The sequence below is a fragment of the Medicago truncatula genome, chromosome 4, assembly GCF_003473485.1.
Source record: "Medicago truncatula cultivar Jemalong A17 chromosome 4, MtrunA17r5.0-ANR, whole genome shotgun sequence".
NCBI lineage: Eukaryota > Viridiplantae > Streptophyta > Magnoliopsida > Fabales > Fabaceae > Medicago > Medicago truncatula.
The window spans coordinates 54880774-54942607 of NC_053045.1; the positions used below are offsets into that span (position 1 = coordinate 54880774).

General features: G+C 33.0%; 6 protein-coding genes across 9 annotated transcripts in view; 2 read left to right on the forward strand and 4 right to left on the reverse strand.

The window, feature by feature from the left end:
* The window catches only part of LOC11441618 (uncharacterized), a 5244-nt gene extending 1182 nt beyond the window's left edge, over positions 1 to 4062 (reverse strand). The window contains exons 1-4 of one of the 3 annotated variants that reach the window (XM_039833670.1): positions 3904 to 4062; positions 2695 to 3112; positions 1695 to 2326; positions 1 to 969 (exon numbers count right to left, since the gene is read on the reverse strand). The exon at positions 1 to 969 is cut by the window's left edge and continues 1182 nt beyond it. In XM_039833670.1, coding sequence (XP_039689604.1) covers positions 957 to 969; positions 1695 to 2326; positions 2695 to 3096 — 1047 coding nt within the window. In that variant the 5' untranslated portion in view covers positions 3097 to 3112; positions 3904 to 4062 and the 3' untranslated portion in view covers positions 1 to 956. Of the gene's footprint in view, positions 970 to 1213; positions 2327 to 2694; positions 3113 to 3717; positions 3826 to 3903 lie in introns of those variants that run through there. The other 2 variants (XM_013602627.3, XM_024782729.2) reach the window with 2 other exon arrangements.
* A 15056-nt stretch (positions 4063 to 19118) lies between these two features.
* Positions 19119 to 20819, forward strand: LOC11441183 (probable receptor-like protein kinase At5g20050). The gene has a single exon (XM_003609207.4). It carries the CDS (start codon positions 19327 to 19329, stop codon positions 20662 to 20664), a length of 1338 nt encoding a protein of 445 aa, XP_003609255.1. The 5' UTR covers positions 19119 to 19326; the 3' UTR covers positions 20665 to 20819.
* Positions 20820 to 22762: 1943 nt separating this feature from the next.
* On the reverse strand, positions 22763 to 28109 carry LOC11443239 (deSI-like protein At4g17486). Its single transcript, XM_024783109.2, has 5 exons — positions 27947 to 28109; positions 27603 to 27805; positions 24300 to 24587; positions 23571 to 23651; positions 22763 to 23263 (listed from the first exon to the last, which is right to left on the reverse strand). Exons 2-5 carry the CDS (start codon positions 27775 to 27777, stop codon positions 23124 to 23126), a joined length of 684 nt encoding a protein of 227 aa, XP_024638877.1. The 5' UTR covers positions 27778 to 27805; positions 27947 to 28109; the 3' UTR covers positions 22763 to 23123.
* Positions 28110 to 30741: 2632 nt separating this feature from the next.
* LOC11439384 (uncharacterized) lies at positions 30742 to 33565 on the reverse strand. 2 transcript variants are annotated; one of them, XM_039833259.1, is made up of 3 exons: positions 33341 to 33565; positions 31074 to 32304; positions 30742 to 30980 (listed from the first exon to the last, which is right to left on the reverse strand). In XM_039833259.1, exon 2 carries the CDS (start codon positions 32168 to 32170, stop codon positions 31121 to 31123), a length of 1050 nt encoding a protein of 349 aa, XP_039689193.1. In that variant the 5' UTR covers positions 32171 to 32304; positions 33341 to 33565; the 3' UTR covers positions 30742 to 30980; positions 31074 to 31120. The 2 variants fall into 2 exon arrangements, with proteins under 2 accessions (XP_039689193.1, XP_003609257.1); XM_003609209.4 differs by having other exon boundaries at positions 31074 to 32205; positions 33341 to 33564.
* A 6251-nt stretch (positions 33566 to 39816) lies between these two features.
* On the reverse strand, positions 39817 to 43114 carry LOC11443241 (uncharacterized). The gene is made up of 3 exons (XM_003609210.4): positions 41052 to 43114; positions 40696 to 40786; positions 39817 to 40343 (listed from the first exon to the last, which is right to left on the reverse strand). Exons 1-3 carry the CDS (start codon positions 42972 to 42974, stop codon positions 40153 to 40155), a joined length of 2205 nt encoding a protein of 734 aa, XP_003609258.1. The 5' UTR covers positions 42975 to 43114; the 3' UTR covers positions 39817 to 40152.
* Positions 43115 to 43142: 28 nt separating this feature from the next.
* Positions 43143 to 43963, forward strand: LOC11443242 (protein BUNDLE SHEATH DEFECTIVE 2, chloroplastic). Its single transcript, XM_003609211.4, has 3 exons — positions 43143 to 43406; positions 43500 to 43648; positions 43737 to 43963. The coding sequence occupies exons 1-3, from the start codon at positions 43275 to 43277 to the stop codon at positions 43777 to 43779; spliced, it is 324 nt and encodes a 107-aa protein (XP_003609259.1). The 5' UTR covers positions 43143 to 43274; the 3' UTR covers positions 43780 to 43963.
* The last annotated feature ends 17871 nt before the right edge of the window (positions 43964 to 61834 follow it).

Consider the following 61834-nt stretch of genomic DNA (forward strand, 5'->3'; position numbering starts at 1 on the left):
CATGTTCCTTCTAATCTTACTTAGGATATTCCTACATAACCATACCTTGTGTCATTCTGGCTTTAACGTGGCCGTGTTCTTGCAACAGCCATTTGGACCTTATGCTAATTGATCATTGCTGAGCAGTAGTGCACTAGCAGCAAACCAATGCAAACTTTCACGTGTAAGCTCACAGCCACAAAGAGAAAGAAACATGTTTACATTACTTGTAAAGTAAAAAAGGAACAAAAAAACGGAAATCTGGAACGTGTTTGAAGAAGCATAGCAGAAAGGATAATCCAATTGATCAAACAATTTCACAAATTACAAAAAATAACATGAGTTGCTAATAATTTTAAAGTGGAAATTTTCCATTGGTTGGGTATTCACATCAGAAACTAATTTTCAACCTGTAGTTTCTACTATAGTTGTCACTAATTGATCCTGAGTATGTCTAGTTTATTTTTTAATTGAAATGAGTTGCTTCTTTATGTTACCATTTGTTTGTGTGTTCAGCAATTACATAAAATACCCATTATGATTATGCTGATTGCAATATTCTTCTACAAAGTCACAATAAATTAGGATTCCAAAGTTGTCCATTAATATCATATTAACCATTTACTTGGCTTCTACTTGTAAACATGTGTGAGTGTGTGCATAGGGAATAACAGTGATTATTTTATGAGCAACACATTAATAGTGAGACATGCATCAACAATTGAGCACACAAATATATAATCACATAAAAGGTCACCCCATGGTAGCCACAAGACTTTGAGCATGCATCCTTCCACAAAACAGAAATCTGAGGCTCACAGGAGGCCTGAAATGGAAGAATGCGAGAACTCCACAATCCTATGGAAGTTTTGGCATATCCAGAGCCAAAACATACATGCCATCCCTTGTCTAGATCAAGAGAAAGTTGGCAAGCACCGATATCATATGTAGACATCTTGAAGCAACATCTATGTGCCTCAAACTCTGTCCCTGGAAAATGCAGGAGAAGCATTACTAGTATCTTTAAATGACATTGTTTATACTTTCAAATTATGGAGTAACAGACAAGTATTACACAAGGTAAGTGTCCCATATGGTGTTGCTTGTATGTACACATTTAGAAAGGAAAGAAAAGCTTCTTTCTAACTATAGAGCTCTGAAATGAATGCAAAACATCCTTTACACTCACCTTAGCATGAAATATAAAACTTATACACAAGTCCAATAAAGCATATGAATCATTGAGCCTCAATGATGAATCAACATTTAAATATAGCACTTAATTTCAAATATCAGTAACCATGTCATGTTTCCCACAGGTCTACAAAATTAGGAGGATAAATGAACAAATTAAAAAAAGATCAGAAATGATCATTTATTCATGGAGTTTAGCATCTACATTTTTAAATCATAAAACATAAATGAAGGACAGAAATATTTCGTTTTTCTTCTTACAGTTGAACGAGGCTAGCAAAAATCTAGTATGGAACTCTAACCCTGAGGAAAAGGTATTAAGTTGAAGATAGAAAAACTCCTGTCATCTGAAAGGAATACTATGTTCAGAAGAAATCAAGTTTCTTAGCTCCGTTAAGTGTTCATCGTTTGATATGTTAAGCGAAAGACGGAGGTTTGTCATTAATGCTTCTTGTTCCCAACTTAAAGGTCCTGACGCAAACAATGCCTCAATTGTACAACGATAGGCATGTAACTCTAACCTATGAATTTTCATTGCCAATTCTTTTCGTGTGGGACGGGAACAAGTAGCTTCCATGTATCCCCTCTTGCAGGTAGATTCAGCATCGCTGTATGAACTGTCTACATCTTCAAATGGACCTGCAGATACAGGAAATTGCAATTTATAGGAATTCCCACTGGTGATACTACAGCTACCAACAGAGCATGTAACACTATCGGCAAAGTTTAAATCAAAGTTCTGTCCAAATGAACAACCCACAGCAGCAGTTTGTTTCCTCCTCTCTAAGTCCATATCAACAATCCCAGTCTTCCTATTGTTTACAGAGGCATGTTTATATTCTTCAGCTGGCACATGTCTTGGAAAACTGACATTTTGTACATGTTTTAGTGGTGTGGGTGGGTTTCCAACTCTTGCTTTGTAACATCTTCCATCATCCTCAATTGCCCTTAACTTTGGCAGAGGTTCAGCATATGCCTCAACTTGTGAATGGCGTCCTCGTTTCAATGTTTTAAAAGAAACAGGACAGGACTCCCGATTATTAAGTTCTTCCTTTTCAGGTTGATAGTAAGTCAAAGCTGACCGTTTTGTCTTTGTATCTAGCTTCTGAAGTTGCGTACTAAAACGCTTTCCATTATCATAGCTAGCAGAACCCTGAAGACAGTAGAAGCATAAATGAACATTAATTCATAAAATAGCATAGTATGATCCAGAAACATTTACATAGAAAACTTGAAAGCTCGTAAAACAAAAACAAATATGAACTGAAGAAAATTTGAACGTAATAATCACACAATATTGAAAACATAACATGACCAAACAACCTAAGAAAATTTCCTTTATTAAAATTTCAATTAGCTAGTTTTAGCAAACAGACTACAATTTCTTTTATGATCCAAAAGCATAATAAAAACCAACTCAACATATGATCTGCAACCAAATTTGTACTGGCAAGGACAATTGCGTGTTTGCCACAGAAAATGAAAATAACAAAATGATTCATATGGGGAAAATAAAAGTACCTTTCCAACCACAAACCACTTGTCATCTTGCCACGACTGTCTGACCCGAATATCAAATTTGCTAACTTGAAATTCCACAGAAGATCCAAGTAGCCTGACAGAAATGTACTTTTTCCCCAAAACCTTCAAAACCGTAGCCATCTTCCAAGAGAAATTCTGATACACTTCTACAATATCACCTGGAGTCCAATTCTCCACAAGTTCAAGTGGCGGCGGACACGGCCTTATCGATTTCTTCGATACTAGCTCCACAATTTCCTCATCCATAGCACCTCGAAATCCCTCATACATAACAGTGTAACGGTGGCCCTTACCACCGATGATCTCTGCGCATAGCCAGGAGCCAGAAGGCACCTCAGCTTTGCTTAGCACTTCCACCTTAGTCCCTTTCTTGAAACGCATGATAGCTAATATATTTCTGCAAAATTTCAAAACAAAATCAAAACAAGATATAGAACTAGTTGATTAAAATTTCAACAATAATAGTCACCAACTACTTAGAATTTAGAAATTTAAAAAAGGAAAATGATTAAAATTTAACCTCTAATCACAATCAACATATAGAACTAATTGAATTAACAATCATAGCAATCAATAAATAGAAAAACATCATTCCAAAACTTTTACTTTGAATTGCTTTAGATCTTGACTTGTAAGACCAGAAAAAGAAAGAAAAAAAAAACTTTTTTTTAATACAATAATAAAGTTGAAAATTTTGATTATGCAGAAACAAAAAAATAACAGAAAACCAAACAAAACTTTTGTTCAAAATAAGCGATGAATAAAAAAAACACTAAAATTCAAAATCAAACATAACAAACAAACCAATCAGTGAAATGTGATTAAACAGATTTCATCAAATTTCAATGCAGAATCCGATCCACTTTGCTTTAATTCAGTTATTTTCCAAAGTTTGAAGGTTCATTCTTTTTTTTTTTTTTTTTTCATTGTTTAATAAGGGAAAAAAACCTCATAAATACTAAAATATAATAAATAACAGAACCTGATAATAGAATTATTAACCTGTTTTAACAATTATCATCATCAATGAAACACAGAGCAATGAATTATGATGCTGAAGTTGAAAATAAAAAGCTCATTGATTAATTAAAAAATAATGATTAAAATGATGATGATGATGATGATGATGATAATTGAATAATAATTAAGAGAAAGTGAAAATGAGAAGCATGAAGAAAAATGAGTGACCTTATTCCGATGGAGAAGACGATGTTTTCGTTTTTGTTGATTATTATTTTCACTCTCTTCTTCTTATGCGGTTGTTGCAGAAATTTTTTGTTTTATGTTTTTATATTTTGTTAACAATATAATCTATAATCATGGTTAATGTGTGTGTGTTTGTTATGTTTAAATTTTTAAATTATTAGGTGTTATAAACTTATAATAAGAATTTGATTAATTAATAATTAATATTATTATTAAGGTGAAAGAAAACTTGATTTCCAAGCTGCCAAGTGGGCAAGAATAGCTTGTTAGGGTGGAAATTAACTGTTCCATCTTATAATACAACTTTCCTTGTGTCATCCGTCTCCTTTTCATTTTTCTTTTTCTCTTTTTATAAACTTTCAATTAAACAAGTTTGGATTTGTTCTCTTTAAAAAAAAAGTTTGGATTTGCTCTATTTATCTTCTTTTACATGCTTTCAATTTATAAAAGAGATAAACATATATGATAGATTATTAAGATTTATTTAATTGATGTTGTTAATCTTCCGTTTATGTCCATCTATTTCGATTAGAACTTAAAGTCTATCAATATGCTCAATTTTTTTTCGATACATATGCTCTATCTCTTTGCTAAGATTACACGCCAAAAAAATTGTTGAGATATTTTACGAATTAATTAAAAATTGTGGCATTAAAGTAAGTGGTAAATGATTTAATCCTCTTAAACAAATGGTCACATGTTCGATATTTAATTCTTATGTATGGAAAAAAAAAATAAATCAATGAAGATTAACAAACCTTAAAAAACAGTGAAAATTTTGTATTTATAACAATAACTACAAAAAAAATCTAAAAATGTGGCATTATTATATGATTTCGTGGATATCTCATGTCCCTGAGTATTCCTTAGACAAAACTACAAAAGTAATTTAAAATTTAAATATACATCAAAGTAGTTTTTTTAGAACATCATAGTAGTTAAATATTAGTAGAAAATCATATGACATTAAATCTATATCTATACTAATCAATGGGATACATGATTTTTTAGCCTATTTTTAATTTACATGAACTACCCTCAAATAATTTTAATCATAAATACATGATTTCGTTGTTATAAATATGCATTTGTGTTTCATTCAATTACTTTCTAATACAATTTTAAATCTACGTCATAATTGAAGGAACTATAAACTAACAACAAATCTTAGTCGATTGTGTCGAAAAAAAAAAACTTAGTCGATCTACTTCTAAACCTATTTTCCTTGAGCAATGAAGATATTATAAAATTAAAATAAGACAAAATAAATGAAATTGATATACTACAAATGAAAATTACGGATAGACAGACGCGTAAGTGTCTGTAACAAACAAAATTCTTTAGTAAAAAAACAAACAAAACTCTATTGTACATGTATTCACCTAAATTAAAATTATTTAAATTTATAAATGGAGATTTTTTTTTTTTTTTTTTTGGTCAAGTAGCCTAGTGGCTAGAGCTCACACAATTTAATTGTGGAGAAGTGGAGTGTCCGGGGTTCGAACCCCGGCTCCTGCATATAATATGCAATATCCCTACCAACTGAGCTAAGCTCACGGGGATAAATGGAGATTTTTTAAAACTAGAAAACATGAAGATAAAGTAAATAAAAATTTATATTTGAGCAGTTAGCTTTTGATTGATGGTGTGAGTATAGTTTGACCAAATTCTAAAATATATACTATTTATTCATTTTCTATTTGTTATTTTTTGGTTCATTTAATTCCTATTTATTAAAAGACAATTAAAACTACTAAAAAACCAAAAGATAATTCAAACATTTGTTTTGTATATAAAAAAAGATTGTTCAAAGATTTATTTGAGAGGAAAGTAGTTCATAAATGTTAACTTTTATTTATTATTTTGTAGAAATTTTAGGAAAATGAATAGAAAATTCACATTACATTTTTTTTATCAAGAGATATTTCACATTACTCAAAATCCATACCATCAATACAAATGGTTAATTAACATTTTTTTTAACTAAAAATAAATCATATTCATTCATTCAAATTGATAAGGAATATCGATAAAATGCAAATTCGCTCAAAACAAAAAGGCTGAATATGCAAACAAACTCACAACATCTATGTTAATAGCATAAAACGACAAAGCACAAAAGCCTACACATATGATTATATTCAAGTCTCCGGAATACTATGTATCCGTATCTGCAACGTTGATGACGTCAAATTCATTGATTGGATCTGCACTAGATCGAAGCTGATCTGACAATCTGAATCGAACAAATACATGAACGAAGCAAAAAAGACAAACAACGCCGCACAAAACGACGAATTAAACAACGTCACACTAAGACGACGAAATCACAAAAGAAAAAACAAAATAGAGGTAACAATTACTTATTTCAATTAAAGGGAAAGAGAAAAACGAGATAGAGTGATGATTTTGGGTCAAAAATTGATCATAATCATCCCTCTTTGATGGATGAATGAAGGAGAAGAAATTAGGATTTTGACATAGCTCATAAGAGAGAAAGAAGTATAATTGATATTTTTTGAACAGGGGAATGAATGGTTAATTAACCATTCACGATTTTGCAGAATTATTTATAAACTATTCACGCAATTCTGTAAAATAAATAAATAAATAAATTACCCATAGTTCTATTTATATATGTTTTTTTTTATTTATAAGTGTTTTTTTTTAACAAGTATCCCTGCGTGCAATTACAAAAATTAATTTTATCATCTACGTACAACTGTAAAGATAAATTATTCGAGTCGGATATAACCAAGAATAGTTTTATTATTTTGGTGTTTCAATGTTTCCAAACCACCTAGTTTTCTCTTCAAACCTACGTTTCACCCAATTCTTGATGTTAAGCTAGCTCTACCTTAAGATACCTTACTATCTCATTCAAATTTTTATTTTGAGGCCTTGGTTGCTATTTATTTAGAAGTGCTTGCAAGAGATAACACAAGTCTAAACTCCAAAAGGGTTGATATATCGAACAAAATAGATTATTTTTGATATGTAGGATGTGGTTTGGAATTTTGAATGTCCTTTTAAACTATGATATATATGAGTTTCACTTTAATATCATTGACTTTTGATGTTTTTCTTAACTAAATTCTCTCTGGTTTAAATAATTTGTTTATCATTCTCTCAATTAGAATACACTAAATGTATCCATAACACCAAAAGTCAATGACATTCTAATCAAATTCTAACAAATCTCTTTGTGAAAGTTATGAGGACTAAGGCTTTCATGGGCTAGATACCATTTTTCACCCTAGTTTTTTTCTATATAAAAATAAAATTACAAGTCTCTTTCAAACATGTTTTGTGGCCGAGATAAGAGAGACAATGTAAGATAAATTATCATATTTTGTTTTAGTTTTAATACTGTGTTTTATGAGCTAAAACCTTATCATGGGATCAAGATAGAGTTTACAAATTAGTATATAGAATAATAAAATAGTTTCCTTATATACCCTTATATATATATATATATATATATATATATATTAAATATAGTTGAGTCAATTGCTTATTTATGATATTAGAGGACGTAGCCTCGTGACCGCATCGTGGTAAAATCCTTCAGGATATATAATTTTGTTTTGAAGCCCATCAATGGGATTATTGCTATCGCTTTCCAGATGTTGCAACAAATCTCAATTGCAAACTTCAAATCTAGAGGGATACAAGAACCTTAACCTTAACCTTTGTTCAACACGAAAAGTGAGCTGAAGAGGGATACAAGAACCTTAACCTTTGAACTTGCCAATGATATTTTCATAATTGAAATATTTACTTGAAAGATAACATCATTTCTTGCTTTCAAAATATACCATAAACATATTAAACAAAAGGTACGTGTTAAGAAAAGTGGTCGTAGAATTTAATTTATAAAATGTACGTGTTATAAGAAAATGTTTACGAAAATTCAAAGTACGAAATTATAAGCAGATAGATATATGGATTCTTTTCAATGACATACCCCACTATGATGATGAATTTTGAGGAATTTCTTCTTCAAAATTGAGATACGTCGTTCTTTCTTATTTTGTGTGTGATAACCTTCATAATATTTAGCAATATTCTTTCTATATTTGGATAGCATCAGTGTATCTCTCTCTTGTATTACTGATTGGAAAATGCTTGATTTTCGATAAAAAAATTTCTTCTCAATTCTTACTATAAAGCACTATTGATATAAATTATTTAAAGTCGAAAAAAAATTCAACAACAAAAAATTTACGAGAAATTGTTATTAATTAAAGTAACATCAATCAACATTTTACAATGATCGTTCGAAACTACAATACCAAACTTCTTACTTGACTGAGTAAAAAAATAAGAAATGAAATTCCTCTTTTCTTTTCCCCTCTTGTGTGGTATACGTATTTCAGGGATGAGAGAAAATCCAAAGAACTAAACCACAAAAGATAAGAACAACAGGTATGAGATGAACTGCTTTTTGTCCTATTGATGACTTACCATGAAAAGAGATTTCCTTTTTGGAATTGGAACCATCAGAAATAGAGCGAAGTATTGGCAATATTCCATTAGAAGTTGCCATTTGAAGAGAAGAGGAAGCTGCTAAAAGTGTTGATGAAATGTCAACTGAAAACTCATCAGTTGCTCTTACAATAGTAGATGAATAAGATGAAGATCTATGCATTATTTGTTAGAGGAATGATTTGAGATAGATAACAAAGTATGTAACATGTCTATATATATATAAACTAAAGTGTTTGTTTTAGTTCAAAGGTACCTTTTGAAAGTTTTTTTATCAATTGAGATTTCTCACGGTGAGGGAATCCAACATTTACATAATCGATATATCTGTAGTGGTTCGGTCAAGATCAGACGGTTTAAATAAATACATAATTTAAATTTGTTTAATAATTCAAAATACTAAACTTAAATAGACAAATAAATTTTGATCGAGCACGACGTCTCAACTGCGCAAAATTTCGATCCCATATCTTAGTTGAGTTATTTTAGAGGATGTAGTCTACTTGCTTGCTTAGCTGTGGTTACAATTTGATGAAGTATAAAGTAAAGATAAAATTTAGAAGTCAACATATTAAGTATAGGTCGAAGCTTGGGTTAAAAGCAGCTTGTAGAGTAATTAAAGGCATTGCATGTGCATGCACTTATTGGATGGATCAAAACCCCTTCACAAGTCATAAGAAATATTGTGAAGAGGGCAAGCAATAAAAAAACCATAATATAAGCCGCAAATATAAGAACGATAAGGGGAAATTTGGTATGTGAATTAAATAAATTGATCAAAATGAAATTTGGTATGTGACCACACAACACAAACCTATGGTCCTTGATTAATAAGCCGGAGCCAACTAATTAACTTGGTGAATGACTTGCAATAATCAATTATCCTTTCACTAATTCTGCTGGTTCAATTAAACTTTGTGACATGACAATGGGAAATTTTGCACTAATTAGATATGTTAGGCAATTGAACCAATTTTCTATTTCGAAGTGCAAACTGGAAGATAAATACCTAATCATTCCTGCTAATTTTGTTTTACTTTTGTTTTTATATACTCAACCGAGGATCAGGTGCCGTAGTAGCATAATCAAACAAAGGAAAAATTATCCCGTGAGCTTAACTCAATTGATAGGAATAATGCGTAATATATGTAAGATTTGGGGTTCATACTCCAGACATAAAAAAAAGAGAAAATTAATACATATTTTTGAAAGAAAATATGTATCTATTTATTGTTTTTCCTTTATTTTGGGCACTACGTACTTCCTCCGTATCTAAATATAAACAAATTTTACTTTTTAAGTTCATTCAATTAATGATGATGTATGTGGTTTATATTATGAACCACATACATCATTAATTAAATGAATCTAAAAAATAAAATTTGCTTATATTTAAAAACGGAGGGAGTATCTATTTTCTTTTTTAAAATTTGGGTACGATACATATATCTATTTTTTTCAATGCAGGATACGTATCTAGTCTTTTATCACTTAAATTAAAGATTTAAACTCGATTTTGGATCTCTTTCGTTTAAGCTATATCAAATTTGAGCTCTTTAAACATTAAAATCAGTCAAATCTTGTCTTTTAGATTTAATCAAATAAGTCTTAGAGCTCATTTTTCTTTGAGCCTCTAGGATCTAATTTCTATCTAAAGTATTTGGAATTTATGACATCACAATTTAAATAACTGTCTTAAATTTAATCAAATAAGTCTTGAACTCATTTTTTCTTTGAGCCTCTAAAATCTAATTTCTATCTAGAGTATTTGAGAATTTACGACATCACAATTTAAATAACTGTCTTTTAGGTTTAATCAAACAAGTCTTGAGCTCTTATTTTTTAGCCTCTAGCATTTAATTTCTATCTATAGTATTTGAGAACTTATGATATCACAATTTAAATAACAAGTGAAATTGGTCCTAATGTAAGGTACTCGAGCACCTTATGTGGTCAACAGTTTGATCCATCTTTCTTTGGCTTTTGTTACAGCGCTAGTATATATTTCGAACTATAACACGACTATCATTATAATTTTAAAATGTATTAAAATTACAAAATACATTGTTAAATGTGACATTCCTTAATCAAATCGATCTTCAAATATATTATCCCTTTACAAAATATGTGTAGTTAGGTCCTCAGTTTTGTGTTAAAAATAATTAACAAAATATCATCAGAAATATATTTTTATAATTTCAATACATTAAAAATTATTATGCAGTCATTAGTCAATTTGATTCTCTAATGTGTATAGTTACGGTTAATCAGTTTGGTGTCAGAAATTATTAACAAAGAAACACTCGAACTATTTTTGTGATTTTGAAACATTTAAAATTTTAGCGACAGTTTTTAATGCATTTAAAATTTTACTCACGGAAATTGTATGAAGACCCGATTTTGTATAATTAAAAAAAAAAAAGATATCATGGATAATCAATCATGCATTGTCTACCATCCTCCACATTCATCTCATGATGGAGTCATGGATATTGGACACATACAAAATTTCATTTTCATTTATTTGTAACATTTTATATAATCCCAAATTTACGAGGATTTCAATCACTTTCTGCGTTCTCCACATTCATGCCATAATAACTCACTCATGATGGAGATTGGGTACTACCGTACTAGCACAAGAGATTGAGAGGTGGAAAACTAAATTACTCCCTCCATCGTAAATTATAAGATATTTTAGTATTTCATAAGTATTAAGAAATGTAATTAATTTTATGTTAGAAGAGATATTATGAGTTGTTTGCAAAATTGTCTTTAAAAAATGGTATAAGAAATATATATTAAAGAATTAAAGAATTGAAAGAAGAGTAATAAATAGTTAAGAGTATAATAAAAAAATATTATATTAATGCTTCGTAATAAATAATAAAGCGACTTATAATTTATGACAATTTTTTTCAAAACGACTTATAATTTAAGATAGATGGAGTACCAAAACAAAACAATGAATTTCTTTTAATTCAAAGACTTGTCGTGGTTCCTTTTCATACCAAATTGGGGTCATATGTAATGAATTTCTTCGCAAAATTCATTATGGAGAACCTCCTCAAGTAGCACACAAAATCAAACCTAACTTTCAACAAAAATTATATGATTGAAAATATAACACAATTTTTAATTTTTATCACCATTTCTATAAAATCTCCAATAACAATAAAAATGATAGTAATAACTTATTCATAAAATAAATAAATGGTTAGCAATACCCTAATAAGAGGAGTATTTGTAACACTCTTCAACACACGTTCTTCTATTAGTTAAAAGCAAGTAGATTATGTAGTCATGTGGAGATTTAAACTAAAAAATAAAAAATTGGAGATTTGTGTTCAAATCAAACCAACAAATAAGAAAAACTAATACTAACAACTTACTAAAATCTGTCATTAAAAAATATATCAAATGATTCTACTAAATCATGTAGTATTATGTCTTCACACAAAATTAATGGGATTCATATGAAACACTGTTTTTAATTTACTAAATCATGTAGTATTATGTCTTCACACAAGATTTTTTAGAGGTAATAATCATTTTTATCTCTGAATTTGTAACGAATAATCATAATAGTCTCTCAATATATCGAAATTAAAAAATAGTCTATGATTGTACTTTTGTTAATCAAAATAGTCTTGTACTTCAACGTTAAAATAGTCTCTCAATGACGACATTAACTTTTTTCATATAGAAACTGATACGACAATAAGTACTTATCGAGATCGATATGTATATATTGTAGGAGTAATATGACAATATTAACTAAACATGTTAATATAAGTGATTATCTTGACTAAAGTAATGCAGAGTCAGATATTATTTAAAAAGTTGAATACATTAAAAATTAGATTATTGTGAACATTCATTCATTATACATTGAGAGACAAAATGAGGATTATTATTTTTATAATTTTCTTTGGATGAGTAGCTTTGTCCATGACTATTTATGGATTGCTAGATACGACAAGGTCATGATCTGAAACTCTATTAATTGTGACTTGTTGAAGGTATATGTGAATGACAATGTCAAATCTTTGTCTAGAAGAGTTTGATTTACCCTACTCATATGGGTACTAGTCCTTCTAGTTGCATTTTTTCAACCCTCAATGAATGAGTAGGCTTAAACTGAATGGTTATCGGGGAGTGACATGAATGAAGTGTTAAGGCTGCCTGTGCACTATCCTAATAAAAGGTCTGAAGTTGGCTTTTAATAGGGGATTCAAGATATTGATATTCTTAGTCAGTTGAATTATGTTTTTTTTTTTTTTGGTAACAAAGCTAAAAAGGGAAAAAAACAGAAACAGAAGAAAAGAGGCAAGGAAGAAAGCCTAAGGTCTAGGGAACAAAGTCTCAGTAGCATCATTCCTCAAAGAAGGTCGTAGATCATCAGGAGGAGAGGAGTGAAGTAGTAAGGCCGCGTCTGAACTTGCACCAAGCTTGGCAAAATAATCTGCACAATGATTCCCTTCGCGAAGCGTGTGATGGAGAGAACAATTCAACTGTGACAATTTATCTTTAATATCCTGGATGAGAACAGCATGAACATGAAACTTAGAAGAGTTACCGGTTATGAGGTTGATAGAAAGGAGAGAATCCGAGTAGCAAACCAACTCTTCAATGTCGTTATCCAAAGCTAAAGTAAGACCGTGCAAAATTGCAGACAGTTCCGCTTCTAAAATATCTGCTGATGAAGGAAGGGAACCTGAAAATCCTAGCAGGTAGAAACCTGCGTTGTTGCGAAATAAACCGCCAAAACCTGTCCGAGTTGGAGAACCAATACAACTACCGTCGACGTTGAGAATTGCACAGTCGAAATTGTTGTTATTCCATCTGATGTGTCTGACAGATTCGGTAACTGGGTGCTGCTGATGGAAACAAAGCTTCACGTCATTAACAAAAGTCATGATGTTCCAGGTCAGTCTGTTGAGAGGCATGGCTTCATCGCTCAAACACATTGAGTTGCGGTGTCTCCAAATCCACCATAAACTTGTCGCGAACAAGATAGAATTAGCACCGTTCAACCCATCCTTGATCCAATCTCTGACACATACAGCCGCAAAGAAAGAGTGGTCCGAGAAACCAAGATGTTGCCAAATATCTCTGGAAAATTTACAGTCACGAACGCAGTGAAAGATGGTTTCTTCAAAATCACCACAACGAGTGCAAGTTGCCGAAGGAGCAATATTCCTGTGATGAAGCAATGATAAAGTAGGAATAGAATTTTGACAAGCCAACCAAATGAAGAATTTGCATTTTTCCGAAATTTTGTGCTTCCAAATCCATGACCAAGATTGAGTGACATCGTGAGTACCTTGAAGGGAGAGCAGCCAGTTGTAACCACTTTTAGCTGAATAAATTTCATTTGTGTTGTGATGCCAAATGAAGACGTCTTCAATTGCGGCGTTGAACCTGAAGTTGCTATTATTTATGAACTTGGACACAGCAGGAGGAAGAGGAGTATACAGTGATTGGGTCCTCTGCTCATTAGTTGTTATAACATCTTTGACAGTAAGGTGAAGGTCATGAATGTCAATAACGGGAACAAGAGACCCGAGGGGGCCAAAATTACTCCAAGAGCTAAACCAAAAGGAGGAGGAACCGGATCCCGCTCGCCAGGAGTAACCGCTAAATAGAACATTTTTTGCCCGGATGATGGAAGACCAAGTGGGTGAGCTACTGCTGGTTGTTGAAGCATATAAAAAATTATGGCCAACTGAATATTTATTCGCAAGAATATTGACCCAAAGCTTATTATTTCTTTGAGTTAAATCCCAAACCAACTTCCCTAGAAGACAAGTATTTACCTCCCTGGCTGCTCTTAAACCCAAACCTCCTAGATGCTTATGTTTAGCTATTTTTTTCAACCAACTAGAGGAACCCATTTATTATTGGCACCTTTCCAAATAAAATTACGGGTTGTTTGGTCAATATTATCGCAAATGCTTTACGGAAGCCAGTTAATTTGCATGTAATAGGCTGGTATGGAAGAGAGAACAGAGGAAGCAAGGGCCAATCTGCTAGGCCTATTGAGAAGCTTATATTTCCAAGAAGCAAGTCTCGTTTGCATTTTCTCAATAATAAAATTAAAATCACTTCTCTTTGGACGACCTTTAAGAATCGGAAAACCCAAATATTTATCAAGGGATGGTGTTCTTCTGATACCGGATATGGAAGTAAGATTAGCAATTTTTTGATGAGGAATACCTGAAAAATAGAAAGCTCTAGATTTTGAGAGATTAATCTTGAGACCAGATGTTTGACTAAATCTATCAAAAAGATCCTTGATGAACCTGAATTGAGAGTTTTTTGCTTTGGAGAAAAGGAGGACGTCGTCCGCAAAGAGGAGGTGAGAAAGATGAGGGCCAGTGGTCGATATCCGGATAGGGTCCCAATCCCCTTGAATGACGGCATTATTGATGGCAAGAGAAAGTTTTTTCATGCAAAGGATGAAGAGGTAGGGAGATAGAGGATCACCTTGTCTAAGGCCATGAGTAGGTTTGAAAGGCGGCAATTTATTTCCATTCCAAAGGACGGAGAAAGTTGATGACGTAACACAATGCATGATGAGCTTGATGGTGGCGCTAGGAAACCCAAAATCATGAAGACAAGAATTAAGGAACTCCCAATTTACATTATCGAAAGCTTTTTCAAGGTCAAGTTTGAAAGCGACGAAGCCTTTTTTTTCGCTTGGATCTCCACATGAAGTGAACAATTTCCTGCAAAACAATAGAGTTGTCAGAGGTGCCCTTACCTGGTAGAAAACTACTTTGGTAGGGACCAATAATATTATTGAGAATCGGCTGAGGCGGTTGACAAGGACTTTGGTGATGATTTTGTAGGTTATGTTGCAAAGGCTGATAGGTCTAAAGTCTTTGTAGGTTTTAGGTGGATCAATTTTAGGGATGAGGGCAATGAGAGTGTCGGATATGGTTGTGTCGAAAAAACCAGTTTGAAAGGCTTTGGAAACGAGTTGGAAGATGTCTTCGCCAACAATGTGCCAGTATTGTTTGAAGAAGATGCATTGGAAACCATCCGGACCAGGAGATTTGTAGGGTTTCATGGAGTTGAGGGCTGCTGAAACTTCCTCTTTGGTAATAGGTTTGGTGAGGGAATTTTTTTCGTCATCATCGATGGTGGGGTGAAGGCCAACATGAAAGTGGCGGTTTTGATGATGGACAGTGCTGCAAAATAAATTCTTAAAGTATCTTTGAGCTTCATCTTGGAGGATGGAGGTTTCGGAAGACCATATGCCATTTGAAAGTTGAAGTCTATGGATTCTGTTTCTTTTTCTTCTAATGATGGTTTGAGCATGGAAAAAAGAGTTGTTTTTGTCACCAAATTTAACCCAATTCTCCCTAGATTTTTGATACCATAACATTTCTTCTTGAAAGAGGATATGATGATATTCTTGTTGAAGCTCTTTTTCAAGGAGAGAATGTCTGAGAGAGTCAACTCTTTCAAGATAAATTTGAATGCCTTTGAGACGGTTTTCAATATGTTTCTTTCTCTTGAAAATATTGCCGAAGACATCATGATTGAAAGAGATAGAGTTTTCTCTAACATTATTAAGAGCAACAGTAGTGTTATGGTTAGAAGAAATCCAAGCCCTGCTTACCAAATCTGCATACTCTTTGTGGTCAATCCAAGCTGCTTCAAAGCGGAAAGGTCTAGGGCCCCTTGCAAGAGGAAGACCACCAAAGCGGAGAAGGAGAGGATTATGGTCAGAGTGTGTTCTACAAAGGACTTCCACAAAAGCTTCCGGAAAAAGAAAGCCTCCAATTAATATTGGCAATACCTCTGTCAGGTTTCTTGGAAAGAATTCGAAGACCGTTGTGGTTGCGGTGCCAAGTGAAGCGGCCACCAGTTGTTGTTAGGTCCAGGAGGTTACAATGATTCATAAAATTGGAGAAGAGGGTTGCTCTAGTGTGGTTGAATAATCCCCTTCTTTGTTCACTAGGGAGGATTGTTTCATTGAATCACCAATCAACATCCACGGGCCGGTTATGGTGCGGTTGAGATTAGAGAGATAATTCCAAAAGGTGGTTCTCATAGTAGAGTTGGGGCTAGCATAAATGCATGTGCAAGTGGTTGTTGCGTCTCCAAGACTAATTGTAAAAGTGATGGAGTAGGGATTGGAGTCTGTTATGGTAGAAGTTGTATTATCTGCTGAATGTTTGAGAAGCCAAATACCTCCTGAATGGCCGTTAGCTTCAATGATGTGCTCAGGAGTATAACCATCATTTGTCCAGAAGGAGGAAAGTCTAGTAAAAGGGACATGAGTTTCATAAATTGCAAAGAACGAGGGTCTAAATTTTCGCATCAACTCTTTCAGTTGTCTTTTAGCTTTACTGTTTTGGGCCCCTCTAATGTTCCAAGAGAGGATAGTAGTATCTAGGAGTGCTTCCATTTAAAGGGTGGGCAAACCAAGACGAGAGAGATTGAATAACTAAGTCACCATATCTTCTCCCTTTGAATTAGAATTTTCAAGGGTATCATCACTGTTGGCTAAGCTAACATCAGTGTCATCAAGCATTTCAGAAGGAGAAATAGTATCCATGGCAGTATGATCTTTGATCAGAATGGTTGAAGGGAGGGGTGAAAACGATGTAAGGTCAGTGGTGGGAATGATTTGTGTGTTGGGGGTAATTTTGTCGGGATTTTTTTGTTCAGGTTGGACATTTGATCAGACATTTGAGGTTCAGTTGGAGGGATTTTGGAAACAAACGTGTCCTTAATTTTAAGGGTGGGTCCAGGCTCAGGGACAATAATGGTTTTAAGATTGCTAGGGGATTGGCGCTGGAGAATCTTAGTGATTGGCATATATGGGTCCTCATGTCTGCGCCTTTTGGGCCAAAATTAGTTCTGCCACGTGAGGTCTCATTGGTTTTGGACCATTGGGGAATTTTGTGATTGGTAGGGTCGGTTAAGTTTTGGTTGGTCAGAGAAGACAAAGCATTAAACCTATTGTTTTTTTGAGTAACAGTTTTAGGGGCATTTAATGTGCTGTTATTGTGGAATTTCTTCCTCCTAGAGACAATTAACCAATCACCGTGCAGCAGATGATTTCCCTCGTTACTGATGGTTGATTTTCCTTTTTCAGATGTTGTCTCCATTAATCCAGCATTTAATGTGGTTCTGTTATGGTCAGCAGGTAATGATTGCGTAACAGCAGACAATGATCGCGAATGAATGGCTTGCGGGTCAGTTGGATTCTGATGCGGGTCAGTTTGGGACTGGGTCGGGTTGGTTTTTTGTGTGTGGTGGTCGCCGGTGGTTTTGAGGTGGTTTAGGGTTACCGGTTCAGCAGCAGGTGGTTTCGAACAACAATTTCTCCCTAGATGACCGTAACATCCGCAGTTGGTACAAATTAAGTGTAGCCCTTTGTATTGAACCTTGTACCAATGTCCGTTCACCCATATTTTCCCCACCACCGGAACAGTAAGGTCAATTTCAACGCATACTCTAGCGAATTTTCCTCTTTCAACCTTAAGAGTGTTAGTATCAACCTTTATGGGTTGGCCTAACGTTGTTGCCATGGCAAGCAGGAGGCTCTCATCATAATAAACAAGGTTTAATCCAGGAAAACGTACCCATACCACCGTGCGGTCGACCTTCGCATTCGGTGAGGCAAATTCGGGAGACCAATGAGTGACTGCCAAACAGTGGTCGAAGATTAGCCAAGGCCCTCCAGTGATGACTTTCTCCTTGTCCGCAGCTTGGTCGAATTTCACCATATAGAAGCCATTATCATTGTCCATGATATCGAATCCCCCCTGGAGTTTCCATGTTTTTTGGAGGCGTTCTTTCATGGTGGTGTAACCAAGGCTTTTTCCCAGCAGCTTTACTACCAATGCGTCTTTCCAGGTTGTGCACAGCTCTTGAAAAACTTGTGGTTCAATGTAGATTTTAGGCAAGAGCCGGTTTCCATCTTCTAGTTCTATTCGAACGAGTTTCTTCTCGATCATGTCTTCTTTTTCGCGGATAGGGATTTCTTTGTTAGATTCTAGCAGTTTGTCTCGGAAGGATAGCTTTTGGGTAGAGGGCTTAGAGGGATCGGGTGGCTTTTTGGATTGTTGCATATTGGTTGTATCATGTGCAGAGAACACAAAGTCAGAGTTCATTATATTTACCGTGAAGCTAATTAAACGATTGATTTGTTTGCTAATTAAAAAGGTAATCTTATTTTTATTTTCTTATTTTTCATTTGTATCAGTTGGATCGAACCTTAGTTAGTTCTCCAATGAGTCGAAAGACTAGAATGGTAGAGCTAAGCCTAGTGTTATTTACACATTTACTAATTAATCTGCTAAAAAACAATCATTTACTTTTTTAAGCTAAAGTCTCTTCATCATGCATGTATCAAGAGGACTCGTTAACACCCATAATTCTCACGTGCAATATATATGAGCCTTCCCTTCCCCTTCTTCATATTACAGAGTAAAAACTCAATTATTGACTAAAACAAAGTCAACAATTAATATCCTAATCCCCTTAGTCGTCGTCAAATATAGTCTAGAACTCATTTCTTGACCAAATCGAAGCCCACGTTTCATAAAACAGAACCGGTCTTTCCTCAGAAAAAATACAAACCTGTCCCACTCACTCCAACCATCTTCAGTACCATTTCTTCGTTGTTTCTAATTAACAACAGTATAATAACTGCCCCAAATCTCAGCTTTCTAGCTATTTTGAACATGGAAAAATTGTCCAAAATAAATTAATATTCAAATGCAAGTTACACGTTATTTTCTACAATCATAAACTTTTTTTTTTTATTTTTATTTTATTAATTAACTCACCCACTCTGCACCTATCATATTACAAATCTGGAAGTAACACAAAGAGGGTGTCTCTTCTTTCATCATCAAACAAAACAAATAACAAAAAAAATGAAGTTTTGATATGGAAGACAGAAAAGTTCACACAATCGCTGCTATATCAGTGATATCCTTAATAATAGTGATCATCATTTGTCGTGTTTCCTTAAAACTCTCAAGAGCATTCTTCTTAATATGCGGCGCATCAATCGCCGTAATTCTCGCTGTTTTTTCATGCATACTCATAAGACAACGTTACAACAAAAGAAGAAAAGTGTTAGAATCACAGTTGAAATCAGAAGGAAGAGAGCTTCGAATAGAGTACAGTTTCTTAAGAAAAGTTGCAGGTATACCAACAAAATATCGATACAAAGAACTTGAAGAAGCAACGGATAATTTTCAAGCTATCATCGGTAAAGGGTCATCAGCTTCAGTTTTCAAAGGCATTTTGAATGATGGAACTTCAGTTGCTGTGAAAAGAATTCATGGTGAAGAAAGAGGTGAAAGAGAATTTAGATCAGAAGTTTCAGCTATAGCTAGTGTTCAACATGTTAATCTTGTGAGACTTTTTGGTTATTGTAATTCTCCAACACCACCTAGGTATCTTGTTTATGAGTTTATTCCAAATGGTTCATTGGATTGTTGGATTTTTCCTGTGAAGGAAACAAGGACACGTAGATGTGGTTGTTTACCTTGGAATTTAAGGTATAAAGTTGCTATTGATGTTGCTAAAGCATTGAGTTATCTTCATCATGATTGTAGATCTACGGTTTTGCATCTTGATGTGAAGCCAGAGAATATACTTTTAGATGAAAATTATAAAGCTTTAGTTTCTGATTTTGGTCTTTCAAAACTTGTTGGAAAAGATGAGAGTCAAGTTTTGACAACAATAAGAGGAACTAGAGGCTATTTAGCACCTGAATGGTTATTAGAACGTGGAATATCTGAGAAAACTGATATTTATAGTTTTGGAATGGTTTTGTTGGAGATAGTAGGAGGTAGGAGAAATGTTTCAAAAGTGGAGGATCCTAGAGATAACACTAAGAAAAAGTGGCAATTTTTTCCTAAAATTGTGAATGAGAAATTAAGAGAAGGGAAATTGATGGAAATTGTGGATCAAAGGGTAGTTGATTTTGGAGGTGTTGATGAGAATGAGGTGAAAAGGTTGGTGTTTATTGCTTTGTGGTGTATACAAGAGAAGCCAAGGTTGAGGCCTAGTATGGTTGAAGTTGTTGACATGCTTGAAGGACGTGTGAGAGTGGAGGAGCCACCAGGGACTAGAATGATTCTTGTTGATTTGTTAGCTGATGATGAAGATCCTACAGATCTTAATAATCTAGCAAGGTTATTGACTCCTGTCTCTAGTAATGTTGAGTGTACATCTACTTACTCTTTAGGATCCACTATTTTTTCTGGTAGATAGATAACAAATTTGGATTCCTAATAATAGTTATGAGATTCCACATTCAGATGTTCATTCTGTTTTAGAGGGTAGCTTCTTCAATTGTATAAATTGGTACTTAGTTTTATCAATTTCAATGAGGAATTTATATATGAACTTGATTTTTTTTCTCTCTCTCTCATTATTACTAGTTGCTTCTGGTCTTTTTTCAGTCCTGCAACTATGCAATGTCATGTTCTTAACCACTTCAGTTAGTTAAGGCATTGTTATCATGTAAATGATTTTTGGGATCTATTTGACACAAATAAGTCTTCAATTGTAAAGATATATAATACAAGTGAATTTTTTGCGTGAGTTGGGTGTCCTCTACTTGAAGAAATTGATCCCCCGAGTTGGATAGAACCATAATGAGTGACAAAACTCTCCCTCGAGCAAGTAGATTAGTAATGGGTAGCAAAGATTAATCCATCAAGCCACTTCAATGCGTAGAAAAACTCTCCCTCTAAAGATTTAACACGGTTGCGAGCTTAAGACTGGATTCAAACTTATGACCTCCGGTTAAACTGGAATAAGCTAAACAGAGATAATACAAGTTTTTTAATATACATACATACATATATATATAATATTAATTACTAGTTTAGTGTGAAATAGAACATTTATAATAGTTTGTTACATGTCTCAAATAATAAGTTTTTGAATGGCATGAAATCAATACTTAAATAAGCAGAGGTTGAGTTTTTGAATAAACATTGTGTTTTTGAATAAGCATTTTGTCATTTTATGTTATTAATTTGGATGATGTGATACCAATATAAATGAATGAATATGCTTTTTTTTTAATAAATGCTAATGGTATTAATTTTTCTTTTTTGACATAAGTTTTTTTGTTGGTCTAGTAGCCTAGTGGCTGAAGCTCACAGAATTAAATGTGAAGAAGTGGGGTGTCCGGAGTTCGAACCCCATCTCCTGCATAAATTATACAATGTTTTTACCAATTGAGCTAAACACAACTTTTTGACAAAAGTTATTAAGGAATAAAAAGGATTTTTTTAATGAAAAGTATGGCTTTCAAAATTAATGATGTATTAAATATTGTGTCTTTCACGGGAGAAGTTAAATCTTCTCTTATCAAGACCCTTGTGCTAATTTTGTCAACAAAAAAAAATTATTCCTTGTGAAAAATATACGTTAACACCATATATGCAGTAAAATATTATGTAAATCCATCAACTAAAAATTATAATTGATAAAGGATGCTGAGTTTCCACATAGTATGAGCTTGAGAAAGACAGCTATCGAGGTTTTCCATGACAGAATAAAGATGATTATTTCACAACCACTAGCTAGCTGTATACTCCATGGAAGAACGAATCTTTAAAAAATCTAATGCTTGTTCTACCAGATGTAAGAAGTTGTCGATCACATGAGTGAACTGGTTTAAGCAATTGCCACAACACATTGATTAGGATTACATTACAATAATTTGCATGGTTTGACACCAAATAATGTACTTAAATGTAGCTATTAACAAACAGGATAAAACACAACAAATGGTAGAATGTTTTGAAATAAACATACATCGTTTAAAAATGCAAGAAATGTTATATTGTTTAGAGGAGTGATATTTGAACAACTCTTTTGATACAACTTTTGAGACAACCTCATTGTTCTCTCTACTCATTGATCAAAAACAATAGAGAGAGAAAAAGGAAGAGAGATAATAAGAAGATAATGTGAGTATGAGAAAGAAAATTGTACAAAAATTGTTGCACAAATATCATTTCTTTATTGTTTAATCAAAACAATGGCGACAAATGATATTAAATTTTAGTGCAACAATGGTTTCCTAAATACAAAATATCTCAAAGTTGCTAATCATATCCACAAACAATACATAAATGCCGTAAAGAAACTTGACATACCATTTCGTGTGTCGAAACCATCTTTAACCAGAATATCGTCAAGAGCAAACAATTTCCTCCAAAGTTGGTAACAAAAGCCATTGCTAGTACCATCCTTGGAATAGAAATCCGACAAAGAATATAAGTTTTCCGATCCAATCGTGCTAGCATAGGTCCAAACTCTTTTACTTTTGTACAGGAACATAGCATCAGCATCCAAACAATTTTAAACACTCCTATTCAATCGTGAAGATATTTTTCTTTTTCTCACACAGATCTCCAAAACTAACTGGATTATCATCTAACAATGTTACTTGTTTCAGAACTTACAAATTACAGACAAGGATGCCATTTACAATTTTACATTGAAAAACCTTAATAAATAAATAAAAAAAACACAACACTAGATATAGTTTGGATTCTCCGGTTACAAATACAATGAATGAACCAAATACAATGCAGAAAACCATGAAAGAATGAGATTTTTTTTTGTTGAAAAGAGAATCACTGCAAATCAAATGGACAAATATTCAGCCAAAGACAGCCTGCAATATTTTCACCTTGAACACATCACGTTCACTTTACGTGGGCCTCTTTAACGAAAGTTACATCCTCAGCACGAGCTGATGGTGACAGAAGGTGTTTTTCTTGCTCAGCGTCTATTTCTGGTGATCCGTGGGGTGTGGCAGTTGAGAGAGAGTCGACAAATTCATCTTCTGCAAACAGTCACCAGATAGGCAGCACAAAAGGTTACATATATGAACAAGATAGAAAAGTAGTATGCATCTAGATACATACGGTGTCAAGTGTCGACTCAATGGTAAGCGTTTGACCGTGTAACCTCAAGGGACGGAATTTAAATCTCCTCAGAGACGGTCGTAAAATAGCCATTAGTGTCACTTTAATTTAGAGTAATCTCTCCCTTCTCCAATTTTACTCTATTTATAAAAAAAAAGTATGCATCTAGATACACGTTCAATGAGAAAGAAAAAAATATGGAACAAGAAAAGATATTATACACACCCGAGCATTCATGGTATTCCGGTAGCTGTTTAACACTTGTTACTTGAAGACTTTCAGGAAGTAGACAGCTGCACAAAGCACCTGAAATTTGACCAAAAGGGTAAACTTGATATTATTTTTCATAATTCTTTTATAACAATTATGCATGTGTAGTCTGCAAGAACAGGGATAAAATGACACCAGGCAGTATAGAAGAGAATTAGAAGAGAGAAATCTCTATTGGATTGTATTTTATTAGTAATCACTCAAAAATGATTTTATTCACCCAATAACAACTAAAGTTTATTAAGTTCAGAGGAAGTAATTCTCTTGACCAGAACAGAACTAGAAGAACCTGGATGAAATGATATCATCGTCACATTCTCTTTTTGACTACTTATTCGGACCCAAAATCAAATATCATGTAGTTACACACTATAGAACTTCTAATTCATGGTACATAGAGCCTATAAATTTATACTTCTAGATAAACATTTTTCTTTCCTTGTCTATTTCTGGTATGTTTTCCGCAAAATTTGTGTTACAGTAACCTTTAAACTTTATAAACTGACAAATTGGGTAGACAGAAGATTGATGTTTGAAGTGTGCACTTGCTAACATTTAATTCATAATAGGACGGAATGAACTACCATTTAATCGATAATAAAAATTCATAAGATAAATATGGAGAATACAGATACATGTGGTCTGAAAAATAAGCTTATAAGAGAATCTTCTTTTAAATCTTACCAAGCTTAGCAAGCCGATTCACCCAACCTGGGATTTGTTTTCCAATCAATCTATATGAGACATCATCCGTAAAATGATTGCAGTTCTTAGATATAAGATGATAGGTGTCACCATGATACTCTGAAGCCATGTTTTCGATAAATGTCCGGAATTCTGAAGGGCTTGTCTGTATTTGGCCCAAATTGATGGAACACCTATATATGAATCCAGGGCAATTCTTTGGCTCCACTTCAAAAACTCCACTAGCTGGGAAGTCATGGGCCCCAAATCCATACTCCTTACCATACACTATATCAGAATAAAAGAAACAGAGAAAGAAAAAGCTTCCCTAGATTAGGAATAATAGCAAGGATTAAAAGTTTAGGACCAGAGTAACAAGTAAGAACAACAAAGATGTTATCGACAACAGAATAAATAACAAATATAAAACATTTTCTGGAGTGATAGCAACTTCAGAACAATTACAATTCTGACAACAAAAAAATGAGTAGTGTTATTTGAACAACCAAATGAGACAACTTCTTTTTTCTCTTTTCATTGGTCAAAAACAATGGAGAGAGAAAAAGGAAGAGAGAGAATAAGAGTATAATGTGAGTATGAGAGAGAAAGTTGTCAAAAAGTTGTCAGAAAGTGGTTGTACAAATATCATTTCTCCAAAAAAATATAGAAAAAACCACATGCATATTCAGAAGAGATCAAAAGCACTCGAATTATGGATAAGATTCAGTAATTTTAAATATGCTTATTTTATTTAATCTTTCGATCGAAAACTGATTCTCAATCAACAACCAGGAAAATAAATTTGAGATACCAAAAACCTCTCCTCATCGCACTACGTCTACACATAACATCTCCTTGAGGTTGGTTTTTGAATAACTCCCACGTATCAAATATGTTGCTAGGATATTTATGATAAAGGCTAATACATACTTTGGTCCCTTAACTTATTTTTGGATTTCAATTTGGTCCCCTAACTTTAAACTGTTTCAATTTGGTCCCCTAACTTTAAATATCTATAGTGGATCAATATTGTATGTGGTCTATCATAGACCTTATTAGTTTTAAATTTTAACCCTTTGATTTTAAAAAAAAAAAAAAAAAAGGAAAAGTTGGATGATGGAGCTTTATTATATCTTACCATGAACCAACCATACCTAATCATTTTCCCCTTTTCTTCTCTTCATCATCTTCAACATCATATCATATATTCATATAAACCCAGAAAATCATCAATATCATGTTCGACATCTTTTCTGTCTAAACTCAAATCGAACTCGACAAACACACACACATTCCATTTTCACCTTCAACTAACACTGAAAGCTTCAACTTTTCTTTCTAAAACAAAATCCCAATTTTCCAAAGCTCAAAAAAATTGTTCCCTTTGTCCAAATCGTTCAACCCACACCCAAAAACATAAATCGTTCACTTTTTATTCTTCTTCTTTGCAATCAATGACACATAGCAAGCATATGTTCTATTTCTCCATCAATTTTCCTTGTAATGGATTCTAGAATTAGGATTTTCGCTTATTCTCCAAGGTAATAATATAGGGTTTGTATCTTTAGCTTTTTAACTATTGATTTGCTTCCTATTAGTACAATCTCATCAATTTCTTAAATTAGGTTCTTATATGGCGTAGGAGAATTGTAATTTTGATGATTTTACATGTTCTTTTCAAAAGAGGGGTTAGGTTATCAATTAATCTATTGTTAAAATTAAATTGAATCCTCGTTGAGATTCTTTGATGAAGTGAGTAAATTCCTTGTTAAGAAATTGAACCTTGGTACTTTTCTTAAGCAAAGATGTGGTTATATAAACTGAAGCGAACTAAAAATTTGCACACCCCTAGAGATGATGATGATAGTTTTGTTATTGATTGTTGTTGATGATTTCTGGAATTTTTTGGATTTTGTATAAAGATTGATCAAGCTGATGTTGAAGATGAGGAAAAAGATGAATGAAGAAGATGAAGATATGAGGAAGGAGAAGAGAGAAGATGATGAAAAGTGAAAAAAATTAGGTGCCGACGGTTCACTATTAAATACAATGGACATGCAATCAAATGGTTAAAATCATATCAAAAAATTTAGACATTAAAAAACTAACGGAGAGGACCACAATAGTAAACGGAGGAAGACTTATGGGACCAAATTGAGACACTTTATAGTTAGGGGACCAAAATTAAAACCAAAAATAAGTTAAGGGACCAAACGATGTATTAAGCCTTATGATAATAAGCCTATGTTTCAATTTGAGAACCATGCATGTCAGCATACCAATGTTATAGCGATTCTGATGATAACGAAGCTCCTATGTAGCTTTTATTGTGATTCACTGCTTGTAACCAACCATCAGCCTATATTTTGTATCATATTATACGGTTGAAATCCTTTCGTGAAAAAATAAGAAGGAAAAATGGATCCTAAGCTGGAAAAGATTTTAGAAACTGTTACTTGGAGAGGATGCATGACTAGAAATTTTGCGGTTAACTTCTCACCTCCAAACTATTCTTATTCTAATTTCTATGGCCCTACTCAACTGGTTCACTTAGTGCATTCGATGCCTTCTTCATTTTGGCTTAACTGTAGCAGTGTTGCTGTTTAACTGAATCAAGCACTATGATAGAAACTATGTTTGGTTTGCTCTTCTGCTTCTATTTTAGAATCCAGTGCTACTACCAGGGTTGAACTCGTTTTCCCCTCCATGGAGAAAAGTAGCAAACTACAATATATACCACATATGAAAATGGTTTTGAATAATTATATCAATTAAAATTTGAGGACATGGCAATGGTGTAGTCATATATGCAGATAATGAACAACTAATAGATAAGGAGGAGCCAATATGTTAATTTACCATTTGGTAACTTTACTTTGTCTTATATCTAATTAATTGATTTGTTAGTCACAACTTCTTAATGTGCTCTATCAGCATGTTTTTCCTTTAGTTCTTATGCATAAGCTACTTTCATAACAAAAGATAACATAAGTGCTTAATTAATCACTTATAACATAAGTGCTTATCATATAAGTTCTTATGCATAAGCTATTTTCATAACAAACGATAAAATAAATTCAATATGTTTCCATATAAGTTATAAGTTGTTTTCATAAGCTAGCTTATGTTTTGGAAATAAGCTAAAAAGAGCTTATGTGCATGTCACAAGCTATTTCAATAAGCTTTCATAAACAGTCTCACAAGTGCTTATACAAGTAAATAAGCTCAAATAACTCATTCCAATCAAAAAAAGCTTAACAGATCAGATCAACAAGTTGAAACAAAGAAAGAAAGGGAAAGTACCTTCAATGCCGGAGTGAAAGATTCCAAATCCAAACCAATACATGTAATTATTAATAGGGGTAAGATCATAGACATTCAACACCACAATACTGCTGTTGTTTTTGCTACTGTTATCATCTTCATCATTATGTGACCATGAATTGGAGCTAGAAGACGCAGCACTATCTACTCCCATTTTCTTCTTCCACCAATGAAACAATATTCTAGAAAACAAAGAGAACAATTTGAATATAATAAAATCAGAGAAAAATGAAGGAAATTACGAAAGGACATGAAAGAATCTATTATGACAGATCCATGTTGGTGTCATAAAACAGTTGTAGAAAGAGACAGACATGTAGTACCTTAGAATTTGAGGTTTGTTACTTTAAAGTCAAAACAAAAACAATTTGTTGCTGCTATGCTACGAGGTTTTGTTCCGGTTCCTCAGCTCAGATTTGACTCTCGTCTCGTGCTTTATTTCTTTTCCTTGCTTCTTTCTTCTTTTGCCAATATAGTATCCTACTACCTCCGGTTCTATTTATAAGAGAAATTTAGGTCAACAAAAGTGAATGTATTTGGACTGAATTTTTAACTAGATATATCAACTTTTGTTGACCCAAAATTCTCTTATAAATAGGACCGGAGGGAGTACTTTTTTAGGAAAAGATAAAAGATATTATTGACCTGAATTTTGCTTAGAAACTTTAAAATATGGTGAAATATTTATACCAAACAAAATACGGTGAAATAAATTATTTGAATTTGTTGGTTTGTTACTTTAGAGACAGACAAAATTTGTGTCAAAAAAAAGAAAAGATGATGATAAATTTTATTCTTATTTTCTATATTGTGTTTTTTTTTTTTTTTTTATCGCTTTATAGACAAAAGTGTAAATGAAAAAACATGGTCATGATTTTTTTTAATTTTATTGCTTTCACTTTCTTTACATTTTATCTATTTATTTGGGGAAACTTTACTTTTGTCTTTTATTTTTTTTTATATATCTTGTCTATCGTTTAAGTTTTCACTACATCATATGAGTTGAAATCTTCTTCATTTTTAAAATAAATTGTATTTTCATTATTTTTATTTTTTTAGCAAAGTATTTTCGATTTGAAGTAAAAAAAGTACAAATGCACAAATTTTTAAAATTACAAGGTTTGTATATCTAAACTACATTAACGAAGATGGGTTAATTCTTAGGTATTTTATTGTTTGTTTGATTGGGTACCGATACCCAACAAACAAAATTTGGTTATATTTAAATTTGTTTTAAAATATTGTTAATATAATTCATTTTGGTTTGTTAAAAAAAATTATTTTAAAATAAGTTAATATAAAAATATAAAATGATTCATGAGAATATATATATATATATATAGGAGGAGGCTGTTAACTTGCACCCACCTAAAAATACTAAAGTACAAGTTAACAAGCTGCACCTACTAGTTATTTACCAAAAACTCACTACTATCCTTTTAAAATATGTTTTACGTAAAGGACAAACTTGTAAATTTGCATTTATTTTATTTCTTAAACAAACAAAATATTACTATGTTTTTTTTATTTTAAGGATGTTTTGTTTGTACAAGTAATCCAAAGTCCCTAAAAAATAGGAGAATATATATTTCCTTAAGCTAGTTACAAAAGTGCCATTCTATTTAATATTAATTAAAATATAATCAAAAGAGTGTTTTAGTAAAGAACTAGTATGTGCCGCTTGTTAACTTGCACTTTATTGTTTTTGGATGGGTGCAAGTTAACAGCCCAATATATATATATATATCATTGTGTTCGGTTTTATTTTCAAAAAAAATGGAAGGGACCTCAACTATTTATGTTTCTGTTCTAAAGTGCAAGTTGCCCTTGCCGAGTGTCAAGTAGTTAGGTGCAGCTAATTTCTTAAAATACCAAATATTATTGTCACCGTTTTTTTTCAAAAGATAGCTGATTAGTTCTTAAAACATTAAAATCATTTACGTTTTGTTTCGCAGAGGAAACAAAAACAAAACTAACAACATTGTTTTAAATCGTCGGTTTTTTTTTTTTACTTTAAATCTCTTGTTCGTTCCCAACTGAAAAATATAGATCCACTAAAAAAAAACTAAAAATCTACTTCAAAAAATTTAAACCGTATCGTAGATTTTGTAATCTAAAAGAGATACGCTTTTTTCACCATTTATAAAAAAGAATTTGTCCCCGTGAGCATAGTTTAGTTGGCAGGCACAATGCATTATTATATGCAGAGCCGAGGTTCGAACCCCGGACACCCCATTTATTCACTTTAAAAGTGAATTTCTAGCCACTAGACTACCCGACAAAAAAAAATAATCTAAATTCATTTCATTGGTCGGACTAAATTGCTTATTCACTTTAAAAGTGAATTTCTAACCACTAGACTACCTGACAAAAAAAATCTAAATTCATTTCATTGGTCGGACTAAATTGCTTCCCTCAAGCATTCCGTAACTATGTTACTCGTAATCGTATCAGGACAATCACTTTACCATTTTTAATAATGAGACAATCACTTTACAAGCCTTCAAAAATAGAAAACATAAGCTTTATAAAAGTTGTACAACCATTTTTGTACAACCTTCTCTCTCATACTCACATTATCTTCTTATTCTCTCTCTTCATTTTTCTCTCTCCATTGTTTTGACCAATGAGAATAGAGAACAACAAGGTTGTCCCAAAAATTGTACCAAAATGATTGTTCAAATATCATTGCTCTTACAAAAATATGTAACATATAAATATTCAATAATTCGTTTTAGTTTCATACTTGCACCCTGATATGAAAAAAATTAAAAAATATTAGTTCTTTTTTCTTCAATTCAAACATAATTTGCTTTCAACTTGATAGTTGATACTTCTTCAATATTTTCCTTCTGCCAATTGCTAACAAGCGCACGTGTTAATGAAACAATCCATTATAAGCTAAAACTTTCATTTGACTGAATCTCAGCTTGTAACTAAAGGGCCTATCTGTTCTGGTTCAAATAGGACGTCTATTTTAAATATCATGTAATTATTCTAAAAACAATAATTCAACATTCTTTTATGTGCATTTTCTTTAAATTTTAAAGCTAAAAAGTAGTTTGAAAATCCTTAAAATTTCTATAAAACTATTTCTAAGATCAAACCAGATTGTAGAGAAGAAAAGAAACAAACAGTAAATTTTATTTGCAAACTCAATTGTTCATAATACTGGAGAAATCGCACCAAAGATGCAAGAAGGCTAAAAATGTTAAATAAACAGATTATTGGATGCTCAACGAATAACATCCTTCGCATTCTTTGACAATCAGCTATAACTGTTCCACACTTGATAGAGCAGATTCGAATATCCGAGCCGGAAAACTCCCCTCGTTCTCTTGGTGTTCCACCTGTTACCTACATAATAACATAAACAAGTAATTAATGACAAACATCTATTCTTCACAATCTGGAATGGCAGCAAAGTAGAGCGATTAGAGAGAAACCCACCTGGGAACATCATCAAGAATTCAAATTGACACATCTGGTTTTCCAAGTTATGGCTGTCTGTCTGGTGTTTGAACCCGTCTCCTAACACGGCGCCTTCTATTATCCGAGCCTCCATCTGAAGACTCGTTTGTTGTATCATCTCTAGCAGCAGATCCAGATTCTGCCTCATAGGTTTCCCCCCAGAGTCTAGAAGGTCTCCTAATTCTCATTTGGAGTCTAGTTCCTGTGGTACCTCTAGATACAGATGAAGGTTGAAGAATGAGGAAAAATACAGCTAGCAAACCACCATCATCTATGGGAGCGAGCCCAAGGCCATCATCAACCCTGTTTTCCCCGAAGGAATTCTGAAGTGTGCTAAGAAGGTCACCAAGATCCCTTTGCCGCTCCAACCTCCTCCAGTTACGCTGACGTTCTGGGTCTACAGCAGATGGGCGCTCAAGAGGATGTTCAACTCTTGCATGCTTTCTGAGATCTGTATATGTACCAGTGAAGTTGCAACTCTCACAAGAACAGCTCCTGGACTTATCATTCATGAAATGACGAGCCCCCTCCACTACCTTCCACTCTTTTATATGTCCTCTACACAGAGGGCATACTAGCTTTGATTTTGTCTCGTCTTCACAGGACAAGGATTGCATTGTAACAAATCCCTCGCTTGTTTCTTCTTGTACATCGACGATAGTTTCTTCTTGCACATCGACGATAGTTTCTTCTTGCACATTGACGATATTTGCTTCAGTGCTTTGATCTTGAGGTGAGTCCGAGTTTGAAATTTCACTTTCCACTTGAGGAACGGTTGGTGGTGAGGGTTCTGCAAATGACTTGCAGAACTGATCCAGACAGTTTGAGTGGCGATAGCTAGTGTTGCACATGTATGGGCGGCATCCCTTCTCATGGGATGAACATATAAGGAGAACTGCATTGTGAGGGTGCTCCATGCAGACTGGACACCTAGCTTCTTCCCATTCTTTTATATTTTCATCTGACTCTAAAGGACTTTTAGATGTAGATCTTCTGACACGACTTGAGCTGCTCGGATAAGGTGATGTTCTGCTACACTCATGCGACAAAGACCTATCTTTTCTCTCCTTAGGCATTTTAAATGTTCTAACTGAATTGAGTGAAGTAGAAGCTGCATACAGATAGTAGCATCAACATCAGATATTTAGCGAAACTGAATTTGCTTTAAAACTGATGTTTCACACATCAAACATCAATGCCAAAACAAATCCTGTAATTAGACATCAAATGCAGACCATTAAACAATTAAAATGTGATGTACTCCAACAAAAAAAAAAATAACATGTGATGAAGATTCAACAAAGTTATACATTAGCCATAATCACTCAAAATGAATAATCATTAACAAATTACATTCTGAAAACTCAACGTAAATCTTTTAAGTAGGAATAACTATCCTTAAGATAACTCCATGAGGCCTTAGTTTCTGAAAAATATATTTGCTTTAGCACGCAAGACCTTCAATATTATATAAGCACCAAATATTACAAACAAATGTATCTATCAATAAACAATACTCCCAAAAGCTGAAGCTTTTAATCTGAAGAACAATGAATGGTTTCATAGAACTGGTTAATTGCACGAGTTTATTAATAAAGGTTAACTTATTCCATGAAATAACATAATTCAGCTCACCAGATTTCTGAATTACTATACACTATATAGTATACGAAGTGTTGACAACTAAATATTAAGTAAACCGCAGAATCAAATATATTCAACATGAATTGCAAATTACAGCTCCATGATACATAGCCGACTTAACCAAAAAAGCTGATTAATTGACAACTAATTGATGTAATAATAAAGAATGGGTTTCAAATTATCAAAGGGGGGTTCAAATTATCCTTGAAATTCACCCAAAACAAAACAAATCACAAGATTAGCTTAATTAATAGTACCCATATAAGACTTGAAAATTTGATCTTTCACATGAAGCTAAACATAATAGCATCATAAGAACAAATCCAACTCATAAAACAGTTCATAAACACAATAAACAGCAATAAAAGCTTCAATTCCAAGTTTATCTGAGCTTAAACAAAAGCATAATAATAATAACAGAGAAACTCAAATTAACAAAAATTAGGCATAAATCGAAAAAGTAAAGATAAAAATCCTTTTTTTTAACAGAAGAAATAGCTACACCATCTCAAAACATGAACAAAACTCGATCCATAGCCAAGTAAAAAAAATTGAAAAAATTAAGGATTGGGGGTGAAAAGTTAGGGATTTGATTTGGTTACCGAAATTGAAAGGAAAAAACGATGGCAGTGGAGAAGATCGGAGTGGTTGATGCGATTCAGCTCCTCCCGGTGAACGAGGGTTGGGGTCGCATAGCAGAGGGAGGTGCCGCCGCTGCTCCTTGAGCTAGAGAGAGAAAGAGAAGAGAGAGAGAGAGAGAAAATAAATAATGAAAAATTGAGAAAATGACGGTAAAATATAACAATGCGAGAAGAAACGTATGTTGTGGTGGAGTAGTGTGGTGTGCTATCATCATATCGTATCATACAAATAATAATTTAATACACTATTATAGCAAGAAAAAAACAACTTTTTTTTTTTTGTTAAGATAACGATTTTTAATCATTAAATAATTAATGTATTTTTTTTGACAAAAAAATTAATTAATGTATATCATCTGCAATATAGATTAGATACATTAACTATTTAATAAATCTTAAAAAGATACATCCGATCACAATTATAAATAAAAATTATATATTTTAGATTCATTAAATTAATTATGTATATAGTCTTTATTATAAACCACATACATAATTTAATGAAAGAATCTAAACTGTTGATTTTTACTTATAATTATGATCGGATAGCGTGCAACAATTATTTATTGAAAACAACTAAAAGTGAAATTTTTTTATTGAAAAACAAAAATTATTTATTAAAAAAATGCATACTCCCTCCGTCCCTAAATAAATGACCTAGTTGACTCTGACACACATACCAATGCATATGTTTTATCTTTGATATCTTCAATTCTCTACTAAAAAAAAATTATAAAAATTTAATATTTTAAAAATACTCATCGAGACGAATCCAACAACATCTTACATGATATTATTTATCTTTGTGAATTAGTAGAAAAATATGGTCAAAGTATATCAAGTCAATAATGCATATTGTCAACTAGGTCATTTATTAAGGGACAGAGGGAGTATTTAATATTAAACGTACAAGTTTCAACGTAAACTTACTTTTTTAAACTTTTTAATATGTGCAAATTTGCACATGATAGAAAAACTCATATAAAATTAATTTTTTAAAGAAACAAATGAAATTATATAATCAAACAACATTACTTCCCCAACACAAGGACTACTACGAAGAAGTAAAGGGAAAAATGTAGTTACATCAAATAACAAAGTAAAACACCAAAAAGAATGCTAAATACTAATTACAAGCATAAAAGCAAAGTTGACGAAAAGAATGTAATAGTGATCGAAAGCATAATGATAATTTAATTTAGAATAATTACTTGATTGAGTCTTTCGGATTTTTTTTAAATGGTCAAAATGATCTTATCGTTGAAAACTCACACAGAGAAATATTAGGGATTGGTTCCTGATCATGAAATCTGATCAAGAAATTTCAACATTTTTATTAGTTATGTTATGACTTATAGATGAGTGCTCATAATTTTATCATGGCCCAATGTAATATTTGACTAAAAATAATACTAATATTTGATAAGTCATACTAATTTGAGTACATTAGCGAAAACAATGTGACATGGCTATGAAGACTGACTCGGTTGCTAATGAGTTGACTAATACCCAAAAGAACATGTATTCAACTCCCTAACTCTTGACCCTTAAAACTCAATTCAACCAATTTCGAAGTTAAGACCCTCTCCATTTCTACCATTTGGAGAGATAAAGACACACAAAAAAGTAAAAAGTAATTAATGATAGTTGGACCCACTTAATGGTAGGACCATTATAAATATCTCTATCTCTCCAAATTGCTTCTTCTATTTATTTTTATAAATGGAGAGGATCTTCACCCATTTTCTTAGGACTAATAGTCACTATGGTCTTTGAATATGTAACGAGCAGTGACAATAGTCCCTCAATGTATCAAAATTTTAAAATAGTCTCTGATTGTACACTTTGTTAGTCAAAATAGTCTCTGACACAAAAATAATCTCTCAATAGTCACAATAACTCTTTCCATATAATGGTTAAAATGACAACAAGTACTTATAAGGACTAATACGATATTAAGTAAGTATATTGAAGAACTGACATGATAATATTAATGAAATATTTTAATATCAGGGACTATTTTGACCAACGAAGGCACAATCAGAGACAATTTTAAAATTTTAATATATTGAAAGACTATTATGACTACTCGTTACACATTAAAGTGACTATTACCCTAATTTTTAATTATATAAAAAATGCAAATGTTAAAGAACTCAAATAAAAATATATATATATATATATATATCTTAAAATGTGCAAATTAAATTTTTTAAGAGTTAAATTCTTAAGTATTTTAATGTAAGATTATCACTTTTAGATTCCTCAAAACCATCCACAATGACCGTACTTAACTTCATAAGCAGATGTACTTATTAGGTACCACCATGATGGATTTGAGTGCTTAATGTGATAAGCGTCTCAAATAAGCATTTTATCTTTCTATGGGTCATACACCTTTTTAATATTAAAAAATAAAAATATATGGTATCGTGATATTAATTGATGATTAGTATACCCTCTTTAAAATAATTGTGTAAGGTACTGAGTTGGAGAAATTGAATGTTTATTAGATAATGAAAAATTATAAATGAATGAGGTGTAGATCCGAAATTCATTTTAGTACTAAAAAAATAGATGTTGCTATTATGGATGGATGCTTTGACATATTATCTTAGAGCACATGTTAAAAAGATCATAAAAAGTTATAAGGGATAAAAAGTTACATTAGTTTTCGATGTAAAATTTATATATTTTTGTCTTTAACTAGTCTTTCGGAGACATTGATTAGCACAATCCTTTAAATAAGGGGTAATAGTCAGTTTCATCCCTGAATACGGAACGAGTAGCCACAATAGTACCTCAATGTATTAAAATTTTAAAGTAGTCATTGATTGTACACTTCGTTAGTCAAAATAATATTTGACATTAAAATATTTTGTTAATGTTATCATATCAGTACTTCAATATACTTATTATTGTCGTATTGATCCTTATAAAATACTTACTACTTAATATTAATTCAGTCTCTATATAAAAAGAGTTGTCGTAAGTATTGATGAATTATTTTAGTGTCAATTACTATTTTTGACTAACAAAATATTTAAGCCTATGAATAGTAGAGTGCAGACAAGGAGCGTGAGTGCTGACATGGGTATGAGAGGCATTATAGGAAATTTGTACATTGGAAATTTCATCATGACATTTACGGAAATTATATAAAGAAAAATTATTCTTGATTTTAGAGTCGGCGCCGCTTCTGGTATGTTTCGCTTCGAAGACAATTTCAGTTTCACTCTCTTTTTGTTTTTTAAGACAATTTCACCCTCTACTCCACTTTCTTCTTGGAACATGTATTCAACTTCAAGGCTCAAGCCATATTCTCAATCACATGATCTTTCTTTGTTCTTTCCCATGCTGCTTGTGCTTTGTTGTTACTCACTTTTCTATCCCTTTCTCGTTTATTGCAATTTGATTTTTTTAGTTGAATAGTAGTACTAAATATATATGGAAAATGCTAAGAAATGTTTTTAGAATTGTTTAAGAATTAGAAAATAGTCAATTTTATATTTGAAATTGTGTAGTTATGACTTTTATATGTTTAACTTAAATTTTCACAACTTGTTAGCAAGACCACATAGATATATCAAAATCATAATTATAGACTAAGTCTAATATTATTTGAATTTGTACCCAAAAATATAGGTAACTTTTCACATGAATCACGACATTAAAATCACATTACCATTCATTTCTTTGCGAAACATTGCTAGAAACTTTGTGACATCCAAATTCATGCATTTCTTCTGCTTATTAGGTATATCTGTCATTTTCCCTTCATTCAAGTCTCCAAATTATTGTCCTCGATTACAAAATACTCAAACTAAATATCCACTCATTTTCACGGTTCATTGCATCCTTCACAATTTCCATGCCACCTTTCATATATTTTAACTCTATATCCAAATCTTCCCTAAAAAAACTCTATGGAAATCTCCTCTAAAAAAAAACTCTATATCTAAATCTCTATTTGTCATAAAAATGATCACAAAATAATTGTACAAAAATTATTTCTCATCAAAATATTGTCAAACTCAATTTAGTTTCTATAACCATCAACAACATCGTCTACGGAAATAATAACTTACAATCTAGCTCAATTGACACTCTCGAAAGTCTCAAACCACCAAGCAAAGTAATGGCTTCTCTTAATTAGTCCCCAAATATTGTCATTGCTTTTATGAAATGTTCTTGACCATCATTAATATTACACTTCGCTGTTGTTGCAACAAATCTTTTGGTAGCTGCACCGAGACTCGAGTATATGCTTTTCTACTCCTTCCAATAATTTTTCGTTTTCATAGTTTCAAGACTAAAGGAACCATAACATCATCCCGAAATCATGAACCATGTGCTGCAAAATTTCAATAAAGATCTCAATAACTTGATAACTTATCTATATATGACAAATGGAGTATAGATAAATTAATAAAGATCTTAATAACTTAATAAGTATTTTTGTACTTTTAATATCCACATTAAATTGTTAAGTTATTAAGTAGATATAGTATTTTAAGATCTTGAAAATCACATGTCTTGAAATAGAATTATTTGGTAGTGTTAAGGAGCCTAATTGTGTGTGATGTGCGGAGGAATCAGAAATGGAAGTTCACTTGTTTTCAAAATGTGGTTTCACAAGTGCTTTTTGGTATGAAATACTCAATTGATTTAGGATTGTTACTATGCTTCCATGGTACCTTTATACTTTGTTACATAGCTTCGTTTCTCAGCCCTAGAAGGGGAAGGGAATGAAAGGGTTGTTGTTAGTATGGCACACGGTATTATGGTCAACATTGAAGGTTAGAAATGATCACATTTTCTGCGCTTAGTCTTCAAAGTGGTGAAGAATGTAGATTCTATCAAGAACCTATACTAGAACTGGTTTTTAGGGGGGGAAAGTGATTCCAACCTGTCTTTTTTTATGAATGGTATTATCACCTTTTAGATGGGTCTAAGTGAGTATCGAGTATCATTGGTACTTATCACGTTGAATGGGTCTAATATTTGTATGTATCACCGTTTTTATTAATAAATCTTTTCTTTGATGTTAAAAAAAAGTACATGTAACAAAAAAAAAAGTCACTTATAACATGCAACATTAAGTTTTGTAAAAAATGCAAGGACTAAAATCCATAACAAAAAGTTTAGAGGGACAAAGTTCAAAAGAAATTTATGGCTTTTTTGTGTCATACATCAAAAAATTCAACTTATTAAATGTATTAAATGTGTCATACATAGTAAGATAAAATGTCTTTTTTGGATTTCCTAACAAGTGTTCGTTTTCCTTTTTTATCATACAATTTCTGGCTCAAGACAATATTTGCTCAATTTGCGATTTCTCCTTAACTCATTTGTTTTGTGAGTGCCTTTTGGCAATAGATCTTTGGCTTAGTGCCTCCTGGGATAACTTGCCTGCAAATATTGTGGTGCTTAATTTGACGACATGCCATATGTATTTGAATGGTCAAATGATGCGTAGAGTACTATTGAACTGTGATATTATGTTTGTACAGTCCTAGATAATATTTGGTGTGCCAAGAACAAGAGAATATTTCCAAAATCTTAGTACTATTGAACATGAATGATTACGGATATGTTACTCGTTTTGACTGTACATGATGACTCTTTGGTTTTTCTTCAACCTTGGATCGTGTACTATAACGGTGATTACGAGCAATTATGAGAGGATTGAAATTAGCCACATTCATGGTAAAGCTAACCAAATTGTGTAGTCCTTTGAAAAGTTTGGGCTGACTAAGCCTTACAAATAGTCGTAGAATGTTAATATACATTTGATAACTGATTTTAAAATAATATTAAAAGCCTCTCATAAATGCAAAATCAGTACTACAACAATTTTCATATACATTCTGACCAAGTGAACTACCCATCCTAGAGATAGATTGAAAGCACACCTCCTGAGATCTTATTGCGGTTCTTAACTTTATTAAAATCGCCTAGAATAAGCTCAGGCTGTAGGATATTGTTCCTCAAATACATCGTTTGATCCCACAGCTCAAGTCTAATAGGCGAGGCAAGAGCAGTGGCAAGTTGTCATTCCATTGTAAATATATAAGGTAATAAATTGATGCATACTATGAATAAGAGTAAAATTAGAATTAGTTATGCATGAAAGAAAATCATATCCCCCAGAATGGCATCAGGTGTCTTGCAAGGACAATGGTAGATACTCCAAAGATTTTTTATTATTTTTTTTTAAAAAAAAGTCCACTTTAAAAAGACATGATGGAAATAGAGGAAGCAGTAAAATCTTTCAACTATTAATTTGAAATTTAATCCTAGAGTAGTGATGAAGTAATCAGAGCATCTGAGGTGGAGATAAACTAGCCTATATTTACCGAGCAACCAAACAAGACGGAAAATCACACTAGTATGCGCCACAATGCGGACACTCGGAAAGTGTGTGCTCCCAAATGTGTATCAAAGAAATCTTTTATACCAACATAACCAATATTCATGATAGCTGCATTAGACATGAATGTTAGAATTGAAAATATAAAGGAAAAATGGTTTTATTTAACCTTTATTATCACTGTGTTATTAACTTAATATACGTGCTGTCATTGTATAATTCTATGAAAAATCTATAGGAAGAAGATGAAACTAGGAACCGTAGCTCATTTACGCTGAAGGCCATCTATGCAAATATACTTGCTGGCTGCTGGCTGCTGGATCCAAGGCAGATATATCATAGTCTAAGGCAGGAACTGTAAGCAAACTGATTCTTCTGGATAACCCTTTCCATGAATTGACTAAAATTGTCTATAATTAAGCTCAGAGACACACAAGGATAAGGCATCTTTCACTTGTATGTTATTGGAGTCCATATCAAGAGCGTCTTCATATAGCCGTTTAGCCTGCTGAAGTAACTTCAACTTCTCCTTACTACTTCCTGGCCTTAAACGAGATCTCTGCTGTAAAGCCATACCCCATCTGAACAAAGCTGCAATTCAACATGTGAAAATCCAAGTTAGTACAGGAGATAATACTTTCCATGAAGAAATTCTGCAACAGCATGATGCCATTTAACATAGATAATTTGCAACCTATATTAAGGTAGTACAGAGATTGTGTGTGCGGCTCAGCTATGATCCATGTATATGTTACTAAGACCTAAATTCCTATTCTCAGTGCAGTTTTTCATATATAGACATCTTTACACAATCGTGTTGAGCCAGTTATGTGTTATGTGAACAAGGTATGTCACCGAGAAATGGTCAGCATAATATCCTCAAGTTGTTCTTGTATGATCATTATAAATGAAAAGTTTAGGAACAAAACAGAGCATGTAATACCATCTGGTGCATAAACATTTCCTTTCAACAGCATAGCATCAAACTTGTCAATTGCAGCCAAGAATACTCTTTCAGCCTCAAAAGCAGCACCCTGTATATATGAAGAGAGGTTTTAATATAGAAACAGAATGTACAACAAAAGTCATCATGGTTAACTGGAAAATGAATTTGAGTCAAGCAAACAACAAAGTCACAGATGCTTTTATATCAAATTACGCAGATCACAGACCAATTTCTAGAATCATTTTGGAAAGCAGTGTAACAGTATGTAATCTACTGGGGTGGGAAGACAACACCCTAACAAATTGAATGAAGAACTGAAACATGTAGTCTAATAATGACAAGATAATACATACCGGACCAATATCTGCTATCAATTGAGCGCGGAAAGAAAGTGCAAGGCCCCAATTATATAGGGCTCTGACATCATTTGAATCAATTGACAATGCCAGTCTATATTTTCTTCCTGCATTTACTAGTAGCTCTTCACACTCTTCACATACATCAATAAGCAATTGCATAGCTTCTTCTTTACTGGTAATTTTATTTCGCAGTTCCTTAATTATTCTACTACGTTTTGCAGATGATCGTTCGATACTTCCCGAGAGAAGATTTCTCAGTTCACGACTAATCTTCAACTTTAATTCTCCATGAAGAAGATAAGTGTTTCCTAGCTGTCCTACAGCCAACAAACTCATAGGCTTTAAGTCCACTGCTTTTGAGAGTATACTTGCAGTCTTGTATAACATGATTTCAGCTTGTTCGCCATCATAAGTACCCTTGACAAACTCTTTTGCTTGTTTTAGAAGATCTGTTGCTTCAGCGAGATATCTATCAAACATTATATCATCTGAAACTTTTGTAGACGAAGGGGCATTGAATTCATTGTCACTCTCAGACAAGTCATCAGCAAGTAGTTGATCGGCATCATAATTCATCCTATCTCTATCTTCTTCATACCGAGACCTATCAGGCCCACTGTCCCTCTTGTCGATAGAAGACCTGAAAGCTTCCTGGCCTTGATTAAGCAACTGCTCATGCAAGAAGGAAGTCTCACTTTCCACGCGTTTCATTCTGACTTTAATGCTTTCAGAATCAAGCCGGCTTTCATGGGATTCCCACATGTCTGCCACACTGCTGGAATCCATCTTCAAAGAGATGCTATGGTTATTTGTGAACCTCAATCCTTTGTTCCGGTAACTATACTCTTCTCTTTCAGGGAATTTGGCAGCACTTCTGCGATTATCCCCTACGCCAAAATTTTCTCTGTCAGAATTAGTTCCTATTCTTCCATTCCTGTCCATATCCAAAACAGAGTTCGTCAATGAGTCTTGAGAACAATCCAACTTCCCATTTAATTTACTACTATCATCAACCAAATTCAAAGGCTTATCTTCACCCGGAGGCAAAGCACCGTTTCCTCGAGTTTGATCCAATTGCCTCTCCACACTTTCTCTAAGTTTAGTCGAATTCGAGCTACGCAAATTTTCCTGAAACAAACTTCCAATAGATTGCAGCATCTGATACCCAACTTCTCCAACTTGTTTCTTTCTTCTACCACTTTTCTGATTCTCAACCAAAACACAATTAAACTTTTCCTCGTTATCAACCAAACTCTTAACAACATTCCTACCATTCAAATTTAACAATTTAATCTTATCACTAACCTCAACATAACCATATAAATCATCCATTTTAATCTTCTTATTATTAATAGCATTTTCTAAATCAATCTTAAAATCACTAACCACAACATCAATCTCATCAAGGAATTCACTTAAACTCTTCAATTTCTCACTCGAATTCAAATTCTCATCTTTCTCCTTCCTCTTACTACTTCCACTTCCACTCAACTTTAATTCACCGAACGAAAAATTACCGTTTCGCAAAAACCCTACGCTATAACCAAGTGCGAAAACCATAGCGGAAGCTGGAAGAATAAGCACAGTAGAAACCCTAACCCTAGAAATCGCCATTGCACAAACAATCCCCAAGAAGAAAACAAACGCATTCTTTCTATCATCTATTCCAACTGAAACAAGAAAATTTCGCAACGAATCAAACTCACCGGAAGCTTCTGAGCTGGCGAGTTCATCCCAACCACCATAGACAGTTGATGTAGATGCAGAAGTAGCTTTTAATGTTAGAGTATTAGTACCACATGTCCATTTTGTGATTGAATTGTGAAGAAGAAACGAAGGGTTACGAAAACGATCGTGAAAATAAGGTGAATGAGAATTGAAAAGATTAATTGGATTTTTAGCAATAACGAAGTTCATTTCATTGAAGATTAGTTCTTCAGAAACGTAACAATTCAGAACGAAGGTGACGAAATTCTGAACAAACAAAACGACATGTCGTACAAGATAGTTAAACTGTGAAGTACCGCACAGTTAAACACGTGTCGTTTGTGGAAACAAATATAAATAAGAGTATAGTATAAAGTGCAAATAAAAGGCTGTGGTGTTTTTTATTTGTGACCAAGTGTTTTCTATGACACGTATTCTGTCTGGGGTTTTGAAGTGCAGTCCAAGTGTTTGATAAATTGTCTGTGAGAAAAAAAGTAGATATTGTAAGAAATGAATCCGATTCGAAGGCGATTTCCGACGTGGATTACCGGTGCTTTTGTAGTATTGGGGGGAATTGCAACTCTGAATGTGGCTTCTACTCTTACACTCAAAGGGCTTCACTTTGCGTCCGAGAATAAACGGGTAATGATCACTAAAAAATTACATTGTTTTATTGTATTATTGATATTGATGTGCTTTCTGGAAATTGGTGTAATGAGATTGTGTTGTTTGTAGAAAAAAACAGCTTTGCCGTGTAAGAGTTGTAGAGGGAAAGGGTTTTATATATGCAAATTATGCAGCGGGAATTCAACCATAGCTTGGTCTCCGATGTATGATCCTGTTGCAATTAACCCCTGTGTTTGTCCTACTTGCGATGGAAACAGGTTAGTAAATTTCTCTCATTTTGCTTTCATTTGATTATATAAGTTGAATTCAATAAAATAATAGTAATTGATAATGGTTTTGTTGCAGGGTACAACGCTGTCTGAATTGTCTGGGAAAAGGCTATGACTAGAACTAGATTGTAAAATTCATATCTTATGTGATGATTATTTTAGTGCTTGAGAACTTGAACTTCGTTGTCAATTTGTCTTCGGCTTGAATTGTTATGTTCCCGCAATAATGGATTAAGAACTAAGTTTCTGCCATTGTAAATCCCGGCTTACCAACCAAATTCACGCCAAAACATGTTAACCTTTCCCGGCTAGTCTACCGTTCACTGAATGAAGCGTTGATGATTAAAGTCACCGAGTTTCTTCAATTGCTTTTATTTTTTTAGAATATAACTTCCTAATCTCATCTTCTTTGTCACTATAGAAGCTTTTACAAAAAATAAAAAAACCTAAATGATGGAACATATGAGTAGCATTAGCCAATTTTATACTGGCTTTCCTGTTTGATCAGATGCAATTTGTTTGTAGTGGGCTACTTGCTAACTCGCATTGCCCTCCCCCCACCCAAATATGAATAGAATTATGCTCATTACCCAACAATATCGCTCATTTATAAAGTAAAAGTCTAATGCCCCTACGCATATTAACATGCGTTAGTGTATTTTTTTATCTATGTTAAGTCACGCTACATGACTTAACATGCGCTAGTGCATTATGAGCGTGAGTTAACCTAAGCTACATGACTTAACTTATGCTAGTGTATTCTGAGCGTGAGTTAACTCACGCTAGTTGCCCGGTGCAGAGCTGAAGAACAAACATTTTTTGGTCTGTGGTCAGTTTTTCAACATTCAATCCACACGTTTTTAACACTATTTTACACGTTTTTGACCACATTAATGGTGTTTACAACCTATACTACCATTCCCACCTATAAATACCCCTCCATACTTCTCTAATTCCTCACACCATATCATTTTCTCCCCCTCCTCACTCTCTCCCTCTATTTCTCTTCTCTTCTTTCTTTTTCAATATTCTCTTTGGAAGCAAAGGTGATCAAACTTCTTCGGAGTAAAATAGTGAGAAGCCGACAAGGGGAAGTGATCGACCCTTAGGATAAGTTTAAATTTGCTTTTTTTACTCCATAAACTTTTTACCGTGGATAAAAAGATTCTTCTTCGGGTAAAAAAAATCAAATTAAAATTTAGACCAAGTGTTGATGATGTATTTTTTCCATGAAGGTTGCTCACTATTTTACCCCATGAAGATTGAACACTTTTTACCCCAAGAGGGAGAAAATAAGTAGAATAAATTTGTGAATTCGAATAAATTATTGTATCAATTATTGTATTGTATGAATTCTATTAATAAATGAGATATTGTTATATGCATCAATTTTGCTAATTCCTTTTTATTTTATATTTGCTTTTATTTTCTAATTTTGTATTTAATGAATAAATATTAATTTAGTTCATTTTCTTTTATTTATATTTGTATTTATTTAATGAATAATATCGAATCAATATTTATTTTAAGTGCATAAATAAATTAGAATAAAGTAAATCAAATAATTTGAATATAGTATAAAATAATTTAGAATAAAGCAAATAAAATAATATAGAATAAAGTAAATAAAAAAAATTAGAATAAAGTAAATAAACTAATTTAGAAAAAAGTTAATAAAATAATTTAGAATAAAGTAAATAAAATAATTTAGAATAAAGTTAATAAAAAAAATTAGAATAAAGTTCATAAAAAAATTAGAATAAAGGCCTAAATGTAACCAAAAAATAAGAATAAAGTGTTGAATAACCAAACAAAGTTCAAAAAACGTGTTCTTGAGCACTGACTAAATTGGCGTAAGTTAACTCACGCTAGTGTTAATCCTGGCCTCAAGAACACACATTTTTTTGACTTTGTTCAATGCATTTTAATTGTTTTTACACGTTTTTGTTAAGATTTAACACGTTTTTTGACCCTATTTATGGTAGATATAACCTATGTTACAATCTCCCCCTATAAATACACCTCTAAAACTTCCCCATTTCCTCACACCAACTCACATTCTCACTCTCCTCCTCACTCTCTCCCCCATGAATCTTCTTCATTTCCTTCTTTTTTTCCTTTTTTATTTTGGTGTAAAAAGAGAAAGAATGATAAGTAGTGGGAATGCTGGGGAAAAGATAAGTAATGAGCAGCTTTCATGGAAAAAGAATCAGATTGGATAAACTAAATGTGTAGATTTAGTTTTACCCCAGGGAGGTCGGTTTTCTGGTGGTTTTCTTTTAGTTTTACCCCATGGAGGTCGGTTTTCTGGTGGTTTTCTTTTAGTTTTACGCCAGGGAGGTAGGTTTTCTGGTGGTTTTTATTTTTTCGCAGATTTAGTTTTACCCCATTGTAAATGTAATAAGAATTATATTAATAAAATGATATTTTATATCTATTATTTTTGTTAATTGTTGCATTTATTTTATGATTGATTGCGTGCGTACTGAATTAAAAATTCGAGTAAAGTCAATAAATAAATTAGAATAATTCATCGTGCATTCGAATAAAAATTGCGACAGCGTGAATTCAAATAAAAATTGCGAGAGCGTGAATTCAAATAAAAAGTTTAATTAAGGTTTCGTTACATTACATAAACGACATGTATGTCAACAATAAAATTACATTACATACTACAACAATTGTCTTGCCCATGAATGGGGCAAATTCAAACTTGCTAAGCAGCAGGACTCCAATATTCGATAAGCATCTTGAATGACGGTATTCAAGTGTCAAAAGAATGAGGTGCATTCCATGACACTTGAATACCAACATTGAAGAGGCTTATCGAATGTTGGATTCTTGCCGATTAACAAGTTTGAATTGCCCCATCCAGAGTAAGACAATTGTTGTAGTTGGAATGTGCATTCTAACTACAACAATTGTCTTACCTTTGAATGAGGTAAATTCAAACTTGCGAAACAACAAGACTCAAGCATTTCACCCGGCAATCATGTTTTCCTTTGAAAAGAATAAATTTTTGTTAGGCTTGCTTTAGATGATGGTATTCAAGTGCCAACGAAATGAGGTTCATTCTTTGACACCTAATACCTTCATCTAAACCGGCCTAACAAAAATTTAACCTTTTCAAAGAAAAAAACATGAATGCCGAGCGAAATGCTTGAGTCTTGGCCGTTTGGCAAGTTTGAATTACCCCATCTCAGAGGTAAGACAATTGTTGTAGTTGGAATGCACCTTGCCCTAACTAATGACGATCTTCTGGCGGAATCAAGCTATTGATGATATCTTCATGATCTCAACAACGTTACCTGCATATCGATCCACTGGAACATGTTGTGCTCCCAAAACATGCTCGTCACGTTTTTGTCGTTCTTTAACTCCACCCAAGTGAATGATACCCTCCCCTCGTCGAGCATTGGACGTGTATACTGAACGTATTCCACCCTCCTTGCGTCTCTGGGGTTGACTCCGTAGTTGAATTCATTCAGTTGATCCTTGAGATCTCTTAATGTTACATCAAGGCACCGAACCTTCAACCTATGAGGTTCTCCACTGTTGAATTCTGCATGAACGACGATCCACCAGGCCATTGATTCAAATCTACACAATAAGAAATTTAACACAATCAATGAAATTAAACGCATTCCAACATTTTATCAAACATTTGGAGTGCAAATTATACATAAACCCTAATAATGATAACTACAACATAAACATGCAAACATCTAAATAAGTAAGCAATATTACTCATTTGCATGTAACATTGGGTCATATCTTGCAAAAAAAAAAATTTAACAAACCCTAAATCTCAAAAAAAATCTAATCTAAGTGTAAAAAATCTAACATAGTATCTAAACATCATAACAATTAAGCACTATATGTCATTTACATTAAACATGAAAATTTTAACAAAACAATAAACCTAAAATATTCTAGATTAAGTGAAAAAATCTATCATACCAACATAATTTAAGTGAAAGCTTACTTGTTCTTGTTGTTGGAGTGTTGTTTGATTTGAAGTTGAAGGAATTTTGAAGTTGGATAATTTTAGTGAAAATTGAGATTTGTGTGTGTGTTGTGTTTGAAAATGATGCAGAATGAGGTTTTGCCTGGACTAATAACAGCATGTAGCGTGACTTAAGTCACGCAGCGCATGTTAACATGCGTAGGGGCATTTTGAACATTTACTTTAAGAATGAGCGATACTGTTCAGGTAATGAGCAGAATTCATATGAATATTCATAAATAGGGCTGTGGACTGTGGTTGTGGGTAGGTAGTTGTTTCAAGATAGTTTACTCTTTAGATGCCTCAAATTCGTTTCTGGTCTGCTCTTTATTTGCTCTTTAGTTGTTTCAAGATATTTGCTCTTTAAAAGGAATTTCAACCCCCTATAGAAACACAAGGCTCAAAGGAAAATTTCAGTCTCTGCTTTTATTTAGTATTAAAATTTGAACTATGTCCAACTTAACTCTAAAAAATCATATACTGTAGGATATGCTTCCTACTTGGTGATTGTTTGATTTTGCGTCAAGTTTATTATTTCCGCATTGCAATGCCAGTTTTGTTGTGATATTTTGGAGCTTCAATGTGTTAGATATAATTATTATTAGTTAGTAGTAAGGGTACTTTAGACAATTCCCATTCTATAGTATATATATGTTGTATAACTATGTACAGGTTAGTTTTTTGGTTCACAATTGTTAATGAACCCTAGCCTTCTTACGGGTTCTTCTTCTCAGTGCTCTTTCTCTTCTTCCTCCTAATGCTATGCAGCTAGATTGTCTATGTTAACATGGTATCATAGAGCTATGGTTGATCTTGCAATTTGGTTTTGATTTCTTTTCTGATTTGGTTTCCTCCCTTCGTTTTCATCTCCGACGCACCACCTCTGTTTCCGGCGGAACTTTCCGGCGCAATTCTTCTCTCTGGTTCGTGTTATTCCGTTGGTGGATTTGTTCTGTTCGTGACTAACAGGTTATCCCTAATTTTCTGTGATTGTGTGTGTTGGATTTTTTTTTTGTGATTGTTTGGTATGGCTAGTGATAAGGATGATTCGCTTCAAGCTGTTAGTGTTCATCTTATAGGACATAACTATTCTTATTGGAGTTATGTGATGAAAAATTTTCTGATAGGAAAAGATATGTGGGGTTATATTGATGAAACTGTTGTTAAACCCACTGACAAAAAGGATGCTGATAAATATGCTCAAGCTTTGAAAACATGGATGAAAAGTAATTCAAAAATTATTACTTGGATTAATAACTCTGTTGATCAGTCCATAGGTGTGCAACTAGCAAAATATGACACTGCTAAAGAGATTTGGGATCATCTGAAACGATTATACGTTCAATCAAACTTTGCAAAACGATATCAACTCGAAAGTGATATTAGGGCCCTCAAGCAGAACAATATGACCATTCAAGAATTCTATTCGGCCATGACAAATTTGTGGGATCAGTTGGCTCTTATGGAATCTGATCAATTGAAAGCAGTGAAAGCTTACATTGATCAGAGGGAAGAACAACGTCTAGTATGGTTTCTGATGGCTCTTCGTGATGATTTTGAGGGGCTTCGTGGGGGTATTCTGCATCGTACACCTCTTCCTAATGTTGAATCAGTAGTTAGTGAATTGTTGGCAGAAGAAATTCGACTCAAGACTCATTCCACTATGTCAGATAAGGGTATTCTCTCCACTCCTTCATCTGTTTTTGCTGCTGCTCCTGTTCAAAGAGGAAAACCTCAAGGGAGGGTTGGGATCGGTAATGATGAATGTGCTTTTTGCAAAGAAAAAGGTCATTGGAAAGCACAATGTCCGAAATTAGGGAGAGCAAATAGGAAAAATTTCAGGGGTCCGTCATCAAATGTTGTTGCTGCTGCTCCTTCTGCTTCTTCTACTGTTGGATCTAGTTCTGGTTATGCATACTCATCTGATACAGCTTCTCAACTATCTGATATTACAGAGCAACTTCAGAAGCTTCTTTCCACTCAGTCACATGCCATGTCAGCCTCTTCTCTTAAAGGTTTGAACTCTTCAAGTGTGTCAGGTAATTCTCCTTCCATATGGATTCTTGATTCTGGAGCATCACACCATATGTCATATGATGATAAATCTTTTGTGTCTATGAATCCTGTCTCATCTATGTCTGTTATGACTGCTGATGGCACCCCTATGCCATTGGCAGGCATTGGTTCGGTCTCTACCTCTAACTTGTCTCTCTCTAATGTTTATCATATTCCTAAGCTTACTTTGAGCCTTGCTTCTGTTAGTCAATTGTGTGATTTCGGTTATTCAATTATATTTTCTTCCAATTCTTGTTGTGTACAGGATCCACATTCCGGGAGGCTGATTGGGATAGGCCATAGACAAGGGGGACTTTATGTTTTGGATCACTTGAGAGATAGAGATTTTGACACTGCAGCCGCAACATCCACTACTGAGTTATTATCTAGTTTTCGTTTAAATTCTTCTTCTTCTAGTTTTTATTTGTGGCATTCTCGTCTTGGACATGTTTCTGCTTCTAGATTAAAGTATTTGGCTTCTACTGGAGCTTTAGGAAAGTTACAAACCAGTGATATTTCAGATTGTTGTGGTTGTAAACTTGCAAAATTTTCAGCTTTACCATTTACTAAAAGTGTCTCTGTTTCGTACTCACCTTTTGATTTAGTTCATTCGGATGTTTGGGGTCCATCACCAGTTTTTACTAAAGGTGGATCTAGATATTATGTCTCGTTCATTGATGATTATACTCGTTATTGTTGGGTTTATCTTATGAAAAATCGCTCTGAATTTTTTGAAATTTATCATATGTTTCGTGCTATGGTAAAAACTCAACATAATGCTGTTATAAAGTGCTTTCGTTGTGACTTAGGTGGTGAATATACCTCAAATAAATTTTCTGAATTACTTGCTTCTGATGGCACAATTCATCAAACATCTTGTACTGATACTCCTCAACAGAATGGGGTTGCTGAAAGGAAACATCGTCATATTATTGAAACTGCTCGTTCCCTTTTGTTGTCTGCTTCAGTTCCTAGTGAGTTTTGGGGTGAAGCAGTGCTTACCGCTGTTCATGCTATTAATAGAATCCCTTCGTCAGTTATATCAGGTTTGTCTCCTTTTGAAAAATTGTATGCCTCTATACCTGATTATTCCTCTCTGAAAGTCTTTGGTTCAACTTGTTTTGTTCTTCGTCCGCAAGTTGAACGTAGTAAATTGTCTTCTCGCTCTACTATGTGTGTTTTTTTGGGTTATGGAGATGGTCAAAAGGGTTATCGTTGTTATGAACCTCATACAAGAAAACTCTATGTTTCTCGTCATGTTGTTTTTCTTGAGCACATCCCATTTTACTCATTTTCCTCTCACTCCCAGTCTACTATAAGTTCACCACTAATTCATATTGATCCGTTTGGTTCTAATGATAACGTTTCAAGTGATAGTAATATTGAGAGTTGCAGGATAAACTCTATTCCCCAAGATGATAATGTCCCCTCGGCTGTCCAATCACCTCCTATGACTGTTGATCCTCCTACTCCATCTCCTCGTTATCCAACTCGTCAACGTACGTCCACTCAGTTACCTGAATTTATTTATTCTATGTACTCTGCTTCATTTGCTTCTTTCTTAACTACTATTCACAGTTTGTCTGAGCCCTCTTCCTACAAAGAGGCTATTCTCGATCCTCTCTGGCAGCATGCCATGACTGAAGAGCTTTCTGCATTGCACAAAACAAATACTTGGGAATTAGTACCACTTCCTTTTGGAAAACGTGCTATTGGGTCTCGTTGGGTATACAAGATCAAAACTAAGTCTGATGGGTCAGTTGAACGCTACAAAGCTCGTCTTGTTGCTAAGGGATTCACTCAACAGTATGGTATGGATTATGAAGAAACATTTGCTCCCGTTGCAAAAATGACCACTATCCGCTCTCTTATTGCTGTTGCATCTATACGTCAGTGGCATATTTCACAAATGGATGTCAAAAATGCTTTTCTGAACGGTGAGCTTCATGAAGAAGTTTATATGATTCCTCCTCCAGGTGTTTCTCATAATCATGGGGAAGTGTGTAAGTTGAAAAAGGCTCTATATGGTCTTAAACAGGCTCCTCGAGCTTGGTTTGAGAAATTCTCCACTGTAATCATATCTCTTGGTTTTAAATCTAGCGAACATGATTCTGCGTTGTTTATCAGGTCCACTAATCATGGTCGCATTATACTTTCCTTGTATGTTGATGACATGATTATTACAGGTGATGTTGTTAGTGGAATTGATGAGTTAAAATTACAGTTAGCTAAGCAATTTGAGATGAAAGACTTGGGAACTCTTCGCTATTTCTTGGGGATTGAAGTTGCCTACTCTCCTAGAGGCTACCTTCTCTCTCAATCCAAGTACATCGCCAACATTCTTGAACAAGCTCACCTTTCTGATTCTAGATCAGCGGATACTCCTCTTGAGTTGAATGTAAAATATGCTCCCGGTGATGGTGTTCCTCTACGGTAGACTACCAGATCCCACTTTGTACCGCACTTTGGTTGGTAGTCTAGTGTATCTTACGATTACTAGGCCTGATATTGCTTATGCTGTTCATGTTATGAGTCAGTTTGTTGTCTGTCCCACTACAATTCATTGGGCAGCTGTTCTTCGTATTCTTCGTTATCTTCGGGGATCTCAATTTCAAAGTCTTCTTTTTCCCTCATCGTCTTCATTGGAGTTGCGTGCCTATTCAGATGCAGATTGGGCTGGTGATCCGACAGATCGTAAGTCCACTACAGGGTTTTGTATATTTCTTGGAGACTCTCTTATTTCTTGGAAGAGTAAGAAACAAGACATTGTCTCTCGCTCCTCCACAGAAGCTGAGTATCGTGCTATGGCATCCACTACTACTGAAATTATATGGTTACGTTGGCTCTTGTTAGATATGGGCATCTCTCTTTCGGAACCAACTCCGATGCATTGTGATAACAAGAGTGCTATTCAAATTGCTCATAATTCAGTATTCCATGAACGTACCAAGCATATTGAGATTGATTGTCATCTTACTCGTCATCACCTTCAGCATGGAACTGTCACTCTACCATTTATCTCCTCCTCTCTACAGATTGCTGATTTGTTCACAAAGATGCACTCTATTAAACGTTTTCGTTTTTTAGTTGACAAACTCTCGATGCTCCCTGTTGACGCGTCATGAGTTTGAAGGGAGATGTTAGATATAATTATTATTAGTTAGTAGTAAGGGTACTTTAGACAATTCCCATTCTATAGTATATATATGTTGTATAACTATGTACAGGTTAGTTTTTTGGTTCACAATTGTTAATGAACCCTAGCCTTCTTACGGGTTCTTCTTCTCAGTGCTCTTTCTCTTCTTCCTCCTAATGCTATGCAGCTAGATTGTCTATGTTAACACAATGCAACCGCAAGTTTGAGCTCATCCCACCACAAAAACAAGCATAGCAATGTAGGATTATAAACTCTTTTATTAATTGAGATCCTCTCTATTTATCAAAAGAAATAAAGATATAAAAAAAATAAACAAATTGAGTCCTCCAATTCATTCTTTTATGTCCAAAGAACCAACAACCATTTCGCAGTCCTTTCCTCAAAAAATAAAAGAAGAAAAAAAAACATTTTGAAGTCCTTTTTTAAGTATTGGCTTGCTGAAAAGGGGAACTTATCGGCTTGATTCAAGACATCTATAAATGAGTTGATCTACCATTTTCAAATATCTTTTTCTTGTGAATCTCTTTTCTCACCCACCACACTTCTCAAAGGCTCTTGATTTGTCCGAATTTTAGAATCCGAACATGTAAAAAAAAGCCAAGAGTCTTTGAGATGTATGAGGGTGGGAAAATAAAGAGTAGTCCTTTCTCAAACTACACAATTGGGTCTTTGATCCTTCTATTATGGTTCATTGGGGTCTTTATTTTGCTCCTTTAGACATGCATCCTAGGATGAAAATTGCTCTTCTCCCATTCAAAATTCCTCATTCCCTAAAAAATGTTCAACGTGACTTAACTTTTCTTCGATTTTTTTCAACGTAACACTTTGTGAAGGAGAAAATTAATTAACATACACTAAATACTGTCTATCACCTAATTGAGAAACATATCTATCATCATTAATTCATATTGAAGGGTTATGTTAATAAGTGTCCTTTGCTCTAAGAGCATTTGTTAAGGAAACCAAAAATAGTAGGTTGACATTGAAATCAACAATTTTTTGACTTTTAAAAAGTTAAATTCATAACTTTTCACCATTTTCCAATAACTTTTTTTCTATTTTATTTGTCTCTTTCACTTCTATTTTTCTGCTTAAAATGATTAGCAAAAAAATGTCATCCCTCATGTATCTCTTTTGAGATATTTTTCTATGCAATTTCCAGCTTAACATTGTCTAGGAAACCAATTACCAATTATTTTGAAGCTGACATATGATCGAATATCTCTGCTTGCCTAAGTGCTTTTTAAAATTCCTCTATTTCACTAATTGAAAATATCCATTCTTTTGGGTAGGAAAGTAGGAAACCATATGATATATGAAATTTAAAACCATTTTAATAACTAAAACACAAACAAAAAAACAAGAAAACACAATAGTAGTTGTGTATGGACCCCATGAACAGAAGCTGATACGCCCATGATTTTATGTCCCAGGCAACAACATATCTAGATCGCATAAGAGTGCCACTGCTGGTTTCCCGGTATATGCATCCGTACGTGTCCTTCTACATTTCGTTCACTTTTCACTGAAATTAATGCTTCCCAATATTCTGTTCACTAAATTGTTTTTAGGTTCAAATTCATAATTCAATTCTACTTATATTCTGTGGTGTTTGACTTGATATATACACATTGGCATGCTTTGTTCAGTGTATATGCTGCGAATTATTGAAGGTGGAGTGGAACTCTGTGACTCTCTGCACTGTGAAAATGTTAAAGTTACTAGTTTCAGTGTCCTCTTTGTTTGCTCTTATCCTCTTTCCATTTATTGTTTGAAAATTAACCACATGGAGACATTCTACCTATACATTATTAATACTGCTGACATTGGTAAATTTCAATTTAAAATTCAAATGTTTGAGTATTTATTAATGATGACTGCATCTAAAATTTCTTGAAAACGAAAGAAAAGAAAACAGGTTATCATCTCTAGAGAACTTTTTTATTTCCTTTGATGGGTTGGTTGTTGGAATTCTTTTTTCATTGTTAAACATCCGGTTTTCGGAAAAAAATGGACATTGTTAATCCGGAATTTGATCGAGGGTTAGGTTTTAACTAACGGTTGCGGTCTCGGTCGCGGCCGTGTTAATGTTTTCGCGATTTCAGATGTTACAGATGTTGCATTACAGATTGCGATCGTCGCGGTGTAAATTAATCACAACAATGCACAAATATTATTTAATCATTTATTCTATCATATAGTGTATAAGAACTTAAATTGAACTATTATTTTATATATTATAAGATGGTTAAAATAAATATAATAATTACAATATTACAACACTATACAACATGAAAATAAGCGATGAAAGAAATATGAGATACTATTGGCGGCTCATCACAGTTTCTCATTATATATTTTTTCTTATGAACGGTGTTGTGTTTTTCGCTTCCGTAATGGTGTGTCACATTCCTAACGGAGTTATACGATTGTATCGACTTTTTGTCACGGTTGTAACGGCTGTTTCGATGTGATTTTTCATCTCACCCTGAAAACAGGTAAAAATGGTATCGGTGGCCACCTATACTTTTTGTCGCGGTATTTTCGCGGTAACGGACCCGTATTTAAAAGTCTGACTTATAATTATTTCACTGAAAAATGAAACGTAGGTTATCATGAACTGTCTATAAGTGGAGCTCATTAACTACTTGAACTCAATTGTTTGATTTTTATCGTGTACTTGTTATGGATGGATCCCTTGCCTTTTTCACATCGAGAGGAAAAGTTGTGAGAAGTGTACCACCCTCTTACTGAGAGGAAACTTTGATTCTTGGTTACGTATATAATTTCATTTAATTTGAATGTCATTTATGACATAAAATTGTGTTGTCCAATCACATACTTAGTGCACAAAACTCTAACTAGATGTGGTGTGAGGATCGGAGGATAGAGATGTACGTACCTAGTCTTATATTTCTACAAGTAAAAAGATTAACTTAAGATTGAAATCATCGCCACAAAATAATGAGGCATCAACCTTAAGGCTTCCTTTTTTGATGTTTTACTTTTTGAAAAAAAGTATTGTTCCAGTTTTTGTTTAGGATTCTTTTCCTTTTAGCATGCAAACAAATAAGTCATCATACAAAGGTTGGTCATTGGATGGTAGTTGATGGCACTTTTGAGTGTTTGGGGGAGAAGAATGTCATGGGGCAAGTGATGGAGCTTTGAGTCTTCCTATACATTTGCCACTCTGCATTGGTGCAATTTATGCCGGGTCTGCTACCAGAAATAGTAACCAAAAATATACACGACAAGATCTTGAGGATAAAATGTCAAGAAATGGAAAACAAAAATAAGAAATTATTCATGTAAATTATGAAACATACATAACCTATAAAATGATTAGAATTATTGGCTTGTATCAATAGTAGAAAGCAGGAATTCAAACAGTGCTGTGTGGAATCACACAAAATCCATCAAATGGTAATTTGGCATTATACAATCATCCCAAAATACATTCATTTCAAATTATCAAGGTCGATCTTCACATTTTTTGCATGAATGAATTTAATTTTCTGTTATAGTTGTTGTGATCCATGGTACTAGTAATAATTTAATTGGGGGGGGGGGGGGGGGGGGGGGGGGAAAAGAAAAGGACTGTGCTTATGGGTCCACAAGATCAACATCATGAAATGGGATACGTGACAGCTAGTGTACTCTATGGACAATGTGGGGAATGAGGATGTTTTTGTTGACTGATGTATAAAGTTAATTTGAAAAGTGAGGCCAATGATGTCTTCTTGCCTTTGCAATTTATACATTTTTTTTTTGTTTTTTTAGAGGATACCCTTTGCAAATTTTGAGTTACAAGAAGATAATGTAACGCAAACATTAAGCTTAAAAAAAATTAGAGATGATAATCCTAAAATAAGATAAATTTTAAGGTGCATAAACCAATTTTATATCATGCATAAATTTATTTTTTATTTTTAGATCAATAAAACTCATTATTAAATTAAATAAGATATTTTCAGATTTATTTATCTAATGATTAAAAACACACTTATATATAGTGTGAGAGTATTTTAATTGCGCACATCAAACAAAGCCCTAATATTAGTAGTATTAAAGTTTCACTTGAAGATTATTCACGTAATATTAGAGAAATGATAACTTGTGTTCTTATGACATATATTTATGAACCTAAAGTGAAAATTTTGTTTAGAAAATTGTGCAAATTTATTTTCTTTAAGAATGAAAATTAATGTTTTTTAATAAATATTTACCATTTATGGAATCCTTAACATGTGCCTTAAGGACACAAGTTAACATGACCCCATTATAATGACATGTTTTACTCTCTTCGTTCTTCATTATAATAAGGAAAAAAACATCAAAATCAATAAGACTGTGAAAAATACTAACAAGTATCTTTATGATATTGTTTAAATAATATCTTTAGGACACTTGTTAGCAAGACCCTAAAACTATTGTTGTAACTTTTCAATTGTTTTGCCAAATATATACTCATAAAACGTTGATAAATAAATAAATACTTACCGCAAGACAAGCATTTAAATGAGGGTAAAATAGTCTTTCAAACATTAAATACATTTAAAAGTTACGACTCTTTTTATAAACATGACAAAAAAATATTCTCCAAATTTTTCTATTTAGGTAACTTGGATCTCTCCCGTGTTGGAACATGAGAGGGTTCAAAGGAATCATTATATTTAGTTGAAGGCAATCATCTAAGTGAATTGAACACCACATATTTATTATAAAATATTCATATAAGATACTAAAGAAATAGATATATGGTCTATTCCCTTATAAGATGTTCAACATCAACTTCATTTGGTGCATGACTCTTACTTCTACTTGACATGTCAACATGAAACTCGCCACAACTAAAAACTTAAAAGAACATAATGATACAAAAGTACTTGTATATTATACCTTGTATAATTCATATAAAAAACAATAACATGTCATTGAATAACAAACAATTAATGTTTTTTTTTTTAATAAATTAAAATTGGATCATACTAACAAATGCACTAAGGTAAAAATATTATTTAATGAACTTCCAATTAAATAGACACATTGGCACTAGAGACAAATCCACCTATAAACAACGGCGTCATATGCCCCCGGTAGCTCTTCCTTTTAAAAAAGAGTGGTGATACATGTACACCTCCATGTGGAAATACATCTCTTACACCCACACAAAATCCTGACATGTGGCAAGAAAAAGGGAGGGGAGATGAAAGAGAAAATATGTTTGTGAGATAAATTTACCAAAACGTTCTTAATGCATTGGGTGTACAATAGAGTGTATGATTAAAGGGTGTTCATGTAACATTTTCCTTTAAAAAAAAGAATACTTCGCTTTTATCCCACAAGTTAAATATTGTCCCCACAAAAATGTACTGTTAGTTAAATTTATTTGTTGTATAGAATCAAATATAGAATTAAATGAAAGATTAATTGTTTGAACACATACGTAGAGATCGATGTTTTCGTAGTATTTAAAATACCAAATGGCTAATTCATAAAATGTGATTATATTTTAAAAACTATACGTTGATATTTTTGTGTGTATTATGGTATATGATATCGCCCCATAGCACAAAGGAAAATTTATGTATCAGTTTCTTTTGGCTCAATGGATCGGATTATCGCACACATGGGCATTTCTTTCAACATGTTCAATTCAAGGCCAAACTCTAGCTAGAGTTCTTTATTTAGAAAGAAAAAAAATCGTGAATAAATATATAAGTAATTAAGTTAATCAGCATTAGCATAAGTATATATAAAGATATTAACGTATTTATGAAGTGGGGGGAGGCTGTGGACCAAAGGAAGCAGTACCCAACTTAGGTCCCCTATAAGGAAAAATGGTTCATCACATGCATGGCAAGAATACCATAAATTATAAGATGACTAATATATATAAATGTTAATAACTACTACAATCATATGCGGTGTGAATTTAATTTGGGGCACGGGTTATTCGTGTATCTTCATTCCTCCTTGGTATATTTTCCTTTCACGTAGTAATGGCTTTTAGGTAGCAATTTATTGCTTTGTAATTTCTTGTGCTGGAAGATGGATGAGAAAAACATAATCAATATAATACTCTCCTCAAAAAGAATAATCATCCATGGCAGAGTTTACAATGCTGCATGCTGCTTATGCTTTCTGCTTTGTTATTCGGGAAAAAAACATTCTTCATGATAGAAAAGAGCGGTTGCTTTTGACCATCTACCTTTTACGGGCTCTTTCTATATTACAATAGTATTGGGTTATGCTCTAATTATATGCCAAGTTTCCTTTTCCACACCCACAATCATATTAGAAGTATACTTCTTTATGATTAGAAAAAAAACGCAATTTATAATTGTTCCTTGTTATAGTTTAAAGTTTAGTTTCCCATGAACTTAACTCAGTTGGTAGGAACATTGTATTATATATGTAAGGATTGAGATTCAAACTTCGGACTCTCTATTTATTCATTCATTTTTAGATGTGAATTTCTATCCACTACTACTTAACAAAAAAAATTCAACTGTGAGTGAATAGTCTCATATCGACAACTGAGAATCAAGAAAATATATAAGACAAATTGATTCATATTCTGACAATCTAAATAAAGTTTTGAATTTTGACTATATATTGCATTATGGTTTCTTAAAGGTCTTTAATGTTTAACTCATTGTTGTTCATGACGCTTCTGGGACTTCATGACAAGTAGACTCATAGCCTTAATTTGGCATGGTGGGGGAGCCAAAGTTAGATCCAAGTGTTAGGATCTATTGTACCATGTGAGAGACTCACATTTGAGGAGAAAATTGTTGGGTTTAATTTTTTTGTTTTTGTTTGAAGAAGGTTGGATTTAAAATTAAGTGTGAGTGGTGAGGATAACCGTCACAACTTTTCTTCTTCTTCATCTACTAAAGAGGGGTGATTTAGGGTCAAAATCACCACTCTGAATTGTTTCTCTTTTTCTTTTAGTTGAATAAGTGATTTTTCACATATTTTCATCTTTCTTTCGTTGGTTTTGGGATTTCGTCCTCTAGCACGACTTTGTTTATTTTGATTTCACGTCTTTATGTGGTGTGTTTTTTATTTTCCGTCTTAGCACAATGTTTATTTGGTTAATGTTGAAAGATTAGCTTTGATCAAGTGTAGATTTAATCAATGACTTTTGCATCGTCAACGTTGTAAATCTGAAAATATGAGTATTTTATTGGCTTGAATATAACCATATTTGTAGGCATATATACTATGTCATTTTATGTTATTAACATGAATGTTGTGAGTTTGTTTGCAGATTCATTCTTTTTGTTTTTAGCGATTTTGAATTTGCATTGTATGGATGTAAACTGTGGTTCCATTTTTTTGTTTAAGAAAACATGTCATTAATCGACAGCTGTCTTGCAAAATTATCTTTTTTGGTGTAAACCTGGTAGGATACTTAATGATGATAAAATAATGGTTCTAGTAGTTTATTTTAGATGGGTTTTTTAGATACATTTACTAAGTATTTATGGTGTATTTGTCAAAAAAAAGTATTTATTGTCTAAGTGTGTGTTTGGTATGGCGGTGGCGAGAATTGATTTTGATAGAATTGAGTTTAAGTGAATTGATTTTGGTTAAAAGTGAGTTGGATGTGAATTGATTTATGTTTGGATACACTTTCTTAAAATTGATTCTTATGAGTTGATGTTGTTTGGATATTCTACATCAAAATTGATTTTAAATGTGTATTGACCAAATTATCCTTTTAATTGTATTTTTTTAAGCATCCTTTTAATTGTATTTAAAATTAAATATCTCATTTTTATTTTAAATGGATTTATATTGCTTCAAAATTATTTTTAAAAAATATTAATATATTTTCAACAAATTTTACAAAAACAATAGTTAAAAAAAGTTTAGAACATTCAATTTTTCCATAAACTTCAAAGCCATAGTTTAATATATTTTCGTCAAATTACAAGCATGTTCAGTTTTTAACAAGGGTATAATAGAGAGAAGCACACAAGAATTTGCTGGAAGCTTCTAACACAAAAAGAAAAACTTGCTGGAAGCTTGACGTCAAAAAATTAAATTTCTCAAATATTAATTTTTATGGACTAGAGTAAACAGTGAAGATGAGAGAAAACGTAGAGATTGAAACGAGTTCTATAAGAGGAAGAGAAATTTAAGAACGAGACATATCTAAGAAAAAGATAAAAAGATGGAAGTGAGGGCAAAAATGGAATAAAGTGAGTTATCTAACTATTAACAAACAATAAAGGCAGAATTGATTTAAGCCTCACCGTAGAAGCTGAGATTTGTAGCTTTTTGTAGAATTGATTTTGGAAGGTTGAATTGATTCTGGAAAAGGTAACCAAACATGCTGCAAAGTGAAAAAACCACGGTGAAGGAGGGCAAACGTCGTTTGGTAGTGAAAAAAGCTACACCAAACAGGCACTAAGTAGTTATTGTATAACTGTTGTAGTTATCTTATTGTGTGTATGTATTATTATATATAATGATTGTATTGCCTCATTACAAGCACGAATGAAAAATAATCAATTTTATTATTTTGTGATACTTATTAACTATTAAACATTTGAGTTTAATCACTTGATTTATTAGTGATTACTCACTTCATACCTAATTATAAATAAAAGTAATTAATAGTACATACTAATTAAGAATTATAGTTAATTTTACTTTTCCTTTTTTTTAAATAGTTTTCTTTAGCATATCAACTATCCAAAACCGATCACTTTTAAGGCAACTCCTTAAATGCAACTATGCAAAGTACAATTGATATTTATTTGAGGCTCTAAAGCCATCGTCATTTCCCCTTTTAACTTCCTTCTTTTGTAAATAGAACACTCCTTTTCCCCCTTTGTTTTCTTTATATTTTGAATAAGAATACTAGCACAATTAACTACAAAAAACTATTATATATTACATATATATTTTGACAGAAACTACTATAGATTATTATTATGAA

Bases quoted from the DNA above. Each gene is read 5' to 3' on its own strand.
- LOC11441183 (XM_003609207.4), top strand. From the start codon at position 19,327: ATGGAAGACAGAAAAGTTCACACAATCGCTGCTATATCAGTGATATCC.
- LOC11443239 (XM_024783109.2), bottom strand. From the start codon at position 27,777: ATGGGAGTAGATAGTGCTGCGTCTTCTAGCTCCAATTCATGGTCACAT. The intron at 24,588-27,602 runs GTACTTTCCCTT...ATTCTGATATAG, and splicing joins CTTTCACTCCGGCATTGAAG to TGTATGGTAAGGAGTATGGA. The intron at 23,264-23,570 runs GTGTGTATAATA...GACTGTTTGCAG, and splicing joins GGAATACCATGAATGCTCGG to AAGATGAATTTGTCGACTCT.
- LOC11439384 (XM_039833259.1), bottom strand. From the start codon at position 32,170: ATGCCTAAGGAGAGAAAAGATAGGTCTTTGTCGCATGAGTGTAGCAGA.
- LOC11443241 (XM_003609210.4), bottom strand. From the start codon at position 42,974: ATGAACTTCGTTATTGCTAAAAATCCAATTAATCTTTTCAATTCTCAT. The intron at 40,787-41,051 runs GTATGTATTATC...TCATATATACAG, and splicing joins TGATAGCAGATATTGGTCCG to GGTGCTGCTTTTGAGGCTGA. The intron at 40,344-40,695 runs GTATTACATGCT...GTTGAATTGCAG, and splicing joins AAATGTTTATGCACCAGATG to CTTTGTTCAGATGGGGTATG.
- LOC11443242 (XM_003609211.4), top strand. From the start codon at position 43,275: ATGAATCCGATTCGAAGGCGATTTCCGACGTGGATTACCGGTGCTTTT. The intron at 43,407-43,499 runs GTAATGATCACT...TGTTGTTTGTAG, and splicing joins TTGCGTCCGAGAATAAACGG to AAAAAAACAGCTTTGCCGTG. The intron at 43,649-43,736 runs GTTAGTAAATTT...GTTTTGTTGCAG, and splicing joins CCTACTTGCGATGGAAACAG to GGTACAACGCTGTCTGAATT.